Below are 72089 nucleotides of genomic sequence, written 5' to 3' on the forward strand. Positions count from 1 at the left end.
TGAGATCAGTGCACTAGTCCGAAACAACACATGGGAGAAGTGCATTTTGCCTAATGGATAAAGGCCCGTAGGGTGCAGATGGGTATTCACCATAAAACACAAAGCTGATGGAAGTATTGAAAGATACAAGGCGCGACTTGTAGCTAAAGGGTATACTCAGACATACGGGATAGACTATGATGAAACTTTTTCCCCTGTCACAAACTTTAACACAATCAGAGTACTCTTCTCCATAGCTGCAAACAAAGATTGGCCTTTATACCAGTACGATGTGAAAAACGCATTTCTACATGGAGATCTCACTGAGGAAGTTTATATGGAAGCTCCTCCAGGTTTCTCTCAAGATTTCGATACTGGAGAAGGATGCAGATTGAAGAAATCTTTGTATGGTCTGAAACAGTCCCCTAGAGCCTGGTTTGGAAGATTTACTACGGCAATGAGAAAGTTTGGGTATAAACAAAGTAATGCTGATCACACCTTATTCTTTCGGAAAAACGGGGAGTTAACTACGTGCCTTATTATATATGTTGATGACATGATCATTACATGGGATGACAAGAAGGAGATAGAGCGACTAAAGATGGAACTTTTCCAGGAATTTGAGATGAAAGATCTGGGAAATCTCAAATATTTCCTAGGAATAGAGGTACTCAGGTCACGGAAGGGTATCTTTATATCTCAGAGGAAATATATTCTTGATTTCCTGACAGAAATAGGTATGATTGACTGCAAACCAGTTGACATTCCTATGATGATGAATCATGGGCTTCAAATCATTGAAGGAGCCGAATCAGTAAATCAAACACAATATCAGAGATTAGTTGGAAAACTGATATATTTATCACATACTAGGCCAGATTTAGCCTATGCTGCAGGGGTGGTTAGCAGGTTCATGCACAAGCTGCAGAAACAAAATCTGGAAGCAGTCTACCGTATCACGAAGTACCTAAAAGGAACATCTGGAAAAGGGGTTCTATATAAAAATCATGGTCATCTTGAACTACATGCTTTCACAGATGCTGATTGGGGAGGTGATCGAGATAGCAGGAAATCTACTTATGGGTATTTCAGTCTAGTTGGTGGAAATTTGGTTTCCTGGAGAAGTAAAAGACAGAAAGTAGTTGCCATGTCCAGTGCTGAAGCAGAATTCAGAGGAATAGCAAAGGGAATCACGGAAGTCCTATGGCTCAGAAAATTGATGTCTGAATTGGGATACAAACCAAAGAAGAGTTGCAAATTGTACTGTGACAACAAAGCTGCAATTCAGATATCAGAAAATCCAGTCCAACACGATCGTACAAAGCATGTAGAGATTGATAGGCACTTTATCAAAGATCATTTGGAAGCAGGGGTGATAAGTCTGCCTTTTGTGAGATCTAAGGATCAACTAGCAGATATCCTAACTAAAGCAGTTACGTCCCAAGTTTTCGAGGAAGCATTGTCCAAGTTGGAAGTTGGAGACCCTACTACCCAACTTGAGGGGGAGTGTTAGAATACTGTATATACCATGCCTATAACATTATGTAATCAGACTCCTGGTTTACAGGAGGGTCTTTAGGATAGCAAGTCTGGGACTCCATATTGCAGCATGGTTGTCCACATTCTCAGGAGCTTTTTTTAGGAAAAACAGTATGGCTCAGCATGGCTAGTCTCTTGTATATATATACTCTTCAATATCAGTAATTGATATACACAAAAAAATTAAACACCAAAAATCTGTCCAACTTTTATCTAATGGAAGAGCAAAAATTCTTAAAGAAAATACTTCGTATGTTTATAGGTTTACATTTCATTGCCTTGCTAAAATATTAATGATTAATGGTAATTCGCAAGTAATAAAAATGATTAACGATATATAACTCGCGCGCTATTTGGCTATACAACAATTCCATCACACTCTTCTTGGAACTTGTCAGTTGTCCCCTCTGAGGCGCACCTATAATTATTTGCAGCCTGCTTGATCTCTTGGTTGTACTCGTTTGCTATTCATTCTCGGATTCAGACTCAGACTCGGTCTCAAACTCAAGGGTCTTGGGGCATCAGCCCATCTAAAAAGGGCAGGGAGGTGGTAGCACCCGGTTGTAGATCAGATCTTTGAGATGCTCACACCCTTTAATCTTAAGTTGTTCAAGGGAAGAAAGTTTTAATAGTGCTGCTTTAGGGAAAGATTCCAAACCATCGCATTGATATATATATATAAAGATATTTGACAGATGTTTAACGAGATACACACTCTGCTGAGTGTTCAAAACTTTTACATGCTTCAACATGGAGGGATTGAAGGGCTGCTAAGTGCTCGATCCCTTGAGGAAGATTCACAAGCTTAGGGAGATATTGAAGTTTCAGGTCACGGAGTCTGGTAAGGAATTTCCAAGGTAAATGACTATGATTGCCATCCTCTAGCTCTTCCAGATCATAAAGTTCCGACAAATGAAGTGTCTGCAGTGCAGTGAGATGCTCCAATCCTCCCCCACAAAGGCTCTTTAAGTAGCGCCATTTCTTAACTTGCAGGGAACAAAGGGATGAGGACAGGCGACTCCGAAATAGCTCTTCGACTATAGAAAAGCTTTTGAGATTCTCATTGTTGCAAAATTTTAAGGTTAGATCATTAGAACTGGTCAAGCAGCATGAACTCAGAAATGATGAAGAACGGGGTGCATAATTATCAAGGGAAAGAATCAAACTTCTGACTTTTGACACGACAGGAATGGAGGTCATGAAAGGGCACTTGCTGATGCTTAAAATAAAGAGACGAGGAAATGTATGACAAATTGGGCTACACCTATAATTTAAGCCCATCACTCCCGACTCTGATGAGGATTTTTGCTATCTTTTTAATTTTGGCAAACACTCTAAATGGAGCTTTTCCAAGCACGGAAAGAAAGTTGATTGATCCGGTGATGAGTTACCAATCTCTATATCCTCTAGATTATCCAACCTAATGAGGTTAAGAGTTTTCAAATGATGAAGTTGTCTTAACAAAGGAAGATTCAGCAAGTTTGCACAATCACCAAGCCAGAATTCTACCAGCTTTGGAAGTGATGCCTCCAAGTCTTCTATTGACTCCCAATTTGGAAATGCCACACCACCATACCCATATAGATTGAAATGTATAAGATTACAGTTGGGTTGAAGGCATTCCAGCAATAATGTTGAACCTGCATCATTGTTGAAGAGACAGCTTATTTCTATATGTATATCTATCAGATGTATCATACCTCTGACACATTTAGCTCCTTCGGTGACCTGATGTGTCGAAAATCCACGGACACTTATCTTAAGACTGCCTCCAACATTTGTAAGTGCTTCCAAGTCTTGAAGCCTTCCTCTGTTTGCCTGTCCCTCTTGACTGTGGCTAACAACAAACTGCGGTAACTTTTCAAGGCACGTTAACTTACCCATCCTCGGAGGCATAAGAGCCAGCCTTCCACAACCTTCAATATCCAAGCACCTTAGTTTCTCTAATTTGCTCAACTTTGTTGGCAACTCTTTTAAACTCCAGCACTCAATTAGTTTCAAGGTCTGCAAGTTATTTAGTTTGCAGACTGTTGCAGGGAGAAACTCCAACTCATAAATATGAGACAGGTCAAGATATCTCAAATGAACCAGTTTGTCTATTGTCCTAGGCAAGGTTTTGATCTCCCGAGTTAAACATAATGCCCCCAAGCATCTTGCCTTTTTAAGTAATTCTCTGACCTCCCCAGTTCCGGCTCCAGAGTAATTATGCCACAGCTTAAATAATTTGCGTATGTTATCTATCTCATTGAAAGAGCTTGGATTATTTCGGATCTCCATTCTACCAAAGGATAAATGTTGAATTTTTTTCCTTCAACTCCCTCACATTATCTACCACCAATATCTCCCCACCTACTACATCTTGAGCAACATCATGCATAAGATTGAATCTTGCACGCCACAATTTCACCATTGTGGTCCCTTTCAGCATCCTGAAAAAAAACACCTTTGCAAAAGAATCATAAAGTACTCCTCTGCAGCAACTTTAACTCTTTGACCCTCTGAAGGTGATAAGAAACCGTGTGCCATCCACAGGTCTATTAAGTTCTCCTTGTCTATCCTATAATTCTTAGGAAATAAGGCACAGTAACTGAAGCAATTCTTCAATTGCAAGGTAAGATGATGGTAACTAAGCTTCAAAATTGGCAATATACCATCGTTATCATCCTTTTTCATCTTTATCAAATCTCAACTTCTAAATGAAAGCCAAGTGCTTTTAGTCTGGCCATAAAGAAGACTTCCAACAACCCTTATGGCAAGGGGAACATTGGCACACTTCTGGAGGACATGTTGTCCAATGTTGATGAGGTCATCATCCATCTGCTCGTTTTAATTTTTAAATGCCATTTTTTCAAACAAACTCCATGAATGTTTTGGAGAGAGACCCTGCAATTCATAAGTTGGACCTGCTCCTACTATCGTAGCCACCAATTTAGAGCGTGAAGTGACCACAACCCTACTTCCACTTTCACCACCAATATACAAGTTCCTAAGTTTAAGCCATTCATGACGATCCTCATTCCACACATCATCCAAAATAAGCAAGAATCTTTGCCTATTAATCTTCCACCTCACTTGGCGTTGGAGCTCTTCAACTTCAAGGTGTTGATTTGCGGTTGAATCTAAAAGTTTACAAAGAATATCCCTGATATCAAATTCAACAGAAACACAAACCTACATCCTCAATGGAAACATTGTCACGATTCTATCGTCATTATATACCAATTGAGCAAAGGGTAGTTTTCCCTAAACCACCAATCCCTACTATTGTGACAAAATGAACAGCATCTCTAACACTGGAATCCAGCAACATTTCTATAATTGCCTTCTTATCCGCATCTCTTCCAATAACATCCTCAGCATACACAAAAGAATGACTGTCCTCCCTCCTCTTTGTCACTATTCTCCCCCTGCTACTAGCACATGGCGACCTAGAGTAATAGTCGCGATGATCCTTGGAAATGTCATCCAGCCTCTCCCTAGTCATCTTGACCTCCCGAAATGCATTACGAGCAAAAGCCAACTGGTTAGAACGAGAGAAGAAAAGGAGAACCTCTTTTAGTGTATTACCTGTTGACATGAGCCTCTTGCGTTGAGCTATGGAGGCAATCCTGTCAAACAGATCATAGCTTTTCCAGCCAATCGTGCTCCACGTTTCATCTTGGAACTAGTTGCCTCTCTTGCTCTTCCGCATCAATTAACACGGCCTTGATAGTGGACATGGTGCTTTTGAGTTTTTCAACTTCAGATCTGAACCTGCCAACAGACCCAAATTCCTTAACAAAGGAAGAATCTAGTACTTGAATTATGGTTTGTGCCAATTAGAAGTGTTGCAGGATCCATCTCCATCTCTATCTCTATCTCTCTGTTTTGGCCAAGCAAGTTTGGCGTGGACTGAAGAAGCACAACCAATCAATCTAAATCTATTCAATCCAAATGTTTTTCCGTAAATTGTTCATAATGTAGACTAATACATAATGAAAGATGCTAATCGTCAAAATAATGAAATGATAAAACAATTACGAAGTACTAAATCACTGCATATTATTGCTATAGACAGTTGACTGTGTATGACCTTACCAATAATTTCCATGCTAATAATAGCGATGAATAGTACGTAGACCATCGTATTCAAATTTGGCGGCCTTCAAGTTGAAGGATAAAAAATTTCAGATTTTTAAGATTTGATAAGTATATTTCAATCTTTGTTATACACTTATACGTATCGTTTCCTCACTCATTGAGTCATTAATGTTGACAACTACAGCATTTAAAAAGTAAAAACTCCACTATAAAATAAAATACTTTTTTAAGGAACTATAAAATAAAATACTTGGTATATGACAAGTAATATAATCTCCCATAATTTTTTATTTTTTTATTTTTAAAAATGAGTTTTTAACTTTGATTTTGTACACTATTCATAGTTTTTATTTTTTACCCTTTTTTTTTTCACATGTATAAAACAAAATGATATGAGAATACAAGGTACTTCCTTAGTATCTAAATAAATACATTACTTTGATTTGCACAATGTCATTATATAACTTTGACTATTAATATTTTCACCTAATAACATTTGATTTTTAAGGAGTATGTATAAGTATATATAAATCAAGTCAAAGTTAGTATGTGAATAATGCAAAAGTAAAAGTGGATCAAGTAAAAGTAGTCAAAAACTAAACATAAAAAGTAGAACTAAAAAATCTAAGTTGGTCTCTAGAATTGGTTAATAATAATTTTTTTTCCTTGGAAAATTAGCTCTAAATAATAATAGTACAAACTTGGCTTGATAAGCACAAAATAAACTGAGTTATATGCTATAAATATATTAATTAAGTTACTAAAAATATTGACATAGGACTTTTGTCACAAATTACATATTAATATATTCGAATAGCCATCATATATCCTGTCAAAAAAAAAAAAAAAAAAAAAAAATTGCCATCATATATTACCATCTACCAAAATGAGTCCTAAGAGCATGCTCAAGCTACATAACTTGTGGTCATTCATATTAAATTTACATATGCAATTTCGATTGCCTACAAAAACACCACAACAAATGTCCGATACAAGGCAATAGATTAAATAATCTCTATTCCATAAGCCACCTTTTGAGAAGATTAGCGTCCACCTTAACTTGAAATATGTATTCTTTTTTAAATGGTTGCCATACATGGTTTTGAAATTTGAAAAAGCATCATATGCTAGTTTCAGGAAATGCACTTACAATGCATAAAATTTCATTCATTCAACAATATGGCTTTGCCAACTCAAATAAGGTAAGATTGCCGTAGCTTCACCATCAAGCACAATGAGACTGTCCTTTTTGAAGCACCTGGTGGTAAACTTTGCACTGGCAAACAAAATTAAACAAAAAATTGAAGTCAAAAACTGAATTTCATACTTATTTAACTGGAAGATGATTCCAAAAGTCATGGTAAGTTACTTACAGGTAGTTCTGTTTGAAATTTCTTATGTTTAATGCTTGCACCTCACCAACAATCTCATCTTCAACATACACAGGTTGTCTAAATTGCAAATTTTGCGAAACATAAACAGCACCAGGCTAGCATACAAAAAATTTAGAGATTAGGCCTCAAAACCATCCAGACACATGCATGTTGTAATGCAAAAAGTCCAAATGTTAACGTCATGCAATTGTACAAAGCATGGTAGCACTAGTGTGATGTGCGTATAAAAATGTGTTTTTTATGGAGCTGATCTTATGCAGGCCTACTGTGAATCTGTGACTTGCCTGTTTCTTTTGTTCTGCAAGCTATAATGGAGAAAGTCATAAATTGAACAGATATTGGAGCATCTTAAGTTTGCTGAAGTGTTGTTTCCCTTTATATATCTTGCAGTTCCCCATTAATCCAGAGCTTAATGTCAATAGAATGCAAGCCTTACGTTGGAAAAGTAGTGGGTGACTGGCTGGGGTAGATAGGTTCAAGAATCCTAAAGTGCCCCCCTGTATAGGTGGTGTTGCATTTTCAAGCATTATAAACACATCACGTAAGACCAAAATGGAAATAAAACCCCTCCAAGTAAAAAATATGTTAAAAGTAATCATATTAATTAAATATCCTAATACAGTAATACTAAAAGTAGAACACCAAAAACCCATTTAGTAAGAGCACAAACATTTAGATAGAAGGAAAGAATGAATATGACTGACTTACAAAATGAGAGGAGATAATGCGAGGAAATAAGGAAGCAACTAGCATCCCATGAACAAGTCGATCTTGAAATCCGGCAATTTGAGCACACTCAGTGTCAAAATGAAGAGGATTCATATCTTTACTGACTTTAGAATATTCAACAACATCCTCAATTGTAAATATTCTCCTCTGCTGTAAAACATCTCCTACTTTCAATGTAGGCTCTGCCTTAGAACAAAACTTGTTGGAGGAGAGAAAGTTTGACGCAATGCGATTGGACACCATCCTCATCATTATTCATTCATCAATATCATCAAGTTCTGAAAAGACACAATGCAAACCCTGCTAAAGTTAGGCATCTATTTCATATAAAGGAATTTTAGGTGTGCAAGTATATATAGTTTCTTCATCTTTTGTCTGTTTAATTTTTTGTATATACACTGCTGTAACACCTTCTAATTACTTCATCTTTCCAATATAATCATCATTAGATCATGGTATCAGAGTACATGTGCTAATTAATCACATCAAAGTAATCAGAATCATTATTTTCTAGCTTGCAGAGCAATCCTGACTGGCTTAACAGCAATTTGGAGCTGGCAGAATGAAGTGTGATTATCACAAATGGAAAAAAAAACAGCTCCTACATCTTTTTGTTGATTGAGGCACTCAAATATAGAGCTTCATTCACAATGGTGGTGCTAAATGCCCGAATCTTTGGGCAAGAGCGCTTAAGAACAACGTGAATCTCAATTGATTTGCCCTACTTATTGTTTGAGGCACTCAAAGGAGCTTTCCAATCACACAAAATCTCTGGTAAAGAACTCTAAAGAAAAATTTGAAAGCCGAATCCAAGTTGGGTTTCATTGAAGGCACCTTAAAGAGACATCCAGCTGCCAATAATCTGAATATGATAGTTGTAGTGTACTAGTGTAGCATTTTAATCCACTGAAATCCACATCCATCCTAGAGTAGCCTATCAGGACAATGTAGAAGATATGTGGAAAAAGCTAAAGGATATGATCATAGAAGTGGACCAAAGGCCTTACAAGCTTGAATTACAATTGATTGATCAATCTAAGACAATAAAGTAGTCTATTACATAGCATAATTCCAATTTCCAAGTTAGAAAGTTGGGCTCCTAAGGTGCAATGAAAAGATCATGAAAATAATGGAATATATGAGAATGTACAAGAGCCTGCTGGGGCAGTGTAATGAGTATGGAGCCCTAAATATCTAATGTTCTAGGACCCTTAATGATCTAGACAAAGCTTTTGCTACAGTTTTCCACAAACAAACAAAAAAAAAAAAAAAAAAAAAAAAAAAAAAAAGCAATGGGAAACCTCAGGAATGAAAGATGAGGTGAAGATTGACAAAGCAACCACTTTAGCCAAGGCCATTGGTAGTGCACACTGCAAAGGCGGGCTAAAGATGAAGAGCTAAACAGAGTTTATGTCCCTACCCCTCTCTCAGCTCTGTCATGCCGGATTCCACTTGGAAGCCTCACATAAAGCAATCTAACAAAGCCGCAAAACACTCCAAACTTAGAGTAAAAAAACAAATCACAACTTCAATTCTTCATCCCGTTGCAAGTTTGCAACATTCAGGTACATCACACCAAAATTTAGGCAAAGACAATGAGATATAATCAGGTACATTGCATTGCCAAAGTAAAAGAACTATTTTCTAAAAATGCATATTATGTTAAAGTTCTAGACTAACTATGGAGTAACATGAAGTACGAAGTACAAGTTTAACTTCGTATAATTGGCAAAGGTTTCAATAGTAAGCAAAAATAAAATCACAATTGACCACAATATCGACGTTATAATAACACAAAAATATGCGACAAAATTGTTGATAGAGGGGGAAAAGATGATTAGTTAGTTAACTGAGCAATTGATACATTTCATGTTTTCAGTACAAATGATATATCAGTAATGGAAAAAAATATCCGGGGTACTAAAGCTTTGAGCCAAGCACAAAATAGTGGTGGATCGAGTTCGATAGGATTTTAGGCAAGCTCAGCTAGAGCTCCAAGTTCACTTGGGTTCCAATAGCCTCTAAAATTTTTGGCTCGGCTTGTAGGCTTGAATAGGATCGAAAAATGCAACAAGCCAACAACTTGGCAACGAAATTTGACTCAAATATCAAATCAAGCTTGAAAAAGCACATAAAATCCTTCCCACTTAAGAATATCAGTAAATTGCACATAACAAATTTCTAGCAGCAAAGTCGCTCTTCATAATCATTGATCAATACAATACTAACAAATAATTAACGATAGTGTGAAATCAAACCCCAGATTATGAAATTGAAATTCGACGACTTAGGCTCTGTTTGTTTTAACAGAAAACAATCTCAATGTAAAATAGTTTTCCAAGGAAAACATTTTCCGGAGGAAAACTCAAATGTGGCTTAATTTTCCTTGTTTGTCTGTATGGAAAGTCATTATAATAATCATCAGATTATGAAAACAAAATGGCAGCATTTTGGTATTAATACTTGCACATTATATTTCACTCAACTTGGAACACATGACAAACTGATCGGCACAGAAGATCTAAATGCAAATTCAATATCATTTTAATCAAATAAAAGGAAATTAAACAACATTAAGCCAAAATAGTCAATAAAACTCTCTTAGGCATTTCAACAAACAGGTTGTATGCATTGCATTTCAGAATAATTTGCTACTAAATCTATATAACCTCATTAGCACAAACTAATTTGATTGCAAAATTAACCCTAACTCACAGCCAATCACACAAATATATTTTGGGATAAAGGATATCAATTTTATCAAATTACACACAAAATCGCAAGGTATATCCTAGTTAAACACAAACCAAACCATGAAATATTAGTTATGGATTACCTCAGAAACTGCTTCAATGGAGGAGAGAAAGCTGGAGAATTCAGATTGCGCTTCAATGGAGAAGAGAGGGAAAGATGCAGCGTAAAAGCGAGAGCATTCAACTGAGTTTGAAAGGGAGAAGAGGAAATGGAGTGTTGAGAGTCAAAACTGTAATCGGTGTAGTATTTGATCAGGCAACCAACAAACATTTTTTCCCAACTTAAATTATTTTTATTGAAATTAAATCAATTATTCTCATCGTAAGAATATACTACGTATTCGTTAAACTTAAATTATTTTTAAGAACCGTTTTTCATCTAAGATTTTTAATTATTTGATTTATGATATTTAATAATTTAAGACAAAATTACAAAAGTTTAATATTTATTTTTTATTTACTATAATTTATAATGAATTTATTAAATATAAATAAATTGTAAATATGATATTTTTTCCGTTATATAAAATCTTTAATGTGAAATGATAAATTTTTAATAATTTAAATTTTAAATCATTATTCATTGTTTTACCATATTTTTTATTTCGATAGAATCACCAATCTCGTCCACAACCAAACTACTACATCAATGGATAAATTAAACCGTGAAATGTTAGCCAAACTGAAATTGATATAAATTAAATCCTTACATTTATATATAATAAATCAATATATTTACCAATAAATGAAAAATTGTTGCGATATAAAATCAAATTTATGCATTGGAATTTTTTCATCATCTCCAAAAATAACCAAAGTCATCTATATATTAAGTATACAACATCCTACTGTATGTCATTACATAAACAAATAATCATTAAGTATCCTAAATAAATACAATGTAACTAATAATTACAAATATAAATTTAAACATAAGATTTTAAAAATTACCAGGACATTGATGACCTAAAACTAACACAAAATTCGCTTGATGGGGTTTTGTATTGATATGAAATTTTATTTGTGTCATATGATGTGTAATCTGCATGTAAAAAAACATTTAGTAAATAAAACATAAACATATAATCGTTGAGTATCCCAAATTAATACAATGTACGTAATAATTAGATATACTAATTAAAATAGGATTTTAAAAATTAAGCTAAAAATTACCCGTCCATTGATGACCAAAAATTAACACAAAATTACTAACACAAAATTCGCTTGATGGGGTTTTTTATTGATACTAAATTTTATTTTTGTCGTATGATGTGTCAATTTATAATGGTAGGTATCACAAATTTTATTTTAAATATAATTAACAACAATTTGTATTTCTTATCATAAATACTATCAAAATTTATCTTATAATGACAGGTATAAAACTTTATTATAAGCGTTTATCATTTAAATATTTTTTCGTATATTTTTTTTGGATTTCTTATACTCGTAGTATTGAATTAATAAATTTATCTTTTCCTATATTTTTACTTTATTTTTTTCATTAAAATAATTTAATTCGTGGATTATAATCTACGTGGCATTAAAATTTTAGATATATCAAATCTAATTCGTTACTTTTATCTAGGTGGCGATATAATTTTTTAATTCAAAAAAAAAATGCAAATCTTTCTTTTTATTGGTCGAAATAAGTATATTTCTTACGTGGCGCTCCGAATACTCTCCAAAAATGCCTACTTTATATATATATATATATATATATATATTAGATTATAAAATTTATTTTTATTAATACTCTAAAATTTATTATTTTGGTGGGGGTAGCAAGGATCTCCAACGAAAAAATCATTGAAAAAGTTGGAAGATTATGTGCTCTCTTAAATATATTGGTGGTATGGTTTTAGGCCCTATTCTTTTGAGCTATTCCGCTCTATTATGCTTTGCTCTACCCTGCTGAAAACTGCTCTGCCCTGCTCTGCTCTGTGTTGGAAGCCCTGCTCTGCTTTGCTGAAATCTGCTCCGCTTTGCTGAAATCTGTTTTGCACTGTTCTGCTGAAATCTGCTCTGCAGTGCTAACTCTTGCTCTGCTCTGCCCAGAAGCTTAAAAGAACAAGGCCTTAGAGACCTCACGGTTTTTAATGACGCACTTGTAGGTCGTCAACTTTAGCGTTTAATTAAGGCCCCTGATTCTTTGTTTAGGAAAGTCATGAAAGCGAAGTACTATCTAAATTGTGATTTTATTGATGCATCTTTGGTTACTCTTGCAGTTATTCTTGGAGGAGTATTTGGAGTTAAAAAGCTTTGGTTAAAGAAGGTGTCCTTTGGAGAGTTGGTAATGGTGCGAAGATTAATATATGGAGTGACCCCTGGTTAGTAGATGAGGAAGGTCGAATGGTGTTGAAGTAGTGCAAGACCTCGTGGATTTGGAAAGTATAAGGTGGAAAAGGGACATAATTGGGGAGAATTTTAATGAACGTGATGTTCGATGTATTCTCGCAGTTCCCCTTAGTTCTTGGGGGAAAAGTGATGAACACTCACTTGGGCATTCTCGAGGGATGGAATTTACTTTGTTAAGACTACATATCTTCTGGGCAAGGGTTGTAATTTGAATGACTTTCATCAGGCATGGGTTGAAATTTGGGGTATGGATGTGAGTCCAAAGGTGAGGCCTTTCCTTTATAGGCTTTGCACCGATACGCTGTCAGTCAAAGCATTGCTGAAAAAGCGTCATATGTTGGATGATGTTGCGTGTCTGTGGTGCGGGGTGGAAGATGAGATTGTGGGGCATGCTATTTTTAAGATTGTGGAGCTGTGGGTGGAGTATGGGTAACTAACAACAACGAATAAGGTCGTATTATAAATTACAAATGTAAAAACAACAAATAATGATTTAGGATTTAAATTAGGATATTTTGGATTTTAACACCTGACAAAAACCCAAAAATGGGTTTTAACACCTCTAAAAAAAAAGTTTTAATTTAACACCAGACAAATGTTACGAAAATGGTTTTTATCACCACTTAACGGTTTCCGTCCAAAAATTCCGTTAAGTGGGGTCTACAGTGACACGTGTCACCATTTTACATGTTTTCAAAAAATAAAAAAAATAGATTTTTTTTTAAAAGCTCAAACAACCAGAAGGCAGCCACCAACGGTGGCCCTTCTTCCCGGCCAACCCCCGAACCACCCTCTCCCAGCGCCTCGTCACCGGGTTTCGCCACCGAACCTTTCATAACACCGGAATTCGACGTACCCTCGCTTCCCGCAGCCGAAATTCGAGAACCCCCACCGAAAATCGTGCCTAGAAATTGGCGACGAATTTCAGGGGTGGTGGTAGCAGCCTTCCTTCCCCAAAAAAGCCGGCGAATTTGGCCATTAATGGCTGAAATCGACCGGTTTTGGGGCTGAGTGGCCTTAACCGGCCGATTTCGGCCATCAATGGCCGATTCAATGGCCAAATATTCGGGCTTGGTGATGGAGGTGGTCGGGCTAGGGTGGTTTAGGGCCGCGGGAAAAGGGTGGGGATGGGTTTAGGTCGGCCGGTGAGGGAGGGGGAGGTGGTGCGCCGGTCGTTACGTCGCCGACTGTGGGTCAAGCTGAAGAAGAAGGTGGCAGTGGTGGGGCGGCGGTGGGGCTAGGGTGCCTGGGTAGTTTTAGGTTTTTTTTTTTAATTTTTTTGTTTTTTTCTATTTTTCGGCCAATAATAAAGCGACACGTGGCTCATGAACCCACTTAACGGATTCCTAAACGGAATCAGTTAAATGGTGGTACAAACCATTTTTATATTTTTTGTCAGGTGTTAAAATAAAAGTTTTTTTTGGGGGGTGTTAAAAACCATTTTCGGGTTTTTATCAGGTGTTAAAATCCAAAATATCCTTTAAATTATTAATAAAACAAAAATAATATTTTCATATTAAAGATTTTATCCTAATATGTGACGAATAAGATAACATATTTACAAAATATTTATATTTAGTAAAACCAATAGCCACGTAACTAACAACAACGAATAAGGTCGCATTAAAAATTACATTAAAAAACATAAAATTATACTTTTCTAATAGGCAATAGAAGTTCAATTAAATTATTATGTGGGTTTTTTTTTGGTCTAAAAGTATTGAATAGTAAAATGAATCAAATAATAATAATAATAATAATGATAATAATAATAATAATAATAATAATAATAATAATAATAATAAAAAACTTAGAATCTAACTAACAAAAATACCTTTTTTCAAATTTATGTATTTAATAACCGTGCATCACACGGAACTTCATCTCATTTGAATTAACAGTAGGCAAAAGCAGCCAAATAAAATTAGCTAGTTTTTTTTTTTTTTCTTTTTTTTTTTTAACAACGGTCCAAAAAGGAGACTAGCTCCCAACTGACTCAAAACAACAACGAGAAAATTTAAACCTCTTGACCAAACTAATACAAGAACTAAAAAGGGGATTGGAGTTACAGACGCTATGAACAGCTTGGCAATACAAATAAGGGGGTTGAGAAGATCCATAGCCAGAAATAGCCCTAAGTTTCTCCAAACTTGTTCCCTTACGTTTCTTGACCCTGCAAAAACGATTAGTGTACCTTTTACCTTTTCTGTTCTTGACCTGGTTGGCCTTCCATTTTTTCTCGACGTGGCAGAGAACATGAAAGTGGTGAATAATGGAGAGGACTGCACATGGCTGGGTTCAACAGTCATGGGGTCTTCGTCGTTAGAACCTACGGATTCCTCTTCATCGAAATCAGTGGTAGTTAAATCTCTCGCAGGTAACTCGTACCCCTCCTCGAAATTCAAACCCTCATTGTTGCTAGAAGTTAGGCTAGTAGGTATATGGTCATCTAACTTCTCAATGGCAGCGCTGTTGGCCTTGGTAAGTCCAGCATCGTGGCTGATCGCGGTGAAGTTCAGGGTTCGTTTGGCCTTTTCCTTTTGGCCCTTTCTGTTGCGACACCTCTTTTTTGGACCCACCATCTTAGTGGAGTAGTGGGCGTGAGTGAGGTTTCAGGAACTTTGGATTCCTTTGCTTTATGAGATTCATAATTGTAATCCCCCATATTTTTAAATAATTTATAAATGAAATTTTATTTTATTTATAATGTTTATTTGTATTTTTCCAGAATTTTATTTTAAAGTTTCAAATTATTAATTTGGGTCAAAAATTATTTTAGGCTAAATTATTTTATGAACCTATCTGTAATCTATGATCATAAAAACAAAGTCTAACCCATTTGTTTATTTAATTGACCCATTATTTTCATGAGACCCAATCTTCCTACTTACCCTACAACCCTCTCTCATATAAATACCCCATAAATCCCCAAAAATTTCCCACACAAAAAGGTTAGTGTTTTTCTTTTCCCCTTCATTTTCTTTTTTCTTTATTTTTTTTCTTTTTCTTTTTCTTTTCCTTTCTTTTCTTTTTCTTTTTTTTTTCTTTCTCTCCTCTTCCTCTATACGTGAGCATAGCTCATTGTTATTGCTGCCACCACAAACCGCTGGAACTGACGCCAGCCACCGGACCGCCGGCGCTGCTGCCACTCTAGCCGACGACCCACTGGCCCACGTGGCCTATCACTCTTCGTCCTCCTTTTGTTTCTATTCCCATTTGCATATTTATATATGTGTTTGTTTATTTTTGATTTTTATTGTTTAAAGTTTATTTATTTAGTATCAAAACCATATTTTTGATGGTATAAAGATTTTAATTTCAGATTATATTTATGTTTTAAATTTTCAGATTTTATAATTTTATAAACCTAGGGTTTTAATTTATTGAAATTGGGATTTTAGAGTTCTAATAAGTAATTAAATTGGGGCTTTTGTTCCTAATGTATTTCTAATCATTAATTAAGGATAAAAACATGTTTTTAAGGACGTTTTAAGAAGTTTTTAATAAAATTTTATTGCTTGAAATTAGTTTGGGTATTAATTTATGATTGTTGGTTGTTTTCTAGGAGGTGATTATTCCCTAGGAGACTTTTAATTGGTTAAAAGTGGCACAAAGGATTGTTTACACGAGGTACGTACTTGTCTACTTCGGTGTAAGTAGTATCATGTTTAGGTATCAAAAGGAAAGAACTTAGTTTCATGTCTAGAGAACTCTTGGATGGAAATTGTTCGGTTAAACATTGAATTAATTCATGTGCTTATGTTTATGAGACATGTTTTGGTGAATTGATTATGTTTGCATGTAATTATGGATGCAAGCATGTTGAATTATATTGGATTAATTGTTTGTATGGAATGTTGATACAAGCATATTTTTATTGATTGGTTTGTTAACCACATTTGGATTATTGAAGGATTGGAATTGAATGGTTTAAGTGGAATGAATTTATTAATTATTCCATGAGGTCATTATTATTTTATTTATTACTCAAGCATGACTTGTTAGTATGTTGAGTAAAGGTGAATTAAGCCGAAATGGCTAGGTAGGTTGACTATGTTCAACAATTTTGGTGATTTGGAATTTAAAGGAATTAAAGTTCAATTTGTGATGTGATCATCATTGTCCTAAATAAGATTAAAAGTGAATTATATGTATGATCATCGTGTATGGTTTACTTGAATGAATCGGCTATTAATTAATCTTGTAATCACGTAAAGTGAAACAAGAATGAGCAATAAAACTCTAGAAAGCGTGCACTTCTGGAATATTGACAATTATGGGTTGGGGTACACGGTGGTAGCCCGTGGCTTGTTTGATCAACATGTCCTCTTTTCTTTTGGTATTTACATTTTTATTTTATAATGAAAGTTAGATGGGATCCTAGACTAACTTTGTGAGAATAGAGGGGTCGCGCCCATTCTTGCATTGCGCTATATTTTTATTTTAAATAGCCATTTGGGACCAAAATGATTTGGTGGGTTGGACAACCTCGTCTACTGCTTACTCCAAATTAAATTAATTAAATTAATTAAATATAAAGAGTCAAGTGTTTGGAGTTGGTTAGTGAGTATGTTGAGTTGATTGAACTATTTTAGTGTGGAGTCTTGGTTAATGAATTCATGTTGAATGTTATTTACTTTAATTAGTTGAGCATGTTAGGTTTGTTGCGTTGTAGCTTGTATGTACTCAGCTTTGTTGATTGCGTGCTTTTGCGTGTTTTCTTTTGGTCATGGCCTTCGCCTTTCAATGACCCTGTGATGATCCAATTATTACACTTGTATTATTGGGGAGCAGTATTGCACAGGTTATCTTGATGATGTGAAGTTCAGGGATTTGACATACGCATTGTCAAGGGATTAGTGTGATTGAGAGTATTCGTTCTTTATGTCGAACTTATTTATATTTTGTTATTTCATTTATGATTTGGGTTTTGAATATTTCATATATGATTTGGGTTTTGAATACTGGTTTGGTTTTAAATAAGGGCCTTTATGGCTCTAGTTTGTAAGCTTTGACTTATTGGTTTTCTAAACTATGTTATTTTTAAAGACTTAAGCTTAGTTTTCTGCTGCGATACTTTGATAAAGCCTTAACGTTTTAACACGTGGCGGTAACATTCCATTGGTTCTCCTCTATTTTATTTAAATTAAGTGGTTTGGAAAAAGAAGAATTATTGGGGTTTTACAAGAATGCCCATCATTGGGGGTCTTTTCCTTCACTCATACAGTCATCCATGATACAGCAGAAAGTTTGCAGAAACTCAAGGTTTTCCCTTAACAGAGATCCGAATAAGACAAATCAGAAATCTTAAGGGATTGATTACTTCGTGATCCGTTGAGAAACGTATGAAGTTTCCTCGGTCCCTTGTCCTTAGCATATCCAGAATCTTGGTTGATTGGAGACCTAGTAGCATCATCGTCCTCCTTTTCCAAAGGGGTGAGAACATTGGAAGTAGTGATAAGGCTATCTACCATCATCTCATTAGCAGTGTCCTTGGTGGGTAAGGCCGTAATATCACTCTGAGCATCGCTACTAGGAAACCCAATAGAGTCTAGACTGACAGATGGATTGTTGATTTTCCCCTTTTTGTTGAAGATGGTGTGGGACAAGTCAGACTCCTCAATGCCCCTCTTTCCCTTGATCTTGTTAGCTTTAATTCTCAACCCCTCTACCTTCTCCATCTCGCGAAGGATGTCCTGATTTTTAGGCTCAGTCTTAGCTGCTTTGCTAAGATCTTCATGGGCCTCTTCGAGTTGATAAAGCTTGATTTCGGCTACAGCTCTTCTGTAAAGGGCTATAGTATTGTTACCATCAAGCATAATGACTAATGAGCAGAGCTCCTTAGTTTGTTCGAAATCACGGACTTCCAGAGCGCAAGCTGTAAGGTTTGACTCAAGGTATATGGCAATGTTCCATAGGAAAACACAATCATCTTCATTTCTTGGCAGACAAAAGCACATAAGTTTCAGCCCTCTGTCATACTTAGCCCTTACAAGAACGATTTCACCTTTCTTAAAGTAAGTATTACCCTCCTCCTTCAAGTCTTTTGCTTGATTAAGAATGTTCCGGGGGCAATTATTTTTGGCAAAGTTGACAATACTTTCGTCAAAATTATCGTTCAAGTGCATGTGTGTAAGGGCACTAAGTAATTCACGACAGTCCATACTAGAATTATTGAAAAGGGAAAGGAATTGACAAAAAAAATTTCACGAAAGAAGAAACTTGAAAACAAAAGGATCGACGGGAAGGCCAAGTAAAAACCACTTTGATGACAAACCCTTCTTTAATATTTTTTTTTTTCTTTTTTTCAAGATAAGGGAACTAGATCATAGCAGAATGATTAATAAACAAAGACCCACGAAGGGGGAATACCACCGCCCGCAACGACAACCCAGGTCAACAAAAGGAAGAGAGAACTTCCGCTTAGGTCGGTTAGTAGCTACTACAGGGGTGGAGCAAACATGTCGACTGTCGAGTCACTACCACCACGATCTTTTGCAAGAGCACGAGGGAAAGCTTAAATCTAGCTACGACGGCTCGACTCTTCGGACAACGTTGACGATGTGGCTTGACAAGGGGGTCGCCGGGGATCAAGGAGCAAGCCAACCCACTCTAATCGCCGGCGGACCGTCAGATCTCTGTTGAAAGGGGAAAACTATATTAGTGGTATTATGAAAACAGTGGGCTTGGTTTGGTGGATTTGGGGTTTCTAAAAAAAATATTAGCTAGAAAATTAATGTATACAATTATACTCATAAACATAGTAATAATCTACTTAATTTATACATATACTTCATAAATTTTTTTTTTTTTTTTTTTAAACAAACGAGAAGGGTAGTATATTAATAGAAAGAGAAAAGATACGGTAAATCAAGATCAGCCAAATCCACAACATATTTTGGGAAATTGCTTACAAATAATTGCTCAACCCCATCCCCTGGCATCAACAAAGCAAGCATTTGGGCTACTACATTACCATTTCTTTTTACATGTACTTCGTAGTTTTTATGCATTTATACCCATAATTCTCATATCCCAACATATAATGAAGAAACCATAATCAACAATGAAGAAAAAATGATCAACATACACATAGTAAAATAGAACAAAAGAAAATATGTTAGGATTATTTTCAAATCTCGTGTAAATTTGAGAAAACCCACATGAAAAATAACAAGAAAATCAACTAACAAACAGAAGAGGGGTTAAAAAAAAACACCCAAAAACATAGGTCAAAATTTGGAGTAATAATGACGAATGGAAAGTGTATAAACATCATATTATTCAATTAGTTTAGCACTAAAGGAAAGCATCACTAAAAAATGAGTAATAAAAACTATTAATTTTTTGTATTTACTCAGGGATATATGGTGAATTTGAAAATGTTAATATATGATGAATTAAATGATAACTCAGGGACATTTAGTGAAAAACTGTATAAATTACCAATGAAGCTCACTAGCGTGGCATTACAAGGCATGTGAGTTGGGCCACAATTAGGCTTTATTATGGCACATTGCCATAAATACTATACAACATGAATTTTTCTTGGTGCATCCATACACAACACATGGGCTTACACAACTTGACTTGTACTCAATTCTAATTGCGTGAAATACACAATTTCACCTAGAACGTATGCTTCCTTTTGGGTTCTAATACCTCTATATGCAAAAGAAACGCTTTTTAGAATTATGGTGACAAATTTGACTTGGCATCAAACACATCGTCCATCAAAGTTGAATTGCAATGTAGGGAGAGAAATAATACTTCACACTCCATTTGTTTTTTTAGTTGACACACTTTGACTTTTACACTATTTACTAGCTACACTTTAAGTAGCTTTTGTGATTTACAGCTATGATAAAAGATACTCCGTACTCATGTGATATCATGAGAAGTGTAACATAAGTAACCTCAAACTTACACAATTTTGTACATTATAATGGCAAGCTTTATTAGTAGTGTGCTGATCAATCAATCTCAACAACACCTTCTCCTGTCCTTTAATTTTTTTTATGTATGCCACCTTCTCGGCCTCTCATGAAACGCCATAGATGCCCCCCTTTATTTGCATCTCAATTTATAATCATATTGATAGTGTACACTTCAGTAGAATATGATGTGTAACATAATGGCTGAAGTTTATGTTTAGGTCAAAATTTGACTGTCAGATAAGACCAGGCTCAATTAGACAATAGCTGGATTAATGAAGATGCAAATGACAATGCAGGTTCTGGAAATCAAAATGAAAGGTATGCAAAGAACGAGCAAAGGGAAAAAGGGAGAAGAGACACAAATTGATGACGTAGAAAACCCCAGGAATAAGGGTAAAAACTGCGGGTGGCAATGAGTCCACCAATCCACTAGGTTGATACGTTAATACAATTGCACTCTAGGTTAGGAATTAAATTGTAACGATGCTAAGGATTGCTAATAATTATTAATTGTTGTAAATGCTAAGGCTAAAGTATTTGTGATGCCTCTGTACATCCTGAAAGGCTTCAACGGCTCCATTCCGGATTCCATGGAATTCGGAGCTAGTGGGCTGAGGTAGTTCCTATTTCCTCGCCATCCTCTTTGTGCACTAATCTGTTAAGGTTTAAACTGGTCTTCAACAATGGCAAGCTGAGACTCATGGTTCCGATTTTCTTGGCACTTCCTTTTGACTCATTCAACTGAGACACTCTTGGAATATTCCTTAGAAAGGTCTTTGTTTAATTTCCTTTAAGTACTTAGGATCAGATTGTTGGCCTTATGGTAACCTACAACCTGCAACCTAGTAACCTGCGAGCAAGTGAACCTGTGATGAAAATTTAGGCACAACAGTTTGCCCCCAGCTTGACTCTTAGATGTTCTAGAGACTTCTACGAGGCAAGCTTAATTATCTAATTTTAAAAAGATAAACTTAGATAATCAACAGAAAAATTATCAAATCAGAAGATATATATAAGCTCTTAAATCCGTAGCAAATGATAAACTCCTTGAAAAGGTAACTCTTTCCCGTTGGACACATTAGATACACGCTTATAAATAGGTGGATAAAGGTCTCTTCAAGTCAGAAACTTCAAGGCAAATTCAAAATTGAAAATCTAGGGTTTTACTTGCGAAAATTGGGAAAACCAAATCAACTTCAGTGAAGCGCACTTTAAGCTGGGATTTTGCTGTGTTGGAGTCAAGCTTTGCAAATTCACTTTACGTTGGTATGCTATTGCTCTCTTTGCTCTTTTAATTTCGTTGTTTTCTGTTGCGAAATTCAATTTGATTATGGTGAAAATTAAGCAAATTGCTAAGAAAAAATGCCATAGACACTTAAATAGGAAACTGAGATTCATTGATCTAGGATATACCAGGATAGAGTGCTAATGTGATGTCTCGAGAAGAGGCTCTTAATCGCATTAAGAGAAAGAGGGGGGATGATTCTCAAGGTGGATTAGGAGATACATCAGTTCAACAGCATGATGACACCCTTCTAAGACTCTGTCTAACAGGGAGGTACCTGTTCCTTCTAGGGTCCCTCGCACTAGGTCTAATCCCCCCCACTAATCCAGTCATTATAGCAGACACTTATGATGTTAGCTTCCCAAATGACTTCTTGGCTGATGAGGGAACTAATAATGGAATCTGGCCAGCTGCTTAGAAACTCTTATTTTCAGCTACTGAGAAGCGCTTAGCTAACTTAGATGGTCCTTTTGTTTTGGCAGATGGGGCTTAGCCGATCCTACAGGTTTGCTAATCTTCTCTAAGTATTTGGTTAGTGTGTATGGCCAGGCACATTATTAACTTGGGCTATTTCTATGAAACAGGGTCTTTAGAATGTTTTATCTTTTAGGGTTCATATGGAAGATATTGAAAGGAAGATGAAGAGAGTTGAGGAAGATATGAAGCTGTTGTATACCAAGATAGCAGATTTAGAGGATGAGAACAAGAACATCGAAGCTGAGGCTACTATGAAGATCAAGGCTCATATGGCTAATGGGTTCGTGCTGAACAAATATGAGGGTGAGCTAGGAAGGAAAAAGCTTCGACAAATAGTGGATGACTATCTGACTATTAGTTCCATTAAGGATCTTATATCTGAGGAACCTAAGGCTGATGAGATTGCCCCTGAGAAGTCCACAACTGATTCCTTTTTGAGTCACAATGTTGATGATCCAGTTATAGATGCTGGAGATGGGAAGGATGGGCCTCAGGCTTAGCTTAGCTTTTGTTCTATGTCTGTCTTTGTTTTGAAACATTTCCTTTGGTATCTTTAAACTTGTGTTTTACTTTGCTCATGGCAGTAAAGGTTTTATGCTTTTGATTTTAAACTTCGAATGCTAGGTCCCTTTGAATAACATAGACTTTGGCTTTTACCTTCGTTGCACTTTGAGTTTTGCTTTTAAATACTTTTGATTCTTGCTTTAGATCTTTTTGGTATCTGGCATTTGGGCCCGTGGTTCATTTATATCTTTGGCAGGTTGAAGCTGTACCTACGTCACAAAGGTTAGAGGTGGCCGTTGGCATAGCCGACATAGCCAATGACCCTCCGATGCTTAAGTCTATACGAGTTATGATAGAATAAACAAAGACAAATTGACAAAGTTTGAAATTACTCTTTATTTTTGTTCTGTCTTTTTTTCTTTGTATCTCTAGGTTGCACCAGGTACTCTGGTTGTTTTCTTTAATCCTGCAAAATAGCGGGTTAGAGCTCCCTCCAATGCCTAAGTTAGTACTGATCTTACGGAGGTAAAAGCAATGAATGGATTTTTTTTTTATTTTTTTATTTTTTTTTAACGATGTAGGAATAACTTAGAGACAACTTAGAAATAACTTTAGAAATAACCTAGAAATGATAAGGTTTCAAGTGAGCTGCGTTCCAGCTTTTGGGTACTAGCTTACCCTCTGGTGTGGCTAACCTGTAGGCCCCTTTGCTAATTACCCTGTCAATCTGGTATGGGCCTTCTCAGGTTGCCCGCAATTTACCTGCATTGAGCTCTCTAGTGTTTTGGAATACCTTTCGTAGAACCCAATCTCCTACTTTGAACATCCTAGCCATTCTTTTGTATGCTAGGTCCTTTCGTTCCTCAATAGTATCCAAGTCATGTGACAGCTCTTCGTTGCTGCGCTCTGGGGTCAGTAGACCATACCTGGCTGTTGGAGTGGTGACTTCTGCATGTAACACTACTTCACATCCATATACCAGGGAGAAAAGGGTTTGACCTGTAGTTGCCCTCGGTGTGGTTCTATTGGCCCATAGGATCCTCAGCAACTCTTCTGCCCACTTGCCCTTTTTTGCTTCTAGCTTTTTCTTCAAAGAGCCAATTAATAATTACTTTGTTGCTAGATTTAGCTTGTCCGTTTGCTTGCGGATATCTGGGCATTGAGGTAATAAGAGTGATGTTCCATTTATCACAATAATGTCTGGTTGGGTCACTTATGAATTGGGATCCATTGTCACAGACAATTTCAGATGGCAAGCCAAATCTGCAGATTATGTTTGTCCAAATGAAGTTAATTACTTCTTTGTTTGTCACTTTTTGGAATGCATCTGCTTCTATCCACTTGGAAAAGTAATTTGTTAGAGCTAACATATAGACCTTTTGACCCGAAGCAGGTGGCAGTTTGCCAACTATATCCATGCCCTATCTCATGAAAGGCCATGGTGTCAAAGTAGGATGCAAAGGTTCAGAGGGTTTGTGAGTGATACTTGAGTGACGTTGGCAGCTGTCACATTTACTTACATACCTGTGTGCATCATTGCGCTGTGTTGGCCAATAATAACCATAGGTTAGTATCCTATTAGCTAGAGTTCTTCCACCTGAATGAGCTTCGCACTCTCCGTCGAGAAAATCCTTGTATCTGCTCGTATCTATCTTCTTCATTGTAGCGTTATAAAACGTCTCTGGTTGATTTCTTAAACAAAATAACTTGGATGATCACGTACTTGGATGCTTTGAATCTGAGTGCCCTTGCTTCAGCCTTGTTTCAAGGTAGGATATCATGCTCTAGGTAATTAAAGATATGTTGAATCCAACTAGTTTGATTTGCTATGGGTGCAACAACGCTAGGTTCGGTAAGTTCATCTTTGACAGGTTTAGATTGAACATGTTCAGGGGTATTTGAACTGTTGGGCTCCAATTTAGCGGAATCTGGGTTGATGGGTTTTGGTGATTGGTTCTCGGTGTTGATGGCAAGTGCTAGTAGGTGGATTAAAGGAATGGATGAGAATTTGGATTTCCTTAAAGCTGATCCTAGGTTGGCTAGGGCGTCTGCTTGTGTATTCCGGTCTTTGGGTATTTGTTTAATGGAGAAGGTAGCGAATTTGGCTGCTAGGGATTTAGCAAATTCTAGGTATAAGATCATTTTGGAATTTTAAGATGTAAATTCTTCGTTCATCTGACTTGCTTCTAGAAAGGAGTCATAAAACACCTGCAATTTGGAGGCTCCAAGATCTCTTGCTAGGTTCATTCCTGCAATCAAAGCCTCATATTCTGCTTCATTGTTAGTAGCTTTGAAATTACAACAGATAGATTGTACCATCATGTCACCCTGTGGAGACTTCAGCACCACACCTAGATCTACACCTCAGAAATTGGACGATCCGTCTACATACAACGTCCAGGGTTAGCGACTTAGGTAATCTGCTTCACTTCTTGGGCTGCTTGTTGCTCTAGGTCAAGGCTGAAGTCAGCCTGAGATTGTGACTTTATAGCCGTTCTTGGTTCATATTTGATGTTGAATCCGCTTAGTTCGATTGCCCATTTGCTCATTCAACCTGTCAGATCTGGTCTATGTAGCACAACCTTGTAGGGTAGTTAGTTTTCACCACTATTAGGTGAGTTTCAAAATAACGATGCAGTTTCTTACAAGCTACTATTAGTGATAATACCAGTTTTTCAAGTGATGAGTATCTGGTTTTAGCACTATGGAGAGTTTTGCTGACATAATAGACAGGTAATTACTGACTTTTAGCTTCCCTTGCCAAGATAGCACTTATAGCTTGAGTGCTAACAACAAGGTAAAGTTGTAAAGACTCTCCTTCAGCAGGTTTTGATAATAAAGGAGGCGACATTAAATAGAGTTTCAGATCCTGTAAGGCCTTCTCGTGGTCATCAGTCCAATCAAAACCTTTATTTTACTTTAAAACATTGTAAAACAAATGACATGTATCTGATGACCTCATGAATCTATTTAATGCAGCTACTCTGCCTGTCAATTTCTGAACTTCTTTGATATTTCTAGGTGATTACAAATTAATAATAGCACATACCTGATTTGGGCTAGCCTCGATTCCTCTTTGCGTTACTACATAGCCTAGGAACTTATTTGCAGATACTCCAAATGAGCACTTAGATGGATTCAGCTTCATCCCGTATTTTCTCAGCATGCTAAAAGTCTCATTCAGGTGGTCTACATGGTCAGTTTCTTTCTTCGATTTTGCCAACATATCGTCGATGTAGACCTCCATGGTGTCCCCCAGCTGGTCCTTGAACATCTTGTTGACTAGTCTTTGATATGTAGAACCAGCATTCTTCAACCCAAACGACATCACCTTGTAGCATGAAGGTGATCTTCTCTTGATCATCTGGATGCATTAGAATCTGATTGTAACTTGAATACGCGTCCATGGATGTGAAAAGCTCGTGCCCTGCTTTAGGAACTACCATCGAATCTATATGAGGCAGGGGGAACGGGTCCTTAGGGCATGCTTTATTCAGATCTATGAAGTCGATGCAGACTCTCCAGGTTCCATTCTTTTTGCTGACGACGACCACATTCGCTAGCCAATTTGGATACTTGACTTCCTTTATCTTTCTGGTATCTAGCAGCTTCTGCACTTCTTCATTTATAATCTGGTTATGCTCTGGTGCAAATTCCCTTCTCTTCTGCTTCACCGGCTTCGTGCTGGGATCTACATTGAGCTTGTGAGTAATGATCTCTGGGTTGATTCCCTTCATGTCTCTATGAGACCAAGCAAAACAATCTGAATTTTCCTTTAAGCACTTTATGATGGCTTCTTTTTGATCCACAGGTAATGCAGCTCCGATCTTGACTATCTGATCAAGCTTGGATTCATCCAGCACCACTTCATCTAATTGCAGCTCATCTAGGCGTCCAGGTGCTGGATTCTGTGGTAATTTCTAGATTGAGGGCCCATGGGGCTTCATAGCGATCTGATAGCATTCCCTGGCTTGCTTTCTATCTCTTTCGACTATTGCTACCCCCTACGGCCTTGGAAATTTTAGCAGTTGATGATAGGTTGATGGGATAGCCTTCATTTTATGGATCCACGGGGTTCCCACTATCACATTATAGGCAATCTTGCAATCTATCACATAAGACTTGTGCATCATATTGACGCCTTTCAGCAAGGTTGGCAACTGGATTTCTCCTAGGGTATTCATGGCTTCTCCATTAAACCGACCTGTAGACCTCTTGATGATATCTGACTTTTTGAACTCGGCTTGGTCTAAGGAATCTCTGAATATTATATTAGTCGAGCTTCCATTATCTACCAGCACCCTTTTCATTAAGCAATGACTAACATGGAGGGAGATAACTAGACAATCATGATGCTCTGGCTCATTGAATCTACTTTCGTTAAATACTATTTTCATTATCTAACGCTTTTTCTTCTTTACTGGGATAGGTTTGAGGGATGCTGGAAGTTGACATACCGACCCTTGCTATCTTCTTTTCATTGGAATAGGTCATTCCACTTATGCTAGATCCTCATGCTATAGCACTGATTACGACACTGGGAGGCGAAGCTGGCGGACCTGGCAGGGCTTCTCTTTTGATTTCAGGTCCTTTCCTTTTTTTGCCTAGGAGATCTTTTAGGTAACCTTTTTTGAGCAACCAGGCTACCTCCCTTTTCAAACCATTGCATTCATCGGTCCTTTGCCCATGATCTCTAAGATATTCGCACCACCTAAATTTATCCTTTTGATGGTCCGGTTTGTCGCTCTTTCTGGGCCACCTTATAGGTTGCCCGATTTCCTTTAAAGCATTGACTACTCCAACTATATCGATATCGAACCCGTACAAATGGATGTCAGGATGATCTCTGGTTCCGACCTGCTGGAGCCTTCTCCTACTTTTGAATCTGACACACTGCTTACATTGTTGTGCCTCGGAGTATCACGCCAGTTACTCTGCCTAGGCCCAGAATATTGATTTTTGAAATACCCAACTGGCCTTATCTCGACCAGGCCTCTTGCCCGCTCGTCCTCTTTTACACGGACCTCGACCATTGCCCTGGTTCTGACTTCTTCGAAAGAGGCACAAGGATATCTGGTCAACTCAATATAACTTGGAATGGTAATTGAGGCCTCTACGGAATGCTTCTATAGAAGTTGAATGATCGCAGTTCATGATGTTGACCATCTCTCTATTGAACCCATCCCAATATTGCTTGGTCGTCTCATTCTGCTTCTAGACGACTCGCTATAGGTCACTGCTCTGTTTCTCCAACTCTCTGCTGGTTGTGAACTGCTGATAGAACTTATTCACCAAGCTAGAGAAGCTGCTAATAGATCCAATCTTTAAATTAATTAGCCATTGGAATGCAGGTCCTGATAATGTAACGCCAAAGGACTTGCACATAGTGGGCTCAATAAGCTCCCACGGAATTGATAGCTGCCACATCTTTTGCTTGTACTGACATGAGGGTCAATGATCCCATCATACATCTTAGAGAAGGTTGGAATATTTAACTTCGTGGAAATTTTGACTTTAGCAATCTCCTCCACGAAGGGGGATTCAGCAAATCCATCACGAGATTCGTAGGCTACAGGTTTTGGTGCACCTGGCAGCCGGGTTAAGAGCTTCAACATTTTCCGATTCTGGGCTTCGATAATTGCCACTTTCTTGGTCATGGGGACATGGTTTCCACCTGACTCATCTTCAGGTTTCTTAAGAACGTTATATTCTCCTTCAGATTCGTCGGATGAAATCAGGGAGAATTGAGGAATATCATCGGTTTTGAACCTTCTTCTCTTATTGCTCTTGACAGCTTCAAGCTCCTTGTTCAACTTTTCTAATGATGCTTGATGAGATTGAGATTCATTCTGAAGCTTCAGATTTTGTTCTCCGGCAGCTCTCAGCTCTTCTCTAGTTTCCCGCAACTGCTCAACGATTTTGGCCATGATAGGATCTTGATCGAGAGTCTCAACCATGATGAATGAAAAATCAAATGAAATTAATAAGATGATCTAACAGTGTCCCCACAGACGGCGCCAAACTGTTTAGGTCAAAATTTGACTGCCAGATAAGACCAGGCTCAATTAGACAAAAGCTCGATCAATGAAGATGCAAATGACAATGCAGGTTTTGGAAATCAAAATGAAAGGTATGCAAAGAACGAGCAAAGGGGAAAGGGGAGAAGAGACATAAATTGATGACGCAGAAAACCCCAGGAATAAGGGTAAAAACTCCGGGTGGCAATGAGTCCACCAGTCCACTAGGTTGATAGGTTAATACAATTGCACTCTAGGTTAGAAATTAAATTGTAATGATGCTAAGGATTGCTAATAATTGTTAATTGCTGTAAATGCTAAGGCTAGAGTATTCGTGATGCCTCTGTACTAAGATTATCTCTCTATTTATAATGAAAGAATCATCTTGAAAGGCTTCAACGACTCCATTCCGGATTCCGTGGAATCTAGAGCTAGTGGGCTGAGGTAGTTCCTATTTCCTCGCCATCCTCTTTGCGCACTTATCCGCTAAGATTTGAATTGGTCTTCACCAACGGTAAGCTGAGGCTCATGGTTCCGATTTTCTCGACACTTCCTTTTGACTCATTCAACTGAGACACTCTTGGAATATTCCTTAGATAGGTCTTCATCTAATTTCCTTTAAGTAATTAGAATCAGATTGCTGGCCTTATGGTAACCTGCAACCTAGTAACCTGCGAGCAAGTGAACCTGTGATGAAAATTTAGGCACAACAGTTTATACATGGTTTTATCTTACAACTACAGATATTTCATAACTAAAGGTTCGTGATGCAGACCTGCACAAAGGCTATTGCGAATCAGTCACTTTGTTAGCAGGTGAACTACTCAGGTACCTCTCAACAATGTCAAGGCCACAGAGCTCCTTGACCACAGGCATGGTGGCAAGGACAGGTAATTGGAACAAAGAAGGATCAACATGGCCACCCCAAGAAGCAAGCTGCCTTCTCGCTCCTTTGATGGCTGCTCTTGTTGCACAATGAACTGATGCTGCTAGCAGCAATGGTGGCTCTCCAGAAGCTGCAAGCAAACCAAACAGAAGTAAAATGACAAGTTTTAACGCAATCAAAGTACACAGATCACACCTTTATTAATTATGTTCCCTTTTTATTTCAAAAGAGCTTTATTTCTATCCTTTCCCCTAGAGAAATTACGAAGTACAATTTTGAGGCCTCTTTTACCCATTCTCTTAAATCTATCCTTTCCTAGAGCTTTTATTCTATCCTGTCCTAGAGAAGTTTTTTGTTATTACAATAACCTATGGATATGTGCAAATTGGCATAAGGTGTGGTTTTAACTAATCTCTCTCGCTCTTATGGGGAAAAGGAGGTGGGGATATCACAAAGGCACACTGTTCACTGTTGTATAATTATACCTTTAGATGATAGAACACGCTTCTGATGATGTCCGCTGTTCAAAATTTCAACATTTAATTGTTTTGGTACGGTATTAATTGTTGGGATCTTATACGTCCATGTGCTATCAGAAACCACCAAACCATCAAGATCAGTTAGGTACTCTTCTAGCATGAAAAAGCCGATACCTTGAACAAAAGCCTCTTCTATCTGTAAAAAATGCCACAAATTGGATGTTTTAACTATCAACTAGAGGAAGGCGAGTCAAGTAAGATCACAACCGGTTAAGATGTAATTCACCCCAGCAGGGAAATCAGTGCACAAGTTTTAGAATAAATTAGTTCATACATGAATCTTACACATGAATTATAAATGTATCAAAAGTCTTTATATCTTAAGCATATCTATAAGCAATACTACAAGGATGATAATTAAAATAAACCTGTCCCAGATCAACAGCAGGATTTAAACTCTGTCCACAGTCATATATGATGTCTGACCGCAAAATAGTAGTTTCTCCAGTGAGGAGATTCACTTCTACCTGTAGAAGAAAAGTATTATCATAAGAAATAGTCCTCGGAAAAAAGAATCAGGTAATCCTTGATTTGATTTCTTATTACTTCTTTCCAGGCAGCATGAATCTTGCTTGAGAAGGGCAATTGTATAATAAGTTTATCAATATGTAAAGCTGCTTTTAAATAAAGGAGAGACTTATACAAGGCTGTTTTTAACAAATTTTACCTCACTAACAGCAGCTCCGTAGTTCATATATTGCATGGAAGTCAAATCAGGTTTGTAAAGGGTGCTAGCCGACAAATTTACTGATTGTAAGCCTGCCTGCAATTAACGAACTGTGAGGTTTTTATTCAACATCATATAAAAACCGACCTCACATTTTATGCTTGGTTGATGATTCCATGTTGCTCAAAATATTTGATTAGTGCGAAAAACTTATTTATTACTGATTTAGAAGTGTTTAACTATTGTACATCAAAGAAACTTCAATTTTATTTTGGCTGACACTGACAGTATACAGCAAAGAAACAAGCAGAGAGACTAACACACTTGTGATGGAAAAAGTTACAATACAAAAGCTGTAGTGATTCATCATTTGGCCTTTTAAGTAATGAATTTCCCTACTTGTAGTCAGCCAAAATTATGAAGAATATTTTGTGCGTCTGAGGATATCATTGGGGATCTTGAACAAGTACTTAACTGAAAAATAAGTGTCTCCCAGTTAATCGACCCCATTTTTTCCTGTACTCTCCTTGAGAGGAAATAATCTTTCAACCAAAGTATTGCAGCAGATTCTTACGGCTTCACAGCTAGACTCGGAAGTAGTACTTCCTGAAGTAAACCCTCCTTGTACCACGCTTAATGTATCTGCTTGTATTACTCGTACCTTATCCAAAAGATCATCGCTTCCAGCACAATTGATCAAACTCAGAGAAAATGCAGCCATCTGTTTTACTTTAGTCCATAGACCTTGACCAAGCTCAATCCCTCCTACTTCCACAGCAATTGACCCATCCCGGATATGCTGACTCTACCAGGGGTTGATCTTAGTGAAACACCGTGCACAATGGGAAACCTGGAAATTCCCTTTTTACGCCAAATATTAGTGCTGTTAAATTGTTTAACCATCTCATTTCTATGGTTAAAGCTTGACGATGACTATCTTATTCCAGATTGTGGGTAAAGTATATTCACCCGGCTCTCCAGCAGCCTCCGGACAGAACAAAGTTAAGCTATCGAAGGTGTGGAAGTTCTGGTCTCTAACAACATCAACATCTATTAAAAGGGAAGAAGCTACATGTTCAATCACGGCTTCAGCAATGAATGCTCCTTGTAACTCACCAGGACCTCGCATTGACGATTTACTTGTATGATTTGTCTTGCATAATTTACTTGTATGATTTGTCTTGTAACTTCAAGTCCATTCACTATGTTTGAGGGTATTTCTGGGCTAAAATCTACTGATATACCAGCATTGACCAAAATCTCAATATGTAAAGCTGTGATCTTCCCATTCAATTTAAATCCCACACTATAAGTGATTTTCATAGGATGTCTTCCTCCAGCCATAATCATATCAGTCTTGCGATTGAGATACATCCTCACAGGACGACGAAGCTTGTATGCTGCTAATGCACAAGCTGATGCAATCTATAAGATATTCAATATCGTTTTATAAATAAATAAATAAATGTGGAGGTGGAAAACTAGAAGTAAAATGCAGATATTTTCTTAAGTGAAAGGACAGGCTTTTTTCTAAGATTAATCAATCAATCAAAGCCTTAATCCCATCAATGGGGTCGGCTATATGAACCAAATTTGATTAATTAAATCTGAGATGGATTAATAAAATCTGAGCCTTTCAGCATTTAATATCTTTCCAGCTACTGATAAAATCCAAGACATCATAATTGGGTATCTTATGAATTTTCCTATTTTTTTTTAATTAGTAGTATATATTATTTATGTGCAGTCATGCACTGAGCAAGTCTAGGTTAGTATTTTTTGACCACCGAATTGGCCATTAAATATTTATCAAAAATACCCCCCTACATCCAGATTTGTCAAAACATATATTCAGAATTTCAGAGCACAAATGCTTTAATGAAACGAAAAGGAAATTTAATAAAATCACGAATTTTAAAGACCAAAATACTCACAGGCACAACTTTTATGGCCTTTCCACCAAAACCGCCTCCAACCCACCTTGTGAGGACACGTATGTAAGGTCAAGGATTATGGTGTTCAAGAGGGTCCATGGTTACGAGTCCGGATGTATCGTACAGAAGCCTTACCTTAGAAGGGTTGGCACGATGGATGAGACCCCGCAAGTTAAACTTGCTGCCATGGTTTGGTGAATTCACAAATTCGGATGCACCCATTGTTGCACGAAACGTTCATTAGGGTGGATGGAGCGTGAATTCCCAAGGGCTAAGACCATATGTAGAACACATATGGGTTCAGAAAAGTCGAATAAACTCAATCAGGAAGTAAAATCGTCGAAACAGTACTAGAATCAGGCAAAACACGAAGACAGAATTTCTGGCGCAATGTCGTGAGAACTCGGCGCGAGAAAACAGAGGCCATCGCGCAGTGACAGATCTATCGCGCCGCGATAAAGCTGTCGTACCGTCTGGCGATGAACTTTGTCCTCTCGTGACAGTTCCAACGCGTCGCGGTAGTTTCTATGTTCGACGCTCTTTCCGATTTTTCGTAATGTTTATTCAATTTTAGTTGTGAAAGATACTTCCGGCTTTTCCTATGTGTAAATTCCTTTGTTTTTGACGCATTACGGATGATCTTTCAAATGCGAACCTTTTTATGCTTATGCCACAATGTTAATCAAAATTACGCACAATAATTATCTAAAATCTTTCAAGTTTCATCCACTCATTCTAAATCGATTGCCAAAATAAATTTTAGGAATCAAAATTAGAAATCCTCCCCACTGGAGTCGTAAAAAACTGTAGGAAATTTTTCAAACTCAACATTTTGAGCCCCACTATATTCATGCTTTTAGGCATGGCGGCGCTCCAATGGAAGTAAGCTAGAGATAGAAGAGTCGCCAACAAGTTTTAGGAACTTGTAAATCGTTCACGGGTGCGAAAGTTACACCCCATTCTCAAGCACGGAGATCGCTAACGCTATAGTGGTCCGAAACCATGACTGGATATTCAGGTATGATGGTACGAATACAACCTAAAAGAGATTGAACCTGCCCTAAATAGGCCTTTACTTAATTCTTATGATATTCATGTGCGCTTTTCGATCAATATACATACATCAAGTTAATCCTAAGCATATTTAATCTACATTGGTTGGTTATTAATGCACAATCCAAATCTATTATTGGTGATCACTTGAATTTAAATTATATTAAGCCTAAATCAAATTATTATTTATCTTATTAGGCGCGATTTCAAGTACAAATTCCCTTTAAACTTGCAAAAAGGGGCATGATCAAGCAATAACAATCAATCATGAATAATCAAGCAACATATAATTAATTGACACAACAAGCATCATCATAATAATATCATCAAACATGATTGGCAAGATCCTAGGCATGATACTAAACAGATTAATAACAAATCCTAGCACGTCACTAATAATAATCATCAAAGCTTTAGTCTAAACATGATACTAGAAATCATAAAAAACAGCCTAACATGATACTAGAAATTAAAATTATATCCCAATATGATACTAGAAATTAAAATAACATCCTAACATGATTTCTACTCCAAAATCAAGGACTAAGTAATTGAATTACGCACGTTGGTGTTCCTCCCTTCTTACTATTAAAACAATAAACACGTTAGTAACTTCAAGAAAGATTAAATCAACAAAGTAAATAAATCAAATAATAACTGAAATATAGATTTGGGACCAAACCCTCAGAACTATCAACCTTTCACGTTGAGGTCGAAGGCAACATCGAGAAGGGAAAGGAGTATTCGAATCTCGCAGAGGAAGTATTATGGCTGATTGGGAAAAGTATTAAGGATGTGTTTAGGCTAAGGCTAAGAACATGAAAAATCAAGAAAAAGATGATATTAATTAGAAAGGGTATTGATGATGATTTTTGGTGATTGAAAACGGGATGATACGACCTTTATTTATAGGAAAAAAGAGGGTCGAAGCGATCATAAAAGATCCAAATTCGAATCAAAATAAAACTCCTTTTATCGTGGAGCGATAGGGGTATCGCGGCGCGCCAGGTCCATCGCAGCGCGATGGTACTATCGCGGTGCGATGGTCCTGCAGTTTGCGGTTTTTGTTTTTATCATAACTTTTGATCCAGAAATCGGAATAAGATAAATAATATATGTTGAAAAGCTCTGGAAGTCTACGTTCCAACCCAATTGGAATCAAATTGATATCTTTTGTAGAATTTAAGATATGATTGAAATAGTGGAACAATGTCAGTTTTGGATAGAGTTTGGTATTTTCATCATATCTTTTCCGTTTCTAATTAGAATTGGGATTATGATATATCATTGGAAAGATAATTTAAAGGGTTATCCAATCATCCAAGATTTGGATAAAAATTATGAGGCACAAAATTTAGTTTTGACCGGGATTAGGATTATCGTATGTTTTATTCAATATAAATTCTTTAATCTTCATCTTCCTCGGAAAGGATAAATTAGAACCTTCTAGAGGATTCTATAAGATCCTAATGAATCCTAATTGGTTTAGGATTGGAAATAAGGTATTGGACCCTCCTCATGATCATTGGGTCGTAGGTAAGGTGGACCCACGAGACTCTCCAACTCTTCATCTAACTCGATAATCAAAGACGTGAAAGATACTCATCACTAGGTTTTGTTTTTTGGGGAGACACGACCAGGTTTCTACACAATTAGGTGTCAACAACCACAAAAAAAACTTAAAAATTGTTTTTTACCATTTGTAGTAAAAAAATCTGGTAAACCTAACGCAATTTTTTAAACTCTTCGATTTTCGTGCCAAAAACATGCTCTTTAGTGGTTTTCGGGGGCATTTTGGCCCAATAAATCCATTTTGAGGTCAGAACTGGAAAAAATGTTCATAAATGGCTCGTTTTTCCTTCTAAAAAATACCTCGATTTGCATTGAACAAGCAAAACAAGGCATTTTCGATCATTGGTTTTGGGCCAAAATGCCTTCGATCATTGGTTTAGGGGGGCATTTTCAATCATTGGTCCTTAGGGCCAAAATGCCCTCCTAAACCTATAAAGAACATGTTTTGCGCACGAAAATCGAAGAATTTTTTTTTACACCATTAAATTTAACGGTTTCCATGACGGTAGGTGGTAAAAAACAAATTTTAGAATTTTTTTGTGGTAAAATAAATGTTTTATAAGTTTTGTTAGTTAAAAACAATTTTTTTTTTTTTTTTGGTGGTAAAAGTAAAAAAAAAAAAAAAAAACTCCTATATAAAATTCATAAAGTAATAAATTGGATCATCGATAACGCTCTATAGATACAAATGTCGTCAGATAAAACTAACATAACATAGTGATTGACCCTCTCTAAAAATGAAATTGATCACTTGTTTGCATAATTTTAAAACTTAGCAATTTAGCTTTTTTGACAAAATTTTGGGGTGCAATTATACTTAAAATTGTAAGCTAATTGATAAATATTTCTCTATAAGTCAACGTATGAATAATAACTTATACATTGTATTTTTGTATTTTGTATCTAATTTCATTCGGTCTTTGGTGGAATTTTAAGTTTTTTTTTTTTTTTTTGTAAGATAAAGAAAGAAAAAACTTAATGTATGTCTTGATGAAGATAATTAACGATCAAATAAGAAGAGGTAATTTAATATATAAGCAAAAATAATGATATGGGTTTCGAACTCATGACCTATATATGAGTAAGAAGAAAAAAAAAAACTATGTCTATATCATATCACTAGGCCACACAAAACACTGTTATTACATCATACACACTTATAACTAATACACTAGACTTAAGATCTAAACAAATTGGGGCCCAAACCCTGGGCAGGCGTGGGTCAAATACGGGTTTGTCCGATCCCCTCCTTTCCCCTCCACTTGCCGCCCATTAGCCCTGACCACCCATTGCATACACCCCAACACCCACCCCGCAACCGACGTTCAACCATTCCACCCCTCTAAAAATTAAACCACCCCAAAACCATCCCAAGAGAAAGGTGGTCGTCGTGGGGTTCGAACTACTTCGAAGTAGGGAGACGGTCATGTCAGTGGGGGGCTAGAATTGTGGGGGTTTTAAGGAGAGAGGTGGTGGTAGTCGACGGGGTAACTGTGGGTGGGGTTTTCGTGGCTAGTGGAGGTGAGGATGTATGCAATGGGAGATGAGGTGGTAGTGATAGGACTGTTGAAGGGGTGGGGGCTGTTCACGAGGTGAAAACCGGTTACCCTATGAAACAGGTTATCTTATGAAACAGGTTATCAACCAGTCACGTTTTAGTTATAAAAGATGCATGTTAAAAGTTATTTTATTTCGAAATAATTTTAAAAATTCCATAATATTGTAGATGTGATAACTATATAATGTGAGTTATCCAAACTCTAACCTAGAATAATACTTATAATTCATGAATTTCAGGATGGAAAACAAGAATAAAGCAATAAGAAATTTAGAAGTAAATCAAAAGATTCTACATTTACAAATAAGAAAGAATGATCAAATTTAATCTAGCGACATTAAAGCCTGTTAAATCAATATCAATTTAATTCCCCCTTCTCATAATGTATCAATCAAACAATATTTATACACCAAGAGTCCTAGACTAAATAGGTTTTGGTAAAAGATAATACTTCAATATAATACAAAATATATCTAAGATATAACACAATGATTATCCTAATACCCCCCCTCAAGTGGGAGCATTGCAAATGCCCAACTTGCCAAGAATAGCCTGGAATTTAGACTTTCCCAAAGCTTTAGTAAAAATATCCGCTAGTTGTGCCGTTGTTGAAACATATGAAGGAGCAATAATACCTTCTGTAATCGCATCCCGTACCAAATGACAATCTATCTCAATATGCTTCGTTCGTTCATGAAAAATCGGGTTTTGAGCAATATACAGCGCGAACTGACTGTCACTGTAAAGATTCATTCCCTTTTTATGTTCGACACCTAGATCTTTCAAAAACTGCTTTAACCACTTCAATTCACACGTTACTGCAGCCATTGCCCGATATTTTGCTTCTGCATAAGACTTAGAAACTGTGGGCTGCTTCTTGGTTTTCCAAGAAATCGGAGACAAGCCAAAAAGCATGAACCACCCTGTCAACGATCGACGAGACAACGGGCAATTGGCCCAATCCGAGTCACACCAACCATGTAACTATAATTCACTATCTGAGCGCAGCAGGATACCTTGCGCAGGATTATGCCGAAGATATCTGATAACACGGAGAGTAGCGATCCAGTGTTCAACCCGTGGGCTATGTAAAAACTGTGACAAAATATGTATAGAGTAAGCTAGATCAGGTCTCGTCACTCCTAGGTAAACAAGACGCCCTATCAAGCGGCGATATTTTTCTGGGTTAGACAAGAGGTCGGCAGACGCGAGGGCCAACTTGTGGTTTTGTTCCATCGGAAATTAAACAGATTTATCGTCCCGTATACCTGACTCAAAAATAATGTCCTGCGCATATTTTCGTTGTGAAACGAAAATTCCCTGTCTATTCCATGCCACTTCCAACCAAGAAAGTATTCTTTAAAACGTGACATAGACTGTTTATTGTTTCCTGCAATTATCAGATCATCAACATAGACTAGAACATTCAACTGAACATTCTCCTTTTTCAGTGTAAATAAGGAGTAATCAGAGTAGTTTTGCTTGAACCCATATTTCTTTAAAGTCGTAGCCAACTTAGCAAACCAACATCTAGGCGCCTGTTTTAAGCCGTACAACGACTTTTTCATGCTGCAAACTTTTTCAGAGTTATTTTTATTAAAACCTGGAGGAATTTTCATGTATACCTCTTCTTCTAGGTCACCGTGAAGGAAGGCATTATGTACATCCATTTGATGGATGTCCCAATTTTTTATGGCTGCAACTGTAAGAAAAGTACTAACGGTCACCATCTTGGCGACTGGAGCAAAGGTTTCATTATAGTCCAAGCCTTCTATCTGATGATGACCGAATACAACCAAGCGTGCCTTCAGACGCTGAAGTTTCCATTTTCATCATTTTTTTCTTTGAACACCCACTTACTTCCTAAGGCCTTCTTTCTCGAGGGAAGCTTCTCAAGAACCCAAGTGCCTTGGTCCTGGAGAGCCTAAATTTAATCTGCCATAGCTTTTCTCCAACCAGCATGCTTCATGGCTTCCTTGAAATTTTTTGGTTCATTCCCACCTATAACTGCTGCAATGTACTTTCTGTGCTTTTCAGAAAATTTGTGAGAATCAATAACATGTGTTAGAGGATAAGCAATACCTGAAGAAGGTGGTGTTACGAAGGCGATACGAGCTTGAGATGGACTGTGTTTATTTGTGAGATTTGTGATGAAGTCTTGGAGCTTTACCGAGGGTATTTTCTGGCACATCCCCCTACCCAATGTTGGATCGTTGATGTGGCTGGAAACCTAGGTAGAAGCAAAGCTATTTGCACCTATTTCAAGGTCGCTGTCCACGCTGGCAAATTCTGGTGCAGTAACGGCTTCCTCTGCACTGGTCTGTGCCTGTTTGTCGGCTGTACCCGGTGCAGTATCTGTGGCAGCAGCTCTGTTTGGGGACGGTTGCCTGTGAAGTTCGTAGTCATCATCAAAATCACCCTATATCCCCAAGTGCTTGACTATGAGGTAACCTAAGGGTTTGAGTACCACTATTTTCGCTAGCCATAAACGGGAATTCCTCCTCAACAAATTTCACATCACGGGAGACAAATAACTCTCCGTTTTCAACATCTAAAACCTTCCATCCTTTCTTGCCCAAAGGATACCCCAAAAAAACACACTTACGACTCCAACTAGCAAATTTATCTCCTTTACTTCTTTGGTTATGGGCGTAACACAGGCACCTAAAATTTTTTATGTGATCATATGTGGGACGTTTATTAAAGAGAATTTCAAAGGGAGTCTTACATCCTAGCAATCTAGATGGTGTCTGATTGATTAAGTGACATGCACCCAAAATACATTCCCCCCAAAACCGGATGGGAAGATTAACCTGAAAACGCAAACTCCGTGCTGCATTCAAAATATATTGGTGTTTTCTTTCAACACGTCCATTCTGTTGTGGGGTTCCTACACATGAGGTTTCAAACAAAATACCAGTCGTACGAAAATAATCCAACAAACAATTGAATTCTGTTCCATTATCAGTACGAACTATTTTAATCTCAGAAGAGAATTGTCTTTTAACTAAAGCCACGAAATTCAAGAAAGAACACGCAACATCTGTTTTATTATCTAAAAGGTACGTCCACACACCCCTAGAAATATCATCCACTATAGTTAAAAAGTAACAAGCACCATAAGACGATGGTGTCCTGTAAGGTCCCCACAAATCTATATGAACTAGTTCAAATTTACAACTAGCCCTATTATCGCTCTTAGGAAAACTACTCTTGTGTTGCTTTGCTCGTGGACATACATCGCAACATTTATTTTGCATAAAGGAATTACTACTAACAAACGGGAGATGTTGTAAAACCTTTCCCGAGGGATGCCCAAGTCGTTGATGCCACAACTCAAAAGAATCGGTCGAAGTTGCTTTTAATTTGTGCACGGTTGGTACTCCTCGGAAATAATACAGTCCATCAACTCGATCACCCGCTCCAATCACCTTCTTCGTCGCTAGGTCCTGTATAACACATAATTTGTTAGTGAATTGCGAAGTGCAATTTGATTCATCATATAATTGGGAAGCAGAAATTAAATTGCAGTTCAATTGGGGTACGAAAAGAACGTTTGTTAAAGTTAAACCCCCTTGCAAGGTCACAGAACCAATGCATGAGGCATTTACTGACTTTCCGTCCGGGAATCCCAGCGGATAATGTGTAACGTTCTCTATATTTTCAAGTAACTCATGGTCACATGTCACATGGTTCGAAGCTCCCGTATCTATTATCCAGTCATGCTTACCATGCAGTTTACCTTTGAGCGAATGCAAGTGATCCAGAAGTTGTTGTATTTGGGCTTGTGTCACTCCCGCAAGAGCCGCACCGTCGGAGGTTGTTGCTCCCTCAGGTTGGTTGGTCCTTGATAAGGAACCACCAGTTTTGTATGCTCGGGTCGTGCCAGAACCGGACTGCCCCCTTCCACGTCCTGAAGAACGTGCTCCGCCCCGGTCGCCACGATTTGAGCCACGACCACGAGGTCTATCCCCCCACCACTCGGGGTAACCATGTAGTTCGAAGCAGCCTGACTCCACGTGACCTGTTTTGCCGCAATGGTCACAAACTTTATCGGAATTATCTTGTTTCCCCTCACGACGACGAGTATCGGAATTAATATTGAACGTTGCTGCCATGTCCTGCCTAGTGGCATCATCAGCCTTCGATTCTGTTCCAGCAATACTTTCGGCTTGTATTATTTGCTAGTAAGCTTTGTTAACACCGGGTAAGGGTTCTTGGGCTAACAATTGCCCATGGATTGATGCGAATTTATCATCCAGACCAAGCAAGAAGTGGTGCACATGGTCTTCCTCTCGCAGACGTTCCACCTGTGAGACGATGTTGCAAGTACACAAACCACACGAGCATGTTTGGACCGTGAGGTATGTGTGTAGCTCATCCCAAAATTTCGATAAGCGTCCAAAATAGGAAGCAACCGCCTCCTTCTTCTCCTGCCTGCAAGAACTCAGAGAGTTCTTTAATCGACATATTCTTGTGCCATTCACCACACAATATCTATTCTTAAGATTAAACCAAAGAAGTTGGGCATCATCATAATCTCCAATGGTAGCTCGAACCGAAGGGTCCAATGTGTTAGTTAGCCATGAAACCAACATGGAGTGCACAGTTGACCAGTCATCCAGTTTTGCAGGGTCAGATGGTCGCACCACCGAGCCATCAATAAACCCGAACTTACGCTTAGCCTTTAGTGACGTTCTCACCGCCCTCGCCCATTCATCGTAGTTTTCTCCACGAAACTGAACGAGAGTAATGACATTGCCCGGAGCATCACTAGAGCCGAGGAAGTATGTGAGATCAATCGTCGATTTTTCACCTAACCGGTGTTTGTATTGGTCATGATGATCGTAAAAAAAATCTGGTTTCTTGATCTTGATTTGTTTGTTTTTTTGTTTTTTTTTTCCATTGAATTAACCTTGGCTATGATACCATGTTAAATTAATATCAATCTATTTCCCCCTTCTCATAATGTATCAATCATACAATATTTATACACCAAGAGTCCTAGACTAAATAGGTTTTGGTAAAAGATAATACTTCATGATAATACAAAATATATCTAAGATATAACACAGTGATTATCCTTATAAAGCCCGAAAGAAAAAGGTAAGAAAATGAAAATAAGCACAAGTAAATAAATTAAAACAACAATTAAAAGATATATCGATGTAGGAGAAAAAAAAGATCTCATTGATAATCGGAAGGAATTATCATTCAACAAGAACTTCAAAATCCAAGCGAAACCCATGAATTACTTTAAGGTGGCAACAACCATGAAAAAGTTGATGAGGGATTATGGTTTCAATGTATTTATACAAAGAAAAGATTATTACAAGTCCAAGGAATATGATAGAGCCGCTAAGCGATCAAATATGGGACTAAAATGGTGTTGCTTTGAAATCGGATGATCATTTTGATAGATCAATAGCTTATGTGTTAAATGACCATCTCAATTAAAAGGTTAATCTGATGATGGTTGAGGCTTAGGAATATGTTTTATACTCTATTACGCTCCTTTACATGAGAGCATTTTGGACTTGAAATGAGAATGCAACATGGGCTTATAGAGTTCATCATCCTAGAACGATTCCTTCTTATGTCCTTTATAGAGTTACAAGAACGAGTGATGAGAATCGATCCCAAAATTCCTTGAAATCGAGAGGAAAGCTCTATCACTTGAGTCGTTCCTAACTCAACTCTCACACTGGGAGACTTCTTGTATGCTATGTATACAAGTGTTTATATTGCTTATCCTAATTAATGAGAAATCAAGCATGAAACATAAATCTTGTCAGAATACAGATTTCTTCATTTGCTTGAGTGTCTGCATCAATGCATGGTTTAAAGTTTAAAGTCTCAACTCTTTGAAGTGGGCTCCTAACACAATTAAAGAGTATTTACATAACAAATAACAAGTTGGCCTACATTCACGTGGTGTCGGTTACGTTTTCAACTGTTGGATTCAGCAACTCTATAGACAAATGGAAGTAGTATTTAATTGTAAAACATACTTAAAACATAAGTAACTTATGTAAGTTGTGTACAATCTATTAAACTCAATTAATTGCACAATTAATTTGCAATCCATATAGTAGTTTTACTAAATGCGGAGTAGTCAATGTACTACTACCTCCGTACCACTGTCTATTCCTCCAAAAATTACGAGCTAATTTCCAAATATATCACATTTTACCTCCATGTTTATATAAGTGAAACGTTTTGACTTTTTGCACTATTTATCTAATTTACTTTGACTATTGTTTATAATTTACATAAGAATAAGCATAGTTTTTTAAATACTTATTAGAATCGTTTTAATGAATAATTTATTAATGTTCATTAATTATAGTTTTTAATTATTAATTATTAATAATTAAATATAGTATCACACAGAGTTTTGCATTGACATACGCGCACAAACAAAAACGTTTCACTTATTTAAATACGGAGGAAGTAATATTTGTTTAAATCAGAATATTACTTACATTTTTATATCCCATATATAAATTATAACATAGGAAAGTGATATAGCTAACCCTTTTGTCCTGTGCATAAAGAGTTAAAAGTACAACATATAAATGTAGTACTCTCTCCGTCTCATTATATAGTTCATGTTTGTGTTTTGCCACGATATTTAAGAAATATGAGGAGAAAGTAGATGAAGTACATTAATAAAAGTGAAAAGTACAATTATAGACAACAGTTAGAGAGAGAAAGTGGAAAAAAGTACAAGACATCTGCAAAATTTAAGGGTAATGTAGGATGTAAAATGAATAAAATAAAAAAAAATGAGGGTATAATGGTTTTTACATATTATTCAAAAATGGATACAGGAACAACATTTTGGGTCTCCAAAATAAGAAAACAAGTGCTATATTATAGGACGGAGGGAGTATAACATTTATTACATGAGAGTAAGTGATAACTCAGATAGTTAGAGCTTCCCTCCTGATTTCGTGAGAATACATAAAAAAAAAAAAAAAAAAAAAAAAAAAAAAAAAAACATTTATTACACTGATTAATGCATATTTTTTATTTGAAAACTAAGAATTGAGACAAATCTAATAAGATTCCTACATTAATATGTTTTGAAGTTTTTTTTTTTTTTTTTAAGTGTTACACTTTAATTAGACATGTTTGTCAATACTCAAACTTACCATTAATATCTATAATTTTCTATAACTTAAAATAAGTTGAACCACATAAACTCTTAATCAACATTATACTCCATAAAAACATCCATACGGTGATATAGGTGAAATTGTGATTTGTATTCTATAGAATCAACAAAATACTCCATAAAATCATCCATTAAATTTCATATGGCTATATTATATCTTATAAATTAATGAAAATATATAGTCAAAGTTTGACCGACAAAAATATAAAAACAGACAGAGTAAGAGTCTTCATTTTTATTCTCCAAACAATGAAACAATAACTTTACTTCACTTAATTTCCCCAAAGTCACAAGAATTCATTTTTATTCCCCAAACAGACTTCACTTTATTTCCCCAAAGTCACAAGAAATAATCTAAAGCAAGATCTACCTCCTTTTCCCCCAAAACTAAAAAGTATTTATTCTTTGTAATAATAAAATCAGGAAAAAATAATAAAAAAAATCAAGGAAAATCTCCATTAATTTCCTTTATCTCTTTCCTCTACCAACTGCTACACAGAGCTCACACCTCACTGGTACACCACTACCTAGGAGTAAGAGCTCACTCCCTCCAATTCCACCTACCTCAATTCATCTCAATCCCTTCAAATTTTCCAACAAATTCCCACCATTTTCAATGGCAATGTCATTTACAATGGGTCTAAACTTCCTTCTCTTAGTAGCAATGGTTGCTACAAACATTCTCTCACTTTACCACCTTTCTTCCACTACCTCTTTCCTCCGCCCTAAACCACCTTCCCCCACCACCACCGCCGTCCCCCAACACCTTCTTCGTCAACTCCAAACCATACGCGCCACCATTACCCACCTCACGCGCCTCCACCCTGATAAAACCTCGGCTTCGGCTTCGACCAACCCCACCAAAACCCCACCTTCAGATCTCCTCATTTTCAGCAATCTTGCTCCTATTGCTTCCTCTTGTCATGATTTTCCTGATCTTCTTCATCAATACATGAATTACACCCCTTTTTCTACTTGTCCTAAAGATAATAATCTTGCTGAATCTTTGATTTTAAGAGGTTGCCATCCACTTCCTCGGAGGAGGTGCTTTTCTAGGACTCCATCGAATCCGAGGTTGTCGAATCCTGATTCGAATGTGATCTGGGGTTCGTACCCTTCTGCTACTTGTAAAAGTTTCAAGTGCTTAAACCCTAAATTGGGTTTTGACCCAAATCTTGATTCAACCCAATTTTTGTCTTATAAAACTGATCTTGATCTTACAATTCCACAGCTTATCGATATTGCTAAAAGGGCTAATTCTGTGATTAGATTAGGGGTTGATGTTGGGGGTGGAACAGGAACTTTCGCGGCAAAAATGAAAGAGAGGAATGTTACTATTTTGACTACAACAATGAATTTGGGTGCTCCTTATAGTGAGTTTAATGCTATTAGAGGGGTGGTGCCATTGCACGCGCCACTCCAGCAACGATTACCGGTTTTCGATGGGGTTATCGACTTGGTTCGATGTGGGCACGCCGTGAATAGGTGGATTCCGACTACGGCGATGGAGTTTCTATTGTTTGATGTTGATAGAGTGTTGAGGGGTGGTGGGTATTTGTGGGTTGATCATTTCTTCTGTAAAGGGGGTGATTTGGAGAAGGTTTATAAGCCATTGATTAATAAATTAGGGTATAAGATTGTGAAATGGGCAACTGGGAGTAAGATGGATTCAAGTGGTGTGAAGAATGGAGAGGTTTATTTGACGGCTCTTTTGCAGAAACCCAAGTTAAGATGATTAGGATGAAGCTGAATTCCTTTCTTACATACTTTCTTATACTTCGTATAACAGGTGAGAAAAAATTTCTCTTTTCTTTTGTCTAAAATGTTTTCTTAGTTCATGATATTTGCTTTTGTTTGTGTGCTTTTTGTTAGGAGTGGAATGATAATGCTAATTTCTGTTTGAAATATTGGTGCAATTATTTGTGGTCAACTCTAATGATGAGGTTTTTAGCTTAGGGTACTGCTTTTAGTATAACTTTCACTTAAATGATCTTGTTACTTTTATAATGTATATGTTGATGACGACGACAACAACTTTTTATGGATTTCGTGTAAGCGGATAATTTTGTGGCCTGTAAATTTATCCTTGATTTTCCAAGAGGCTCTTTACTTCAGAGATTTGTGCTTGTTTTGACGATTATGGTGCCACTTTTAATGTAACACTTACTTGAATGTTCTTGTTACTTTATATGTTTGACTATTTGCAATTAGGCATAGCTTGGACTATAAACTTAAAAATGGCTTTTTTTTTTACAGTTGATTTGCACTTGAACTAATCCAAGGTTGATGGAAAGTCTTTTATGATTGACCTCTGAATGTGGGAATGCAATGGCTTGCCTTTATTTTTTTAGCTAAGTGTGGAGTGTGTGAGTACATCTCTTTAAGGTGATTCTGCATGAAGTTGAGGTTTATTAATTACGCAATAAGTGTAGAGCAGTGTTAGTACTTGTTCTAGGAATGCCAAAGTTGGTTGTTCATAATTTAAGAAGTTTTAAAGTTAGATAAAAAAAAAATTGTTTCCTGAAGGAACTTTAGATTACATGAGCATAAATAAAATTCAGGATCTTAATTTGTACTCTAAAGTTGTTGCTCCCTTAGTTAATGATGATGTAGAAACCCCAAGACATACATTATTGTCACTATATTGGCGCAAATGTCATGGTTGTCTTGTTGAAAGATTAAGGGCTTATCAGAAGATAGGTAGTGAAAATCTCTCTATACTTTATAAGCTTAAGTAAAGAAATCTTGCTGTGGTGGAAGTGTGGTAGCTCAATTGATACATTGGTAGTAACGGAGCTTGGTTTGTAGAGTGTTACAGCTTATAGGAGAATAAGCACAATTTGGAGTGCTTCCTGCTTGGCCAGTAGTCACCTGAATATTTTATTTTATAAAGGCAATATATAATTACATATGATGATTTGAATGTTAAGGGAAGCCATTCTGTATCATAGGGGAGAGCTGGGAGTTCAAATTTTGATAGAATTTTCAATCATTGCGTTGATAGTATATATCCGTGTAACACAGAGGAGCCCTTTTTAACGCAGATTCAGATGGTATAGCATTGTTGGCATTTATGTTTCTTGTATTCATTCTACCCCCCCCCCCCCCCCCCACAAAGAAAAAAAGAAAGCTACGATTAAGATGAAAATAGAGATGACAAAGATCTCAAAGTATGCATTAAAGATGGGAAAGGCTTTATTGGAAATTTTCCGGGTTATTGAATTGATGAATTCCTAGTGGAGAATAAGCCTACAAGGTTGGAGACCCCCTTGGACATTTTCATTGTTGAAATTATAAATTTGTGTGTTCCTAGAATTCTCTCCTCTTTTCCCTGAACCAGTTTGATCTTCTGACTGCTAACTTCTGTTATTGAGTTAATAGACTTGGATTTAAATACATTGCTGCTCTTTTCCTAACCTGAGATGTGGTCTTGTGTAGGTGTATCAATTGTAGAATATTCAGTCTTACACGGGTCCTCTGAAGAAGTGTTGTTGCTCAAGTCAACTTGGACATCGACTGTTATAGCTTCTTGCAATTGTGCTGCAAACTATTGTCCCAAGGGAGCATCCAGGATGTTTATTCTTTTTACTTTTTTTTGTTTTTTTTTTTTTTGCTCGGAATTAAATTAGGGCATTCCTGTTAAGCTTAGAAATAAATAGTGTGTTCTGTAGTAGAGCATCATTTTTTCATAATTTATGTAATGAAAAATAAGCCTGACGAACTTAGAAAGAGTTAGTATGGTTTTGGAGATAGCAGGGCCGAAAAAAGGTAGTACCATGTTGAAAGGCTGATATCATATAGTGAATTTGCTTCATGAGTTGATTTTTCTGGTTTGATTACTACATTGTTAACTGTACAAAGTGATATAATGTAATAAACATCAGTTCAGAATTCCTCCCATTCAATTTATTGATATCATTCCTAAAAAACAAAACAACTAAATAAATGATCCTCACTTTGAAAATGTAGTCTAGACGACAAAATTGATTATGAGCCTTAGCTGAATGGAATTATTAAAAATCTAATCTTTGGTGCTCATAGATTTGAGCATTTGACATAATTTCAATGTATGTCTTTTCCTTATAAAAAAAATAAAATAAAATGAAAATAATAATAATAATATTCCATGTATGTCTTGCAAATAATTTATTTATTTATATATATTTTCACTTTAGTGCATTGTGGTTTTATAATTCAATTTTAGTGCCCTCATAATTGACTCAATTTTCGCTATGGTAAAACACCTCCGCTCAAAAAAAAAAAAAAAAACCCTCCGCTTAACTGTAACTCCCAAAAAAATCATACAGAAATCTTGCATGCACAATACATTTAAAAGGTCTATACAAAATTACAAACCAAAATATGGATTTAACTTGTGGTATATCAAATTCATGAACTCATCCTGTAACGAGCTAAATTGCACAACAAAATCATATGAAAATTTTACATTCAAATTTTTTTTTTGAAGGGCCTATAAAAACAAAATGATAGGTTTAGTACCTGGTATATCAAAATCGTATTGAGGTTACAAGGAAGGTAAATTGTTCATCATTTATATTGGCACATATCTTTGTGAACTTTCAACTGGTGTTTTCTACAGAAAAAAAGAGCATACATCTTACTAGCTAACCAGATGCCCATGCTTTCTCAAATTTATTAAGGAATTAAAGGCGGTTGACCAGCATTTACTTAGGCTTAATCCTTAGAAGGTGTGCAAGGTTAAGAGTGTCAATCTTTGCAGCAAGTATGAAGTCGTTTTCTGTAAGCCCTCCTGCACATTGTAGTTAAACCTTAGTTAAATATGCAAATTGCATGTTTCCATATTGAAATAAAGCCAAAAGCTAACAATGTGCTCTACTTGGGGAGAACAAGCTTTATAAAGCAAAGATCCTCAAGAAAGTCGGAAAGCTTCATAATGTATTTTGAGACCTACAAAAGCCTTGTTTCATCAAGTGTGTTTCACTTGTGGTGTTAAACAGCTGATAACATGTTAATTTTCTTGTTGTTCTTGGCTAAATTTATAGGGAAATTTGTTTCCAGGTTTTAATAGCAGTCAATTCTGGGGGTTTGTATAGAAGGAAGAAAAGCAAATACATAAACTAATGTCCCAAATTTTTAGAAAAGAAAAGATGATGATAAACGGAAGCAGAACATGATTTCCAAAATCAACAGCGCCATCCTTTATAATAGAATCAACATAGAAGCTAAGATGTTTACAGAAGCCAAACTAGGCCCTACATCTGTATGGCTGGTTGTATCAGATCCGAGAACATATATTTTCCTGCTGAGGACAGTATTCTCAAGTTGCCATATTCAAAGTAAACAACAGTATAGCTAAAACTTCCCTTCAACATATTTATATTCTAAAGTCTAAATGAACATAATTCCCTTTCCTTGTAAGTACCAATAGTCCAATACCATCACCCAGATATGAATATTTCTCATTTTAAGGAAAATATATAAACATTAAATATTACTAATTTCATGTATGATAGTTTCAAGGGTTCTTGTCATCAGATAACCAAGCATCTTAGCTCTCGAATCAAAGAGCCCTAACTAAATACAACTATCACTCTTCGTATAATATAATTTGAGTTCTATACAAAAAATAGGCTAATAACTTCTCAGAAATGATATATAAAACTGCAGAAGATCCAAATATTTTTCTACACTAGAAGCTTCTCTCTAATGTTGATGTTCCATAGTCTCAAATTCATAGTGTGTGCATATATTCTTCTACTTGCTAAGTGTTTTTTTATTTATTTATTTATTATTTTTTATATTTGTTTTATTAATCTCAAACCGAACTTAACATAGGCATTGTCTCAAAATTACTTAAGATGTGAGATAGAAACAACAGGTCTCCAAGAAAAAATTTAAACCTAGCCTCCTCATGCTCCCTTCTCCTAAGCCATCCACATACCTAATTGCCATTTTGCTAGTTGGGTCCCTTTATTTTTCTAGATTTTCAAGAGGAAATAACGTGGGAAAAAAAAAAAAAAAAAAAATTGAATTCAGATTTTGAACAAAGCATTTTTTGATGGTAAGAAAAACCAACAATGTGCTCATTTATGCAGTCAGAAAATTAAACAGCAGGACAACCAAAAAAAATATAGCATAGAGCAGAAAGTAAGCCTTTAAAGTAAATCAGATAGTCATATCTCATATGTACTTCCTCCGTTTCTATTTACTTGACTAACATTCCTAAAATGAAAATGTCATATTACTTGACCCATACTATATGTGGTAAGCTTTTGGTGGATAAATTCTCTAAATTGCCCTCAAAAAGTGCACATGGGGGCAACTTTTGGGGTAATAAGATAAACCAACACAAAACTACTATTTCTCTCTCTTTTCCTTAAAGATTGTGCCCAAGGCTATGGGTCAAGTAAATAGAAACGGAGGAAGTATAAGCTTTTCCAACACTTACCGACAGAATGTGTCCAAATTTCAACTGTCACATTGTTCCAACCCACAAGATGCAAATCTGGATGGTGACCTGTTGAGTTTGGAAAAAAAAAAGAGAGAAAAAAATTTTATAAACATGGTGCATTGTCTCTAGCTACATAATTGAGGTTCACACCGGAATCCATTTGTCTCCAGGTTGTAGTACAAGATCTGATTACTTTACAGCACAAGATACTAACAAAAATGGCTTTACCTTCTGCTTCAGCAACATTAGCAATAGCCTGAAAGAACTCCAGTCCTTTAGTAAAAGTCTTCACCTTCCAAGATCTTGCCAGCTTTAGTTTACCTCCTCCATTGCTCAGATTCCAATCAGGAACCTTGATAAACAACAAACGTGTAAGATGCATTACTAATGTCAGGGTGGTTTTAGTAAAGACAAAAGTACAGAAGGAAGTAAACAAACGGAATTACTTGCTTGTCTTTGTAATATAGATTCATGTCATATGCATGTAATTTTAAAACATGAGATTTCTGCCTTTGACTTGAACATACATGAAAGAATAACAAGTACAAACCTTGGTAATCAATTGATTTGCTAAATCTTCATTCATAGGTCGCATATCTTTCGAGTTACAAGGCACACATTTCTTCGAGCCCAGGTCTGTGCAAGCCAACAAAGTTGTAAAAAAGGAAGGACCAAACATTAAACGATTTTTTTTAAGCAAGTAACATGAATACTTCAAATCAGTTAAATGGATGCTGAAACCTTTCCCCTAAAAGACTGGGGGAGAACCTTCCGCTTTAGCAAAAAGACTATGGAGTTCATGAAACATATACTACCTCTGTTTCATATTAGATGCAACTTTTGGGTATTATTTGTAAGACATAAAAAATTCCAAAGTTGCATCTAATATGAAACGGAGGTAGTATATACTAATATGTCCCAAAGAAAGTCTATATAGCACATGACACCCTCCTCTCATGCAAAGGATTTATTTTTATGTTAACCCATCAATTAAAAACTAAATATTGTAGGTACAAGTTATCGAACATGTGACCTTTGAAATGGAAAGTGAACTTTACCACCAACACAATCATTGTTTAAGTTTCAAAACAAAAGAAAATGTCTTTTCTATAAATGATCTAGACATGTAACTAGACCTCCAACAGTTTTATAGTTATAACAAGTGACCTGGGGCAACAGTTTTATAGTTTAAATAGTGTCAAGTGTCAAAATCCAACCATTTCCTAGTAATATGTCATTATATAGGCAAGCAGTAAAGACTGGACGCACCTGGGGCAGTACAGAAGGTTCTAAATTCATGATGGCTCTTTCTAGATTTCAACAGTTCCACATGGTTCTCTAATTTTCCGTTGATTGGGGAGCTTGAGCTGTAATTAGATAGAAAATGCTACTCACACCATGCCTTCATAGGTAGGATGATATATCAGTTTGTGTGTGCATGCATGTGAATACATCAACCGAAAAAAATTTATTGTTAATTTAGGTGTGACTAATTTCGGAATGAGAATTTATTACAGGGAACTCCAATAATCGCCATCATTATCTAACTCTCATCATAAGCCATAAATTCACATTTAAAAGAAAACTGAAGTCCAGCAGTTTTTATTTTTTTTTATTTTTTGAATTAAAGTCCAGCAGTTGTCAAGACATACAGTAGAGATTTTAGGTCTGTAAAAAAGATATAGACGTACATGTAGCCACAGTAAAAATATGGCTAGATGATGTCTTCTGCAAAGGAAATGCCCTCTTCCCCCAAGCAAGGAAAAGCACCTACAACTAACAGAATGAGGAGTGATTCCTCAAGTCGGTCAGCCTAACTAAGCTTTAAATTAAAGAAGCTTGATACTTGATTTATCATACGGATCACAAATGGAAGCTGATGACAATATTCAACAAATAGACCTCAATCCTCTACAGATATAACCTCGACGTAATGACACTAACTAATTATCTAATAATCACATCCATCACAAAAGTTGTTTGTAAACAATGTCTCAAAGCTCCCAATTATTGTTGTTATTGCTCTTTATTGGATATCCATAATGCCACCAAAAAAAGGCTTGGATGACAATCAACTAAAGGAAAAAGTACAAATTCATTATTTATGTATGGTACTTCTTATGGAATACAAAACAAATAAAAATAATCAATATGTTCTTCTAGCAGACACATATTAACTATATAAAATTTTATCCTCAAAGCATAATAGAACAATGGCATTAATATCCTCCATCTAACAATAGTTGATGAAGGATATGATGTTGTTTACTTCAATACGTAATACAAAAAATAGAGCTATCTCAAAACAAAAAACAATCAATGAGATAAAACTCATAAAAGACCACTGTCATCAAGGAAAAACTCATAAAAGACCACCGTCATAAGGAAAAAAAAAAAAAAAAACCAAAAAAACAAACATTAAACCTATAACATTTCATCTAACGAAAATATGAAAGAGAAGCTTATTTGCAAAACCACTGTCATCAAGGAAAAAAAAAAACCAAAAAAACAAACATTAAACCTATAACATTTCATCTAACGAAAATATGAAAGAGAAGCTTATTTGCAAAACCACTGTCATCAAGGAAAAAAAAAACCAAAAAAACAAACATTAAACCTATAACATTTCTATTGTTTGTTTGATCTTATCCTTGATGAGTCATTTTGCTTGGTTAGCTGTATCTCAAGTTGTCTTCTTGTTAATTGAGTTAGTTTTCAAGACATCTATTTTGTTGTACCACAAATAAAGAAATATCATAATAGCATTAATCAACCACTCTTGCATGCATGAAGTTTATGTCATTTTGTTATGTACATAATGTGCCATTAATGCTTCTAGCTATTATGCTTCGAGAATAAAGTTTGATACAACTAAAATGTGTCACTCCTTCGGAATACCATATGACTTATCTTCATTTACTAGGTATACACAATAAAATCGCAAATTGACAATCAAGCTCCGACTTCCATTTGTCGGTTTTCCATTAATATCTAAACTACTCGTATAAGGGCTTTCATTGTATTTTAAAGGTATGGAGAACAATAACAAGTTTACAACATTACTTAGAATATTGTCCGAATATAACCTTCTTCTCCTCATTCAATCAAACCTCCTAATTCCAAACTCAGAATTTCACATTGAAATCATAAAAATCCATTATACTAAATTTCTAATATAACAAATTAGGCAAACACAACCCAGAAATGCTTAATCAGAATGAAAATTGCATACGAAAATGATAAAGATTACAAACGTAAAAAATAAGGGATTGAAGTGAAATACCATCCATTAGATATCGAAAGGAATTGAAACAGAGGTGCAAATTGATTCTGCAAATACCAAAATAGGATTGGTGTGAAGATTTGCAACCAAGAAAGATAGCAGCAAATCGATGAGAGAAAAATAAGGAGAATTACCTGAGTTTTGGAGAGAGAAAAAAGCCCAATTGGAAGCATACGAGACATGGACATTTGAACGACTACGAATCTACAACAATCACTCACCAATTTGGCAAACACCGCTATTATGACGGAGGTTGTGGACGCTTAGGCTCCATTTGTTTCGATGGAAAACAATTTGAACCGGCTTATTTCACCAAATATCATTGAAAACTTTAATAATTTACCAATTGTCATCAAAGTTTTCAAAATTCACTAAATATTACTGAGTTTTTAAAAAATTTACCGAGTGCCATTAAATGACTAACGGTCGTTAACTCCGTTAGTCATTAGGATTAAATCATGACACATGTCATGATATGATTGGTACATTTTTTATTTTAATTAATAAAAAAACATTTTTTTTCTCGATATTCGTGACCAAAATTGTTCGGGTAAAGTTTTAGGGGTTATTTTGAACCTTTATGGAATCAAATTAAGCTCGAAATTGGCAAAAAAATAACGTAAATGTCTCGTTTTGTGTGTCGAAAAATGTCTTGATTAACGAGTCATTATTTTTTTCCATGAAAATTGATCGGTTAAGGTTTTGGAGGTCATTTTGTCCCTTTATGAATTCAAATTAAGTTCAGAATTGGCAAAAAAATAATGTTAATGCCCCGTTTTGTGTATTGAGAAATATCTCAATTTGTGTGCCCTTTTTTTTAACTATGTAAATTGTCCAGGTAAGGTTTTGGCGGTCATTTGAGTCCTTTATGAGACTTAAATAAGCTCGGAATCGGCAAAAAAAATAATGTAAATGCCTTGGTTTGCGTGTTACGATCGTAATTTTTTTTACCGTAAAAATTACAAAACAAGGCATTTACGTTAATTTTTTGCCAAATATGAGCTTTAATGAGTCCCTTAAAGAATCAAAATGACCCTCAACACCTTACTCGGTCAATTTTAATGGTTAAAAGAAACGACACGCTAATCGAGATATTTCTTGACATACAAAACGGGGCATTTACGTTAATTTTTTGCCAATTCCGAGCTTGTTTTGAATCCATAGGACCACAATAACTTCCAAAACTTTACCCGATTAATTTTCATGGTTAAAAAATAATGACTCGCTAATCGAGATATTTCTCGACACACAAAACGAGGTATTTACGTTTTTTTTTTTGCCAATTTCGAGCTTAATTTGAATCCATAAAGGGTCAAAATAACACCCAAAATTTTACCCGAATAATTTTCGTCACAAAAATCGAGAAAAAAATGTTATTTTTATTAATTAAAATAAATGATTAAAATGAACAAATCAATCATGACATGTGTCATGATTTAATCCTAATGACTAACGAAGTTAACGACCGTTAGTCATTAATGGCACTCGATGAATTTTGTAAAAACTCGGTGGCATTTGGTGAATTTTGAAAACCTTGATGGTATTTGGTGAATTATTAAAGTGCTCAATGGCATTTGGTGAAATAGTCGCAATTTGAACAAGAACATTTTAAAACTTTTTTTTTTTTTTATAAACTAAGTAAGAATGAAAAGGAGCAATTTCGATAGAAATTGTTAAAAAAAGGAAAAAAAAAAAAAAAAAAAATTGAATTCCAAGATTAGAGAGCACTTAGTAAAAAAAAATAACAAGAAATCTAATATTACATGTATAAAGTAGTCATTTTTTTGGAGAATACAATGAAGTAGGTAAATTTTCTCAACTTTGTTTACAATTTTTTTTTAATTTTTTTTTTTTTTCAAATTCGTTTCGAGTTTTTTATTTTTTAATGTTTAACAATTTTTTTTAACTTATTGTCCTTAAAACTTTCGTCTGAATTTTGTTTAAAGATCTCAATGTCTAAAGAATGCTATATTTTGTCAATAAATTTTAATTTTTGAGTTTATCATTTTGGAGTTTATGTGGCTGACTAGTCATATATTTGTACAATTAACAAATATGGAGTAGATCATGATATTTATTTTAATGGTTATCTTTCGTACTTTTTTTTCAAATTTGTTCCCAAAATTAATTTTGATTTTTTATGGCGATATGATTTTGTGTTGAATTATTTTTTTCAAACAAACTGTGGTTTAGAGTTTTGTTTAGATGTTTATTAAAGTTTAGCATTTTGTATGGATGTTTATTTTTATAAACAAATTGTGGTTGAAGAATATAATACATACATTTTACGTAGTATTTCATTTTACTACTTCAATGCAATTTATTTTTACATATATTTTAATTTAAATTAAATTTAAGAGTAATCCAAAACAACAAATTTGATATGTGCATTGCACGGGATAAATACTAGTTGTAATCAATATAACATAACACTAAAACAGACACCGAGAATGACACGTGTCACTTCCCGGTGTTGTTTTTTCCCTCCAAAACCAACTTTTTTTTTTACTATTCATCAAATCTTCGTCAAATTATTTTTACTATTATTATAATATAACCTTCCTATTTGACCATCATAGGAAAAAAATATAGAACCAAGTTATAATGAGAACCAAGGCTAAAATAAGAACTAGGAATTAACCTAGGCCCTTAGATCATGTTAATCGAACGGCCTACATGCTTCCCGTGTCATGTGAGAACCAAGGTGAATAATGAGAACTAGGAACCAATCTCAGCCTTTAATTGCGCTCCATCTGACAGCTCACGTTTCATCCGCCTCATTAATGGCATTTTCGTAATTTCGCGGCTTTTCAAACTTTTTTCCAGGTTTTTAACTTTTAAGACAATTTCATTGACTTTTACTAACTTTTCATTTACTTTTTAGAAATGAAACTGAAAATCACTTTGTAAAGTTGAAATATTACGAAAATGCCATTAATGACACGGGAATCATGTGGGTCGTCCGATTAACATGATATAAGAGCCTAGATTATTTCCTAATTCTTATTTTAGCCTTGGTTCTTATAATATATATATATATATATATATATATATATATATATATATATATATATATATATACGGGGAGGTTCCGCTAAAAACAGAGCTTATGGTGAAAACTAAAAACAAGCAATCTTAGCCATTGGATGTTCACTAGATAATCTGATGGTGTAAAACAACCCAGGGGTCACTATATACAAAAATAAGGTAATTATATCAAGTTATACTAATTTTGATGACATTTGCACCGAGGTCACTATATATAGAAATATGGTAACTATATCAATTTTTACAATATTTACTTAGAGGTCACTATATACAAAAATAGGGTAATTATATCAATTTTGACCACATTTACATAAAGGTCACTATATACAAAAATAAGGTAACTATATCAATTTTGACCACATTTATATAGAGGCCATTATATATTAAAATGACGAAGGTCACTATATATAAAAATAAGGTAATTATATCAATTTTGACAACATTGACCACATTTATAAAGAAGTCACTATTTACAAAAATAAGATAACTATCAATTTTGACCACATTTACACAAAGGTCACTCCCCAATCTCCTACACTTCGCTTCCATATACCGACTCTTTATCTCCAAATCCTTGACATACATCTTCTTCCTTTCCCTTGATCTCATCGCGGCATCTCTATTTCTCAATTGTCTGAAACAACAACCATCTCACATTGTTACACAATCTTCGCAATAGAGACAATTCAATAATAAATGCTCAATTCCAATAGCAAACAAATTATCCCAGCCAATATGGATGAAGGATCTGCCATAAACTCTCTCAGAAATGTGTTTTCAAAGTTGTTAGATATTAGTCGCGCAAGAAAAAAAATACCCCAACTCTATCTCCAAAAGTTAGTATGCAACTGCAGCATATTGACACTATAGATAAAAGAACACCAAGTATAATATACAATCAGTAACGAAATTCATTTTGTTTTATATAACCTCAACACCTGATAAATGATGACAGATTGACAAACGATAAAAGGTGGACAAACACAAGGTACAGAAAAATATAAATCGCTATAACACGGCGCCAAACATAAGGTACAGAAAAATATAAATCGCTTCCCATCTTCTCTAAGATCAATAATGTATGCCTCTGCAATCTAACATTCTTTAAGGTTTTCCTAGCAAGTTGTTCCTTTAAGTTTGGTGCACTCGGATTTACAAACCCTAATTCATTATCCGCCATCACCAATAACTCAAAACAGAAATTGAAAATTCTACCAAATTTCCACAGCACAAACCCTAGAATCTACAGAAAAAAACTATAACGTAATCATATCAACCGAAATCCCCAATTAACAGTATAATTAACACTTAGATGTTCATAATTGCAGAAAAATTCAACGAAATCCAATTTTTCTTGAACTAAAATCGCAAGAAAGTCTCATTGACATTTTAACAAACACTTAGCAGGCAATTGATAGACTGACCTCGAACAAAGGCTTTAGCAGCATTTTCTCTCATCAAGGATCGTTTCGAGAACGAGTGCGAGAGAAATATGTGAGAATTATTGCTCAGTAAGCCTCGATAAACATTCGCATTCTTCGAATTTCGACTCGTCTGCTCACTCGATCAAGAATTTCCAAATTTATATTCTAATCAATATTAGAATTGAAACAACAAAATTTTGATTTTAAAATTGATAGAGTAAGAAGATGAAGATGACATCAAACCAGAGGAAGATCGAAGATCGGAGCTCGAACCTATTGGAAATCAGCCAGAAATTGTGAATTCTTTAGAAAGAGAATGAGAAGAACTTAAAGAGAGGAGAGAGAAAAAGGACCTAAGAAGGAGATAGAATGTCAGCATAACTTTTTTTCCTCTAATCTCAGCCGTTGATTTTTATGGACGATGGAGATTGTCCGTTTTCAGTTTTTAGATTTAATCTTGTTTTTACATGATCCTCTTCCTATATATATATATATATATATATATATATATATATATATATATATATATATATATATATGCAAAATTTTAAGAAAATATAACATATAATATATTCTTTCTAGTTTGACAATCATATATTTTTTTCATATACACCCAACTAGATTTTTTGCATATCTTTAAATAATTTTATATAGTGTATTTAAAACAATGAACAAAGATTAAGTAGGTATTAAATTAATCAGCGTGTTTTCAATATGGTTGGCCACATCGTGTGGCCGGATGACACACACCATAATACTGATGGGGTAATCCTTGACCGATCGATTAACCCCTAATTGACTGAGTAACCCATGACCGAGTAATCCTTGACCGATCGAGTAAGCCATGACTGAGTAACCCATGGTCGAATAACCCCTATCGACCGAGTAACCCTTGGATAAGTAATCCCGGCCGCACGATGTGTCCAGCCACGTACGAAACTTTGTGTAAATTAATACTTTTATCTAAAATTATCCTATAATATGATCATTTTTTTCCCTTTGTGTCAACTTTACTACTTTAGCAATACAGTTTATTTCAATTAAAAATATATTTTGATAACATATGTATGTAAGTATATCCTTTATTTTTACACTTAAAAGTATTATTAATACTAGCTTGAGTATCTAACTAGATCTTTATTTTTTAAATATAAGATCTCATGTACCATTAATTTTTTAAAAACTAGGGAGGCTAACACACGAGTCATAGTTAGTCACGTGTAGAAAATTCTTTCGGGTTGACGTAATGTTATAACTTTAATTATTAGTAGCTTTAATTAGCAAAAATAAGTACAGAAATATCTTTAAAGGTATAAATATCCACACACTTTTCTTAAAAGTTAAAAAAAAAAAATTAACATTAATTAGTGCATATATGTAAATAAATATTTTAGGGACATAATCGTCTCAACACTATTCATAAAAGTGTGGCCATACTTTTAAAAGGGGTAAATATGTAAATAAACATTTTAAGGGGCATAATCGTCTCAACACTATTCATAAGAGTTTACTCATACTTTTGAAAAGGAAGGGATAATGTCTAATGCTTTAATAGCCTTGACATTGGTATAAGTATAAAATATATTTAGGGGTGAGCATGGATCGGATATCCGTATATGAAAATTCCTATATTTGATATCCGTATCCGATCCGAAAATTTTCGAATATCCGATATCCGGATATCCGAAAATTTCGGATCGGATATCTCGGATATCCAATATCCGACCTTTTTTAAAATTATTGTCTAAATATTACTCCCTTCGTCCCATATACCTGGGACGTTGGGGCGGACACGTAGTTTAAGAAAATTACAAGTGGGTCCATTTAAAATATTTGTTTATTATATAGAAGATTCTCTTTTGTATTTTTATATTGTAAGAAAACAAAATGTGGGGGTGGTGGGGGTAGTGAGGAGAGAGAGTATAGGAAAATATTTTTTTATTAGTGGTTTCATTCCATATTTAGTAACGTGTCAAGTATTGTGGGATGGACAAAAATGATAATTGTGTCAAGTATTATGGGACGGAGGGAGTAATTTAATGGCCAAATTAATTTTTTGTCAAGGCAAATTGATATACGTGAGTACTTGTATATTGAAATTAAGCCAAATAAAAATTAATTCACTGCAACAATTCTCTAAAAAAAAAAAAATTCACTACAACAACTGGAACAAGGAGAAGATCAAATAGACTAGAAAATTTTAAAATCTAACAACTAATTTCACCAATTACAAAATAAAGAAATTTTAAAATAACTGTTATTGAGAAGAAGTTTAGAAGAGAAGCCGCCGCTGGTGGAGCGGCAGTGAGAGTGAGGGAGTGGGATTTGAGGGCACCCCCGACCCGCTTGTGGTTGATAAGCAATGATGGGTTGACGATGGTGTTGCGGGTATAGTAAGAAACTCGAGGGAAGTCGTTGTTGTTGCGGATTATGATGGCGGTGGCCGGAGGAGGGTGGAGTGATGCGACTGGTGTTTGTGTGGGCCGCTGGAGAAGTAGTCATGAGGATGAATAGATAATATGAGAGGAGGATCTTTAAAAAAAAATAGGTTATGAGATTCTAAGAGGAGAGAGTGAAGAGAGAGAGAGGATAAAAAGGAGAGAGATAACAGAGAGGGAGGTGATGGGGGGAGTTTTTGTGGGAGTCATTAGGGTTTAATTATAACACCCTAAACATTCCTTTCCTTTAAAATACCTATTTTGCTCTATTTAAAAAACGAATTAGGAAATTCTAAGACATTACCGCCACCGTTAAAACGGTTAAGGCAATTATCAAATAATCACAGCGGAAGACTCACTTCAAAAATTATTCAAAACAAGTTAACTTAAAAAGTCAAACCAAACGAAAGTAAGGTCAAACCACAACTTGGAAACATTGTAGGCTCTTATCAACCCAAAACGAGTTTTAAAAACTTTTGTGTTAGTCTCACAAGCAAAATATATGATAATCAAAACAATAAACCACATCATAATCTTATAGAAACTAAGCACGATTCGCTCTTCACTCATGCCCATCATGAATATGCTTCATCACCTGAAAAACTTCTCTTTCCTTTGTCCCCACTACTCGCCTTTAGAAATGGGTCGTCGTAGGGCCAATATAAAGACAAGGCCAAACAAACATACAAACACACAATCAGCAAAGCTGAGTACATAAGCGTGAACAGTACACACTAACATGATTTCATCCTATCAACACACAACTTACCTTGTTGCACCTGTTTTCAAGCATACAACACAACCAACCAATAAGAAGCTAAATAAATTGCTTATTTAATTTGATTACGCATCGAACGGGTTTCCCACCAAATCCCTGCCCCAAATAAATTGAGGTAAACTACATCGGAAGCTAACCGGGTAGGCAAATGCCACATGAAAGTGACTGGACGTCCTGCGCCATAAAATAAATAAAGGAAAATACATCGTCCTGTACTCCCAGCAGAAGTTATGGTCAAATATAAAGTCTCATAACTCCCCTCATATGTTCATACTCGAGGTATATACATTCCAAGAATTTTGGTGCGTAATCTCTTTCACTTTATGTGATTTACATATTTGTAGACTTAGTGATGACTCTCAAACCACAATACAATCAATCATAATAAATCATTCAAGCAATCAAACACACCAATTTAATTCTTAAATAATTAGTGACCACATAAATTTAATGTTGAATTCTTTTTAAACTACCTCGGTGTTAAATAACACCTTAAGCGCATAAAGCACCGCAAATCCTATCTCTCGGTGTTTAGAACACCTTAAGTGCACTTAGGAACCACAATACATTTTATTCCTGTGTACTAAGACACTTAATAGCTCAATTCCCATGCTTAAAGCATTAATAAAAATTATATGAACTATAATAAAATTTCCTTTTTATATCCCAAACCAATTTAAACATTTAGTTTAATTAAACACGCTCTCAATCATGCCAATAATAAAAGTGTGGTTCATATTCAACATGCCAACATAATTAATTCTTATAATCAATTCACCACAAGTAATTCATACTTTACAAATCAATCACCAACATCAATCCAATCAACAATTCCAACCAATACCTGTCATGATACTACCTTGGAATTAATTAAACAAAGCTTAGCATGCTTCTATACACTTAAATAATTACCGAGTACGCGAACGTACCTCAAATATGATCTCCAAATCGCCACGACTACATGAAATCACTCACTTGAAAATCTCCTACAACCCAAAATTACAAAGAGACATTAATACCTATTCAATATAAATTTACAGCAATATATGCACTCTTTAAATCACTTATAAACCCTTTAAAACAAGCTGAAAATTAATTTAAAACCCCTACTTTTATTCCCAATTAATGGGTAATTAAAAATTCTTTCAAGAAACATAATTCTAACCTTTATATAAAAATTCCAGCTTTATTAAAAACATGTAAAATTGCTGTAATTATGTTTAAAAACACCTATTTCAATAATTCCAACCAACTACAATCAATTTCCATCAATATACATTAATTTAAAAACCTAGGGTTTTCAATTTGGGGCTTTTTAATTCAAAAACTAAATCTGAAAATTATATACATACTAATCATAATCAAACATCATAAAAATCATCACAAAACTCAAAAGTAATAATTGAATCAAGGCTATATTAAAAATTAAAACAAAAGAGTTTTTTTTTTTTGAACCACACGCACAAGGGGAAGGAGGTTTTTTTGAATCACACGCACAAGGGGAGGGAGGACGGCTGTCGCCGCCTCCCATCGGCGGCTGCTTCCGGCGAGTGCTGGTGGTGGCCGGCCGGTGGTGGTGGTGGCAGCCGGCCACCCATGCGGTGTGTGTGTGGGTGTCGTGCAAGGTGAAAGCAAAAAGGGGAGGGGGAAAAATTAAGGGAGAGAAAATAAGAGGAGAGAGAGAGAGAGAGAGAGAGAGAGAGAGAGAGAGAGAGAGAGGAGAGAGAGAGAGAGAGAGTTTACCTTTAGGTATTCTCCACCTTGGGCAAGATCTAGCTTGCTCATAAGATGGGTATTTATACCCCTTCTCAAAACCCTCCTAACCTTAAATTCCCTTTCGATCCTTAATGATTTCTTCTCCTATTCAAACTAGTCATTTGACTTTCTTTAAATACCATTGACTTTAAATTTTCATTTTTAAAATAATATGCCCCAAAGTTTCTAAATAATAAAATAAAATATTTTCAAAGCAATTAAATAAATAAAAATGGACCTTTAATTAAAATAAATCTTTTTAAATCAATAAAATACCAAATAATTCATTTAAATTATTTAAATGCTTCATAAAATAATGATTTAAATTAAAATACGTATAAAAATACGGGGTATTACATTAATGGTTTGGGCCTTTTGGGCCTTTGTGAAGTATTCAAAATAAGTCTTCAATAATAAAAAGACTTCGTGATAAATAAGTGTGTTTTCGAATATTTTCGAATATCAGATATCTGAAATCAGATCCGATATCCGATTTTTTTGAATCAGATTTCTGATCTGAATTAATTTCGAATCGGATATCCATAATTTTTGGATTTTTAAAAAGTTTTGCTCAGCCCTAAATATAATGATGTACCATTATTGTAGAGTTAATATTGTCAAAGACGGATCTTGAAATTTTGTATGGGGTGGGTCATATGAATTAACAAGAACAAATATTTTTTTTAAGAAAAAAAAACACAAACAAAATGACAAGTTGTGGCCTGTAGGACTTAAAACCCTGACTTGCTGGACTAGTATAACAATAACTAACCAAATTAGCTTTCTTTTAATTGCTTTACAAGTACCACAATTTGATATTTAATACTTAAAATTCTAGGCATGGGGCGGGCCATGGCCTGGGTAGGCCCGCCCCCGGATCCGTCTACGAATATTGCAATTTGTTACATTATACTCCGTTAAATTAATTAACAATCGTGTAATGCACGAGACTTAATCTAGTTAAACTATAAAATTGCACCTTTACCTAAATTTTTTTATTACAAAATTGTCACTCAAGCCTCACTATAGATCCGCTTTTGATGTCGCTCTACTCATATTCCCTACATACTATCCTTGTCATCTAGGTATGGAAATGGGTGCAGGACCTTACCCAGACCCCGTCGGACCTACCCTAAAAATACCGGCCCAGTATGGGCCTTATTTTCTTAAGACCCTATATATGGGTACAGGTAGGGTATGAGTATAGGTGGCATCGAGTAGGGTAAGGGTCCGGGTATTATATTTTCAACCCAAATCCTAACCACGGGCCCTTTAGATCCACACCCTAGCCAAACCCGCACATAGATCCGCACCATATATATTAAATTAGTAAAGGTTTCAATATAAAATTAAAAAACTTAATGATCTTGATTTTGTAGGATGTTAATGATGAAATTGAGTATGATACGAAAGACGATTACAAAATGGAAGGCTATTAACTTTGTAGTTGTGCACTTAATTTACGAGACTTTAAATTGTAATGTGATTATGGATAATAATAATTTGTTTATGTATCATTCTACTCCCTCCATTTATTTTTTAAAGCTAGAGTTGTGATTATGTACACGGAGTTTATTTAGGAGGTTTTATTGACTTTAATAAAATAAAATAAGTGGTAGTATAATAAAAAATGGTAATAAAATTGTTTCAAAAAAAAAGTTGTAAGAAAAGTTAGTGGGGTTATTATTTTATTGAAAAGTAAAGGAATGTGAGAGGGAGTGGGAACCATTAAAGGAGTGAGATAAAAGTAAGAGAGGGTGGGTACCATTGATGGGTAAAGTTGTATTACTGTAAGGATCGAAATTACTAAATAAGGAAGTGTAGCTTTTGTTTTGGGTTTTTGGATTTCCTACGGGAGAGTTACAATACCGAATATGAGTCCACCCGGTGTCCTATACCTCCAAAACAACGAAGCTCCAATGTATAAGAGTTTCACCTCCGACGATCAAGTTAGTACTAGATTGGAATAGTAAAGCAATAAAGCGTATTGGCAAAGAGTAATTGTATTGCATGAATCATATTCTTAAGCATCTAAAACAGGATCTATGCACAACACATAAAGAAACACATAATTGTACCTTTGAAGCGTGATTCCACAAGTGGTCGAGCTAGAACAGTTTGGGAGAATAAGAACTTCAAAAGCGATTCCTCTACTTGGTCCACGAGCTAGGATTGAACCTTTACTAATGCTAGTTAGTTGGGCACAAACAATTCGAACCACCTTCTACGGAGAGGGAGGGATAAGACTGAGCCACGAACCACCATCGTCGACCACCTTGTATCGGTGGTCCGTACGGACGTACGGACGGGAGGAGAGAGAGGAGAGAGGTGTGTGAGAGAGGGAGGATTAGGGTTTGGTTGCTTGCTTCACAATTCACTGATCTAGTGTTCCGTGACTTGTATGCCTAACCTAGGCATGTCATCTATTTATACATCTCATGTATAATTATATTCCTAGTGAAGCCCAAATACCTAATGTAGGAAATTTTTATCTCATCCTACTGTGGGTCATGTTTTTAGGCATGCCAACGATCCTAGGAAAGAAGCTAGAAAAAGAGAGTCGCCAACAAGTTTTAGGAACTTGTAAACCGTTCACGATTGTGAAGGTTACTCCCCATTCACAATCATAGAGATTGCTAACTCCATAGTGTTCTGTAACCATGACTGGATGTTCGGGGATGATGGTACAACCTCAACCTTCAAAGAGGTCAAATCAGCCCTAAAATAGGCCTCCACTTAATTCTTATTGACGTTCATGCGCTTTTCGATCAACACACACACATCAAATTAATCCTAAACCTGTTTAATCTACGTTGGTTGATTATTAATGCACAATTTAATCTAACACTTGTGATCACTTGAATTAAAATCATGTTAAACCTAAATCCAATTATTAATTATCTTATTAGGCGTGATTTCAATTACTAATTCCCTTTAAACCTGTGAAAAGGGGCGTGATCAAGAAATAACAACAAATCATTGATAATCAAGCAACATATATTTATCATAATAATCATCATCTTAAAAATATTGTTAGTAGTAAGATCCTAGGCATAATACTAAACATATTAATAACAATTCTAGCATGTTACTAATAACAAAATTAAAACGTTATCCTAAACATGATGCTAGTAATCAAAGCATAAAAATAATTAGAGTAAATAAAACAAAAAATTGAATACTCACTCCGAATGTGCAACTTTGAATACTACATCATGAATAAATTGTCAGTAACTTCAATAAAAATAATAATTCACAAGAATAAATTAAATAGTTAGAGAAATTAATGTCACCCTCGGGATTATAACTTCACGCCTTGTTCAAAAAGTTAGAACTTTCGGATCTTGTTTTGGACTTTGAATTACTTGAATAAGATTAAAAATAAAGCTAAGAACAATAGAAATTGTACGTCGAAGCTTTAAGTCTAAGTTTTTGGGATGATTTGGGATTGATAAAATATTTGTATGGTTGTCAAATTCTCCTCCAAAAATCAGAAATAATGGTGGTATTTGTAGGCTTAAAATCGGGTGAAGATAGATTTTTGAAAAAAAAATATTTTCAAAAACGCGTAGCGAGGGACAACAGTTTTGCGGTTTTTGTTTTTATCATAACTTTTGATCTAGAAATCGGAATAAGATAAATAATATATCCTTGGAAAGCTCTGGAAGTCTAATTTCCAACCTAACTAGAATCAGATTATATCTTTTATAGAATTTGAGACATGATCGAAATAGTGAAACGGTTTCAGTTTTGGATAGAGTTTAGTATTTTAATCATATCTTTTTCGTTTCTAATCGGAATTGGGCTTATGATATATCATTGGAAAGATTATTTCAAATTCTATACAGAAATCTAAGATTTGGATAAAAATTATTACGCAAAAAATTCAGTTTTGACCGGTTTTGGGACTGGAGTAATGAAAAGGAAAAATATGCTAAGTTTAGGCTAATGAAATGAATAAAATGGCTTTAAAAGTAATTCTTTGATCCATTACCTGAAATTTGTAAATCGTTCACGATTGCAAAGGTTACACCTCATTCACAATCACCAGCTAACTCCATAATGGTCAGGAACCATGACTGGATGTTCGAGGATGATGGTACGAACTCAACCTTCAAAGAGGTCAAATCCGCCCTAAAATAGGTCTCTACTTAATTCTTATTGACGTTTATGCGTGCTTTTTGATCAACATACACACATCAAATTAATCCTAAACCCGTTTAATCTACTTTGATTGATTATTAATGCACAATTAGATCTAACACTTGTTAACACTTGAATTAAAATCATGTTAAACCTAAATCCAATTATTAATTATCTTATTAGGCGTGATTTCAATTACCAATTCCCTTTAAACCTGCAAAAAAGGGCATGACCAGTGTAGACACCTGATTATATTTCCCCAAAAACCAAACCCAGTGATGAGTACCTTTCACGTCTTTGATTATTGGGTTAGGTGATGATTTGAAGAGTCTCGTGAATTCCCCTTTAGCCTTGATCATTTCTAACTTTTCCTTAATTGTTTTAAAACAAAATCATTCATTTCGTGCCTCTTAAATCCATTTATTTCATGTCCACTTTGTAAAACGTCCAAACCAGTCTATTTTGATCCATAATCATAGTAAAATTATTGTGTAGTTGGATGGGGTTTGAAAAGAGCTTTCCAACAATATATTATAAGCCCAAATCTGACTTATAACGAAGAAGTTATGGCCAAAATACTAAGCCGAGCCCGAACCAAGCGTTACCTGCGATGGAACCTGTTTTATTCCGATTTGAATTCTGATTCTTTTTTGATCCTTCGACTCTCTTTTTTCCTTGTAAATAGAGGTCGTTTCACCCCGTTTTCAGTCATCAACAAGCTTGATCACCAACAACCATCATTTAATCCCCTCTCTAATACTTTCTCTCTATCTTGATTCTCTTCTTAGTCTTAGCCTAAACACGTCCTCATACATCCTTGATACTATTCCCTGATCAAACACCATACCTCCCTCACAAGTTTTGAATACTCCTAGCCAGTCTCGAAGTTGCCTTCGACCTCGACGTGAAAGGTTGATAGCTCTGAGGGTTTGGTCCCAAATCTATATTTCAATTCTTATTTGATTTAATCTTTCTTGAAGTGTACTAATGTGTATATTGTTTTGATAGAAAGAGATACGAGGCATTAAAGTAAGTAATTCGATTACTTAATTGTTCTTTTGGAGTAGAAATCATGTTAGGATGTTTATTTTAATTCCTAATATCATGTTAGGATGTTTATTTTGATTCCTAGTATCATGTTAGGATGTTGATTTTGATTCTTAGTATCATATTTAGGGTGTTAATTAATATTTCTAATATCAATTCCTAGTATCATGTTTAGGTTAATGCTTTGATCTTATTTATTAGTGACATGCTAGGGTTTGTAATTAATCTGTTTAGTATCATTCCTAGGATCTTGCTAATCATGTTTTGATAATAATATTATGATGATGATTATTGTGTCAAATATTATGTTGCTTGATTATTCATGATTTATTGTTATTACTTGATCATGCTCCTTATTGTAGGTTTAATGGGAATTTGTACTTGAAACCACACCTTAAGATAATTGATATTTTGTTTTAGGCTTAATATTATTTTAATTCAAGTGATCATCAATAATAAGTTTATTTGTGCATTAATAATCAACCAACGTAGATTAAAAAGGTTTAAGGCTAATTTATTGTATGTATGTTGATCGGAAAGCGCACATGAATATCACAAGAATTAAGTAGAGGCCGATTTACGGCAGGTTCAACCTCTTTTAGGTTGGATTTGTACTATCATCTCCGAATATCTAGTCATGGTTCCGGACCACTATGGAGTTAGCGATCTCCGTGATTGTGAATGGGGTGTAACCTTCACACTCGTGAACGGTTTACAAGTTCCTAAAACTTGTTGGCAACTCTTCTATTTCTAGCTTCTTTCCCTTTGGACGCCACCATGCCTAAAAGCATGAATACAATGGGGCTCAACGTTGAGTTTGAAAAATTCCCTACTGTTTTTGGCGATTCCACTGGGGAGGATTTCTAATTTTGATTCCTAAAATTTATTTTGGCAATTGATTTAGAATGAGTGGATGAGACTTGAATGATTCTAGATTTTCATGTGCGTAATTTTGATTAACATTGTGGCATAAGCATAAAAAGGTTCGCATTAGAAAGACCATCCGTAATGCGTCAAAAACATAGGATTTTTACACGTAGGAAAAGTTGGAAAACCTTTCACAACTAAAATCGAATATACACTACAAAAAATCGGAAAAAACGTCGAACATAGAAAACTGCCGCGAAGAGTTGGAACTGTCGCGAGACGACAGAGTTTATCGCCAGACAACAGCTTTATCGCGGAGCGATAGAGTTGTCGCTGCGCGATAACCTCTGTTTTCTCGCGCCAAGTTCTCGCGAAATTGCGCCAGAATTCCGTCTTCTTGTTTTGTTGATTCTAGTATTGTTTTGCCGATTTTACTTCCTGATTGAGTTTTTCCGACTTTTTTGAACCTATATGTGTTCTGCATAAGGTCTTAGCCCCTGGGAATTCACGCTCTATCCACCCTAATGAACGCTCCGTGTAACAATGGGTGCATCCGAGTTTGTGAATTCACCAAACCATGGAAGCAAGTCTAACTTGCGGGGTCCCGTCCATCGTGCCAACCCTTCCAAAGGTAAGGCTTCCGCACGATGCATCCGCACTCATAACCATGGACCCTCTTGGACACCATAATCCTTGACCTTTAGAGAACTAGAACCATGGTTAGGTTGCAAACTCATTGCATTATATTGTGACTACTTGGCTACTTGTGCATCTATTACTTGTGCATACCTTACTTGTAATTAAACTAATCCTTTGTGTTGACTTGTTCTTATAAATAAAGTCTTAATGAACTAACCTGATCCGTAATTGGATATGGTTCGAAGTTCCCTACAAACTAACGAGCCTAGTGGTCCAAAACGTGGTCCTTTAACACGTTCCAAGGTTCAGCAAGATCAAGTTCCTTTGGTCCATGGTTTGTTCATACAAGGGTCCAAGTTCCATCAAGGTTCACGCATAGGATTTGTCATGGCTTCATCTCCAATCAAGTCTTGCGTGACTTGGGTGGAATATTAGTCAAGGCTTGCCTTGGATGCTTGGGCGTGAGTTAAAGCATAGACAAGGGAATATTCTCCCTATTATTTCAGTCCAAGTTTGCAAATAAATGAAGGCATCCAACAAGGAAATCAATGGGAGGTTACAAGCTTGTTTATGAAGGAGGTTACATGCCCTTGGATGCTTCTTTTGAAGCTTGAATTCCCTTAGTTTAAATGCTATTTATTACTAGTAAATTATATGTTTAATTTTCAGTTGTTAGGAGTAATTAGCTAAGTTTATAGTTGTTGTAATAAAGATGTAACAGTCAGCCGTTACAAGGAAGAAGCTGGACGCGGCTACAGCGAGTTCCTTTAGGAACTCACCTAAAGGAACTTCGGCAGTTACTAGTCTTTATTATGTGACGATTTCCAAGGGAAACGTTACACATGAGGGCTGAGTATACCTGGTGACTTTTTGAGTTCTTTGTTGGTGACTTTTAAAGTTCCTTTTTAATTATGTTAGTTAATAGATAATTAATGTAACTAGCTACTTCCTTAGACTATAAAAGGAAGTTTTATGCTAGGTTGTAATTCATTCATCTATCAAACTATTAATGAAATACAACAATTCAAGATATTTTATGTCTTATTTGTTTTAAGCTTGTGGATTCAAGTTTAGCTTGAACTCGTGGATTCGAGTTTGTGAGTTTAATCCGGAGTGTTCGGGATTAGCTTGTTTATGGTTAGTAGAGTGAGTGTTCAACTCTAACCATACTTATCCTTGATTAGTATTGCGAGTGTTCCTTGCTAATCAACCCCTGAGTTCCTCGTTGTCAGGAATTTCGTTCTTTCCTTACCCAGTTCCCACAGAAACACCTAGCCTAAACACATAATCCATCACCCAAACACCTTAACCCATATCCGTTTCCGCATCAGTTGGTATCAGAGCCACGGTTTCAGCCATGGTCTAGGCCAAGGTGTGACCATGACAGGTTCCAACCAGAACCAGAGTGAGTTCCTACGTGAGATGGAACAACGACTTATGAGTGCAATGCAAACCATGCAAACCAGGAAGGAGGAGCTGCGTGAGGAGATACGTGATGTACGCACTCAAATAAATGTGTGATAGGTGATGCCACCAACCAACATAATTGTAGGTTGACCGAGTTGGAAGATGAAGAAGCCACGCCCAAAAGTGGGTACAACCAGTTCCCTTCGGATAGGGAAGATCGAACCCTAAAACTAGACATCCCTGAATTTGATGGTTCTAGTGACCCTGAAGTTTTCAATGATTGGGTTCAAAGGATTGAGTCAATCTTCGAATACAAAGAATATGATGATGAGAAGTGTTGTAAACTGGCAACACTCAAGCTCACTAAGTTAGCTGGATTGTGGTAT

The 72089-nt window shown here is 35.8% G+C and overlaps 5 protein-coding genes and 1 pseudogene across 5 annotated transcripts; 1 reads left to right on the forward strand and 5 right to left on the reverse strand.

Annotated features, from left to right (window-relative positions):
- Positions 1-6532: 6532 nt before the first annotated feature.
- On the reverse strand, positions 6533-10777 carry LOC110728792 ((R)-specific enoyl-CoA hydratase-like). The gene is made up of 4 exons (XM_021908442.1): positions 10558-10777; positions 7701-7999; positions 6972-7087; positions 6533-6874 (listed from the first exon to the last, which is right to left on the reverse strand). The coding sequence occupies exons 2-4, from the start codon at positions 7971-7973 to the stop codon at positions 6766-6768; spliced, it is 498 nt and encodes a 165-aa protein (XP_021764134.1). The 5' UTR covers positions 7974-7999; positions 10558-10777; the 3' UTR covers positions 6533-6765.
- Positions 10778-18105: 7328 nt separating this feature from the next.
- Positions 18106-18996, reverse strand: LOC110728859 (outer envelope protein 61-like). The gene has a single exon (XM_021908531.1). The coding sequence runs from the start codon at positions 18994-18996 to the stop codon at positions 18106-18108; it is 891 nt and encodes a 296-aa protein (XP_021764223.1).
- Positions 18997-26232: 7236 nt separating this feature from the next.
- On the reverse strand, positions 26233-27432 carry LOC110728860. Its single transcript, XM_021908532.1, has 2 exons — positions 27124-27432; positions 26233-26955 (listed from the first exon to the last, which is right to left on the reverse strand). Exons 1-2 carry the CDS (start codon positions 27430-27432, stop codon positions 26233-26235), a joined length of 1032 nt encoding a protein of 343 aa, XP_021764224.1.
- A 1768-nt stretch (positions 27433-29200) lies between these two features.
- LOC110728861 lies at positions 29201-33300 on the reverse strand (annotated as a pseudogene).
- Positions 33301-44594: 11294 nt separating this feature from the next.
- LOC110728793 lies at positions 44595-48346 on the forward strand. Its single transcript, XM_021908443.1, has 2 exons — positions 44595-46230; positions 47880-48346. Exon 1 carries the CDS (start codon positions 45058-45060, stop codon positions 46174-46176), a length of 1119 nt encoding a protein of 372 aa, XP_021764135.1. The 5' UTR covers positions 44595-45057; the 3' UTR covers positions 46177-46230; positions 47880-48346.
- Positions 48347-48789: 443 nt separating this feature from the next.
- LOC110728794 (putative pterin-4-alpha-carbinolamine dehydratase) lies at positions 48790-54452 on the reverse strand. Its single transcript, XM_021908444.1, has 7 exons — positions 54292-54452; positions 54158-54204; positions 52144-52241; positions 51425-51510; positions 51103-51226; positions 50872-50940; positions 48790-49212 (listed from the first exon to the last, which is right to left on the reverse strand). Exons 1-7 carry the CDS (start codon positions 54343-54345, stop codon positions 49127-49129), a joined length of 564 nt encoding a protein of 187 aa, XP_021764136.1. The 5' UTR covers positions 54346-54452; the 3' UTR covers positions 48790-49126.
- Positions 54453-72089: the final 17637 nt, after the last annotated feature.

The sequence above is a fragment of the Chenopodium quinoa genome, unplaced genomic scaffold (genome assembly GCF_001683475.1).
Source record: "Chenopodium quinoa cultivar QQ74 unplaced genomic scaffold, ASM168347v1, whole genome shotgun sequence".
Taxonomy (NCBI): domain Eukaryota; kingdom Viridiplantae; phylum Streptophyta; class Magnoliopsida; order Caryophyllales; family Amaranthaceae; genus Chenopodium; species Chenopodium quinoa.

Coding starts and splice junctions, on each gene's coding strand:
- LOC110728860 (XM_021908532.1), bottom strand. CDS start 27,432: ATGAAAATAGTATTTAACGAAAGTAGATTCAATGAGCCAGAGCATCAT. Junction 26,956..27,123: donor ATTGCAAGATTGCCTATAAT/GTGATAGTGGGA, acceptor CCCTCAATCTAG/AAATTACCACAGAATCCAGC.
- LOC110728793 (XM_021908443.1), top strand. CDS start 45,058: ATGGCAATGTCATTTACAATGGGTCTAAACTTCCTTCTCTTAGTAGCA.
- LOC110728794 (XM_021908444.1), bottom strand. CDS start 54,345: ATGTCCATGTCTCGTATGCTTCCAATTGGGCTTTTTTCTCTCTCCAAA. Junction 51,511..52,143: donor AACCTTCTGTACTGCCCCAG/GTGCGTCCAGTC, acceptor TGGCTTGCACAG/ACCTGGGCTCGAAGAAATGT. Junction 49,213..50,871: donor AATTTGGACACATTCTGTCG/GTAAGTGTTGGA, acceptor TACAATGTGCAG/GAGGGCTTACAGAAAACGAC.
- LOC110728859 (XM_021908531.1), bottom strand. CDS start 18,996: ATGGACTGTCGTGAATTACTTAGTGCCCTTACACACATGCACTTGAAC.
- LOC110728792 (XM_021908442.1), bottom strand. CDS start 7,973: ATGATGAGGATGGTGTCCAATCGCATTGCGTCAAACTTTCTCTCCTCC. Junction 7,088..7,700: donor GCATTATCTCCTCTCATTTT/GTAAGTCAGTCA, acceptor TTTGTATGCTAG/CCTGGTGCTGTTTATGTTTC. Junction 6,875..6,971: donor AATTTCAAACAGAACTACCT/GTAAGTAACTTA, acceptor TTTGTTTGCCAG/TGCAAAGTTTACCACCAGGT.